The 72,089-nt window shown below is 37.5% G+C and overlaps 3 protein-coding genes and 1 pseudogene across 3 annotated transcripts; 1 reads left to right on the forward strand and 3 right to left on the reverse strand.

Moving 5' to 3' along the window:
* Positions 1–311, forward strand: part of LOC118349405 — a 4,036-nt pseudogene extending 3,725 nt beyond the window's left edge.
* A 36,339-nt stretch (positions 312–36,650) lies between these two features.
* LOC118349406 lies at positions 36,651–37,118 on the reverse strand. Its single transcript, XM_035693811.1, has one exon. The coding sequence runs from the start codon at positions 37,116–37,118 to the stop codon at positions 36,651–36,653; it is 468 nt and encodes a 155-aa protein (XP_035549704.1).
* Positions 37,119–43,330: 6,212 nt separating this feature from the next.
* LOC109004068 (agamous-like MADS-box protein AGL65) lies at positions 43,331–46,064 on the reverse strand. Its single transcript, XM_035693812.1, has 7 exons — positions 45,991–46,064; positions 45,204–45,263; positions 45,082–45,100; positions 44,881–44,945; positions 43,951–44,047; positions 43,490–43,548; positions 43,331–43,385 (listed from the first exon to the last, which is right to left on the reverse strand). The coding sequence occupies exons 1-7, from the start codon at positions 46,062–46,064 to the stop codon at positions 43,331–43,333; spliced, it is 429 nt and encodes a 142-aa protein (XP_035549705.1).
* Positions 46,065–54,951: 8,887 nt separating this feature from the next.
* On the reverse strand, positions 54,952–56,334 carry LOC109004089 (chlorophyll a-b binding protein P4, chloroplastic). The gene is made up of 3 exons (XM_018982508.2): positions 55,947–56,334; positions 55,414–55,829; positions 54,952–55,336 (listed from the first exon to the last, which is right to left on the reverse strand). Exons 1-3 carry the CDS (start codon positions 56,156–56,158, stop codon positions 55,200–55,202), a joined length of 765 nt encoding a protein of 254 aa, XP_018838053.1. The 5' UTR covers positions 56,159–56,334; the 3' UTR covers positions 54,952–55,199.
* Between the last annotated feature and the right edge of the window lie 15,755 nt (positions 56,335–72,089).

The raw sequence follows: 72,089 nt of genomic DNA on the forward strand, positions 1-72,089 counted from the left end.
AAAACTCTAGAATCTATAAGGAGAAGATGAAAGCTTTCCATGATAGATGTATTATGAGAAATCAGTTTGAGCCTCAACAACAAGTCAACTTATATGATTCTAGGCTGCATCTCCATCCAAGTAAGCTACCGTCTAGGTGAACCAGTCCCTTTATCGTGAAACATGTTTTTGAGAATGGAGTAGTAAAGGTTGAAGATCCAAAGGATGGGCGTGTATTTAAGGTCAATGGACATCGTTTGAAGCAACTTGGGGAGCGTTTGAATCCTACAGAGGAGAACACTCTTCTTGCAGACCCTGTTTATGAGACTTAGTACCATTGCATCCACCTTTGTAGTTAGTTAGCTTCTCTATTTTTCTTTATTTTTATTTTTGTTCTATTTTTTTTTCTTTCTTTGTTCTGTTTTTGTTTTTGTTTTTGCAGCAATGAGTTCCTTGAGTTGTTTCAAAATTGTCCTTCACTTATCAGATGATACCTTTCTCACTTCATCTATATACCCTTGTGCTTCCTTTTTTGCCATTGAGGACAATGTCAGCTTTTGGTTGGGGGTGGAACATACCCAAGTGCATAATTTTCACATGACTAAAGCTTTGACATCTGGACTAGATTTCAATGTATGTCTTTTGAGTCTATTCTTCTACCTTAGTTCTCTATTGAGATACTCTCATAATTCTCATTAAGCACAAAGTAAGCCTTCGTGGTAAGATGGATGTTAAACATGTACAATTAGCGGACACCCTTGAACATTAGTTGCAACTTTCACATGAGTCACTATGAGAGATATTCCTTAAGTGAAGTTCATTGACTTAAAGCATGTTCTTCCTTTTCACTTTTAATTATTGAGAGTGTCATTACATGGTTTGTAGCATGTTGGTTGATTATACTCAGGAGATGATGGAGGTCAATTTAGGATGAACGTTTGAGCCTTTCAAGCTATCCCATGTTTTATCCATTAGAAAGTATTTTGAGCCCAAATAAAAATGAAAAATTAGCCTTCTTTTGTAAACTCATGTTTCTCTCACCCTCAACACATTGGAGTTGAGCCTAAATTATTATCTTTTTCATACCTTTTACCTTTAAAGTATGTGCCAGGAATGTTAAATGTTTATCTGAAAAACAAAAGGAAGCCAAGGAAAGGGATGTACTGTGGTGGTTTCTTATTGGTGTTGGCAGGTTCGTTAAAATGGATTCTAGGATAGAAACGAGAGAGAGAGAGAGAGAGAGAGTAAAAAAAAAAAGGTACAATAAGTTGAGGGAGTTATGCTTAATGTATTATTGCGTGAAGACCTCTTGCATGTATTTATAAGCTCTTGTGAATTCTTTTATCTTCCCTTGTTTTCTTTAACCTGACCTTAGCCTTATAAAACCTTCAATTATTGACCTTTTTTTTTATCCTAAGTGGATTGGTGGTAAGAGTTGTTGAATTCTCAATACTTAACATTTCAATTGTGGAGATTTATGTTTGTTTATCATTTTGCATATATACACTTATACCTCGAAGTTGAGGGTGTGCTCGAAGTTGTATGTGTATGGGTTGTTGGTAAGATGGCTATGGCTTAGCGCGCACACACGAATTTTTAGAGTTGTTTCAATAGACAAACTTTGGTAGTGTGACGCCCCAAAATTTCGCTTGGGATCGGACGGACATTTGAAGCGTCGAGACATGCAACACAAGGTTACCTGCCCCCGTTCATGACATATAAGATGCAATAATCCTAACATGCATCTAGCATTATGCAATATTCGCAGCGGATAATTTTTTTTTTTTTGCAATACTATGCACCAAACTAAAATATCCCAATTACTTAAAACATAATTGATACATAAAGATATACTGAACAACTAAGATCACAACACTAATCCAAAATGGTTGTGAACAAAAGAGTGCTGGAGATTGAACTCCACAAAATACATGTAGTAATCTAAGGTAACTACATCTACGTCGCCTTGTTGCTTAGTCGACCGTTTCTAGTTAGTCAACTCCTGGTTCTCCTTCTGATCCTGTAACAAGATCTACCATTCGGGGGGAATGGTAGTTGAGACTACCACAGTGAGATTTGATTACAAATCTCAGTAAGTTAACAAAAAACTTCAACACAAGTTAATGATGCATGTATGGCAGTAAAAGTATAAATGCATAATCAAATCGTAAGTAATCATAGCATAACTTGACATACAACATAACATAACTGGCATAACTTAAACTGAAACTGAAGCTTAGCATGAACGTGACTTGAAACATAACATGGACTTGAAACATAACATGAACGTGAACATGCATAATTTGAACTTGAACTTGAGCATGACATAACATAAATGTGAACTTGGAACATAACGTAAACGTGAACATAACATAACATGAACTTGGAACATATTCTTGTCTCATGGGATTACCATGATTGCGTGAACGTAAACTTGAACATAACATAACGTGAAACATGACTTGAACTTGGAATCTTATTCAATAGACTTAATCATTAACATGACCATATGGGTGCTACACAGGTCCCCTTGAGCCGTGTGTCCCTGCCGATTACCGCATCACATCACAGGTTTCTATACCAGCTGTGAGTGCGTTAATACGTACTCCACAGTTGTTGTGGCCCCACGTATTCTACGTGTCACAATTGCTGTGTCTCACGTAGTGTATGCTCCACAGTTGTTGTGGCCCCATACTTCATGCTCCACAGTTGTTGTGGCCCCATGACTTATCTGTTTGTGCCACACTTGCTGTGGACACACATAACATAATGTGTGGCACCATCGGCGTTAGTGCCTGGCGCGCTCCGGTGACCAGCTAATTAGGCCCCATTCGCAACCTGTTGACTGTACTTCGTCAACCCAGGGAATTTCACACCTATTTAGACACTCCAGCGTGAACAAAGGAGTTCCACTAGGATATTACCCCATCCTAGCGCTTAGGGTCGTGATTGACATGAATGACTTAACTGGCAGACATGACATTTCGTAACGTGACGTAACATGAACGTGACATAAAAGACAGAAATCTTGACGTAACATAACGTGACATGAACGTAGGACGACAGACATGACATACTTCGAGACATAAATGTAACAGAGAACATTTCATAACATGTCATACATGTAACATGCAACATTTCGTAACATGGCATACCATATAACAGACAACATTTCTTAACATGGCGTAACATGTGACAATGAATATTACATGACAAGAAATACATGTAACAGATGGCATACTTAACTTAACATGACATACTTGCAATGTATAGCATGTATAGCAATACGTGACAGAATATCTTGTGTAACAGATGAATAATTCATGACAGAATAAATTCTGTGTAACAGATAAATATGTAATGACTTGGCATGGCACATATGATAACATGCATACATACAATTTAGTTCCCTTACTTATCACACATACACATTAAATTGATAGTAAGTTAAAAGCTAACTTACCTCGATCTTCGCGCTTCGAGACAAAACTCAAGTGCGATCACGGGAAACTGAAAGTAGTGATTTCTAAAAATTAGAACTTAATCACTAACAATTAGGAATATGGAAAAATATCAACTTAGAGTAAAATTACCATTTTACCCTCTACATGTGGGAAAATGACCATTTTACCCCTAACTTAAGGATTTTGCATCATAACTTCAAAAATCACCAAAATTTACATACCTTATGTAAATTTTGTCCTAAACTCAAATATCAATTCATAAAAATTTAAAACTAAACACAACCATCAAAACTCTATATGGCCGAAACTTACAAAGGCTATTTCCTTTGCTTTTTGTTGTAATTCTTTCAAATCTCAAAACTCATGATTAAACCAAAATTTTTCTTCTACTACACTCATAACATATTCTTAAGAATAATCATGTTTTGAATCATGAACAAAAGTCATCAAAATCACTAAAACCATACTTGAACTTTTTGGTTTCTCTTCTAAGTTCAAAACAGAATTTTGTTTCTAACTTGTTTTGATCAACCTCTTGATCCATGACTTATAAAGAAGTGATCTTCAAACCAAAACATCACATGGTTCAAAAAGGTGTCCTAAAACAGATCCAAGCTTCAAACTCAAGATCACATGGGTAAACATCAACCAAAACATAAATTTAGCCAAGAACATCATCACTTTGGCCTAACCGAATATCTCCTTCCATAAAATTTCATATGTTCGAAACTAACATCAAATATCTTCAAAATAACATTCTAACATGTATATAAGATGCTTATGATCTTCCAATAAAAATATCAAAGCCATTGGAATAAGATTAAACCATAAAAGATTTAAACTTTCTCAAAACAGAAACTGTTTTTCCTCTTCCAGTTTCTAAGTTTCTAGACCTAAGAAAATATTTCACCAAAACTTTTAATCATGCAACAAATCCTCAACCAATAATCATATACACATGTTAACAGTACTCCATAAAAATTTCGGACCAAGATCTATTCATTAGCTTGGTCAAAAACTCCAAAATATAACACACTCTCCAGTTTATCGCCCAGAATGACCTTTCTGGGGTCTAAACAACTTTTTACCAATCAAATGATCTCCAAATGGAACAAATAAGATATCCACGTAAACTAGACTCCAAAAGAAACAACTTTCATGAAGGAAACGTTGCGAGGAAACACTTACAAAAGCTTCGAAACAGGCATTCAAAAGAGGTACGAAAAACTGTCCGAGAGTGTCTTTTGTGTTCTATGAAGGAAAAGTGTAAAGGAGAGTTGCTTTTTCGTGGGAAGTGGACTGAAGATCTTCTTACACAAGCTATGGGAAGTGATATGACTGAAGGAATGGTTGAGTGTTGGCCTTTTCTTCTCATAAAAATCAGAGCAAGATCTTTTCTCAAGGTGGAGTGTGAGAGTGAAAGAGTGAGGTGGCCCTTTTGCTTTGTCTTTCTAGAACCTTCTAGGACCTTCTTGTACAGATCTGGCCAGCCAAGTGGGGGTACAAAACTTAGCCATGAAGCAATCCTATGGTGACCAAATTCGTGGGCCTTAAAGGGCCTAAACCGAATGGGCCTAAAATTTGGGGTTTAAAGAGGGTTTGGGTTGCTATCAAGCCCAAATCCAATATCACTTGGTCCAATCAATTTTTCAAGGTTAACAAGGTTGGATAATGATGTTCTAACACAAATTTGAAGGATTAATAGCATGTGGAAGTGATTTAATCAAGTGATTAAACACAATGCTAGAAATCGGATTAGAAAATATTTAGAGGCCAACTTTAGGGTTTTGGGGAAACCGTTTAGGGTTTCGATTTCAACCATGCTTTTGGGCTTTCGATTGGATTCCCACCATTTAGAATTTCACTAGGATTGAAAACCTCTTTGATCTGGCACAATTTGGTTGAGCAGATGAAACAAAGTTTTGCTTAAGCGACATGATCTCACACCTTCATTCCTTCAAATCCAACAAACGTTCCTTATGGTGCCAAGTGTCCAAATAAAACTTCTCTAATCCAATTTGGACATTCCACACTGTGATTTCGAAACACTGCAATTGGTGCTCTTACCGAGGTTACTATTCACTTCGAAAAAGTGTATCATAAACTTAGTACTAAAAATTCCCAAATATTCATATTAACTTATAGTGAAAATATTTTACCGAAATTTAACCTCGAAGTGCCCCTAAAAATAATTTCACAATTTCCAACAGACGTTTCGTCCGGAATTATGAAAATAGGATATTGTGCCATAAAATCCTAAATAATCCACTGAGTGTAATGGCGTAGACCATAATGCATTCTGACACTTCTAACCACCTCAAATAAATAAAACTCATATTTCTAGCAGCATAGTGAGTGATAACACTGACTATGTTGACAGACTAAAACCTATGCAATAGGTCGATTCGTAAAAACTTATGGGATTTTCACGAGATTCCTAAAGTCAATAGAAATTCCGCCAATGAATTTCTAGCGGGCTGTTACATCCTCCCCTCCTAAAAAAAAGATTTCGTCCTCGAAATCGACGTAAGTACAAACATAAAATACGCTCAAAAGAAAAAGTTGCTTACCAACTTATTGCCCATCACTGGATGCCTCATCACGCCCAAGGGGCAGGTCTCGTTCTTCTTGAAATAACGCCTCCTTCTCGTAGTCAACACTATTCTTATCTATAACCATCACATGGTTATACAAAAAGACTATCACTATAACATTAAGGCATAACAATCCCAAAGATTACTGCCTAAACTTAATGACTTCTAGACTTTTTAGGTTACTGACTCCTTGCTTAAAAGAAATCACTATTCTCTTCACTATTCAATGAATTATCCACAACGTGTATATATATCTACCATTCTTAACTCTTTCTCTCTCAAATCATATCAATTTGTACTGGAGTCCTTCCACAAGGTAGGTCAAATCGTACCAGCATACTCTCTAAATCTAAAACTTCAAGTATTCATGCAGTTCAATTTGGAAGAATTTAAAATCCATACACAACTGAATTCACATTCTCTATTTCCTCAAGGAATTATATCTGCCTAGGACTAGCTTACTCCTTCATAATCACCACGAATCGTTCCTCCTCCTAGGTGGTACCTTGATAAACGATCAGCTATTAACCTCAACTCAAGAGTTTCTCTCTTATGATTAACATAGCTCTTCTATCCATCATGAGTTGCCTCTTATTCTGACTCTAATCCAAAGAATTTGTTCTTACTGCTCACGTAAATCCTTAAGACAAGCTTTTACTCCCCATATAAAAGTCTCCAATATAAGGGCAATCTAGGTTTCCACCAAAAATGCTGCTTCAAATCCTGGTACATCTTTGTACTACCGGGATGAGCAGTGTAAGGTGTGTTATGAGCTTCCTTCATTACCTTTCCTTTTAACTCTTGGTCTGCTGGGATGACCCTTCAGTTCTTGAAATACAAAGTTCCATCTTCTCTGATGCTAAAGTCCTTCGGTCCTTCCGACTTCTCAATTTTCCCGATGACTTCTGCAAGCTTACTGTCTTTCTTTTGACGGTCTTTCAGTTCTTCCCAATCCAATGGAATGAACTCCTGAACGGTGGTCAGAATGACTTCCTGACTACGATCCTCGATCAACAGTTTTCTCATACTACATAAGAGTGAATTCACTTCTGATGACAAGATAGACGAATCCTCCGATCTGCACTTGCGACTCAAAGCATCAGCTACCACATTGGCCTTTCCGGGATGGTACTTGATGTTGCACTGATAATCGCTGATTAATTCCAACCATCTTCTCTGCCTCATATTAAGGTTCTTCTGCTCGAACAGATATTGGAGGCTTTTGTGATCTGTGAAAACTTCACACTTTTCGCCATACAAGTAGTGTCTCCAAATCTTAAGAGCAAAAACCACTGCAGCTAATTCCAAATCGTGCGTAGGATAATTCTGCTCATGATTCTTCAGTTGACGTGAAGCATAAGCAATTACTTTCCCTTCTTGCATCAACACACATCCGAGTCCTGCTTTAGATGCATCACTATACACTACAAAAGGCTTAAGAGGCTCCGGCAATGTAAGTACCGGTGCGGTCGTAAGTCTTTTCTTCAACTCAAGAAAACTTGCCTCGCACTTATCGCTCCAAACAAACTTCACGTTCTTTTTAGTCAAGGCCGTGAGTGGTCCAGACAAACTAGAGAATCCTTCAACAAACCTCCTATAATAACCAGCCAGTCCTAAGAAACTTCGAATGTCATGCACATTGGTCGGTCTCTGCCAGTTCGTTACTGCTTCAATCTTGCTTGGGTCCACTGCTACTCCTCCACTAGAGATCACGTGACCTAAAAACTTCACTTCTTCAAGCCAAAACTCGCACTTGCTAAGGTTGGCATAAAGGTTTTGGTCCTTGAGTATAGTCAAAGCCATAATTAGATGTTTTCTATGCTCCTCCTCGCTCTTCGAGTAAATTAGGATGTCATCAATGAATACGACAACAAAACTATCCAGATAAGGTCTGAATATTCTGTTCATCATGTCCATGAATGCGGCTGGAGCATTGGTTAACCCAAAAGGCATTACCAAAAACTCGTAGTGGCCGTACCTTGTCCTAAAGGCAGTTTTCGGCACATCCTGTTCCTTAACTTTCAGCTGATGATAACCGGATCGTAGGTCGATCTTTGAAAACACGGATGCTCCTTGTAACTGATCCAACAAATCGTCGATCCTGGGTAACGGATACTTATTCTTGATCGTCACCTTGTTCAGCTCTCTGTAGTCTATGCACATTCTCATAGATCCATCTTTCTTTTTCACGAATAGCACAGGTGCTCCCCACGGTGAGGAACTAGGGCGGATAAAACCCTTTTCTAAAAGTTCTTCCAACTGCACTTTGAGCTCCTTCAATTCGGCAGGGGCCATACGATACGGGGCCTTGTGAGTTGGAGTTGTTGCCGGTTCCAACTCTATCTTGAACTCAGTTTCTCTATCCGGTGGTAGACCAGTTAGCTCGCTGACAAAAACCTCAGGGAAGTCTTCAACTACAGGTATCCCACGGATTTCTTCACTCCCAACTGTCTTTTCTACAATCATCAACAGAAAAGCTGAGGCTCCAACCTCAAAACACTTCCTGGCTTGTAGAGCCGAAATCACTAGCGGGGTGGCCTTAACTGAAGCTCCCGTGTACCTAATTATGTCTTCACTTGGGGATTCAAACACCACTTCTCGCTTCCGACAATCTATCTTAGCATAGTGTTTGAATAGCCAGTCCATACCCAAAATTAGGTCAAACTCCATCTGACCGAATACTAGCAGGTCAGCCTTCAACGTCCTTCCATCTAGCTCAACAGGACAATCCTTAACTAAACGGGTACAAGCTACCGTATTCCCGTCAGGAATTAACACTACAACCCGTTGAGGTAAAAGCTCAGTTTGCAAACTACAAATTCGTGCAAACGCTGCAGACACAAAGGACTGCGATGCGCCCGAATCAAATAGCGCACAAGCTGTGAACCTTAAAAGATTGACGTTTCCTAATAAAATATAATGTAATTCTATTAATAACCATATTCCAACACTCAAATTAATAAATAAGCATAAGGACTTTAAGGAGAAATACCAGTGATGACGCCAGCTTCCTCAACCTCTGATGCGTCAGCATCGATATCACCTGGGGTTACTGCATACACGCGTGCTGGGATGTGGGGCCTTGGCTTATGATCACCAGCTCCACTACCTTGGGCAGTGTTGGGACAATCTCTGATCAAATGCCCTGGTTTCCCGCATCGATAACAAACTCCATAACCACTACGACATTCTCCAGGATGACGCTTTCCACACTTAGGGCATAACGGATAAGCAGATGGCATATGTCCTCCAGTTACTATTCCCTTGCCTTTCACTGGGCTGGAAAAAGACCTCTTCTTCTCGGCACTACCGCTTGCAGCAAAGGGCATGGTCCTCTTTCGTTCGGAATTGATCTGGATTGCCAGACCTCGCTGCTCAGCCTCTGCTATCGCGGCCACATTTACCAATTCTTGGTAATTCTCGATTCTCAGGCAAGCTACTTGACTACGGACCCTTGGCTGAAGTCCTGCTTGAAACTTTTGCGCCTGCATCCTTTGAGTAGAAATCAAGTGTGGTGCAAACCTTCCTAACGCCATGAACTTAGCAGCATACTGTTCTACAGTCAGACTGCCTTGAGTTAAACTCGCAAACTCCTGGGCCTTCAACTGTTTGGCAGAATCAGGGAAGAATCTGTTGTCGAACTCTTCCTTAAATCTCTCCCATGACAGTGCAGTGAGACTTCCTAGTTCCCTAACTAGGAGCTGCCTTCGTGTATCCCACCACCTTCCAGCTTCTCCTTGGAATAGGTATCCAGCGTATAGAACCTTCTGGTCCTCAGTACAACCACAGATCTCATATGTCCTTTCGAGATCCATAATCCATTTCTCGGCTTTCAATGGCTCTTCACTGCCACAAAAGTTTGGATAACGGTGGATCAAGAACTTCTCATAAGGACAACCCCTGACTTCGGGTCTAGGTACATGCGCTTGTTGCTGTTGTTGTTGTCTGAGCACCTCAGCCAACAAACGTACAGCTTCAGCTAATCCTCCATCCAATGGGGGATTCTGATTCTCTTGATTGTTGCCTCCCTCTGGGTTCCGAGGTATCCTACCGCGAGTCATGTGTCACTTCCTGAAACACACGAGTACACGTATTATATTCACGTACTATTTCTCATACTAAAAAAAATTCAAGCCTAATATTTGGTGCATTTCCTAAGGACATGTGGATTTAAGCCCAGAGACGTATTGCTCTGATACCACCCTGTGACGCCCCAAAATTTCGCTTGGGATCGGACGGACATTTGAAGCGTCGAGACATGCAACACAAGGTTACCTGCCCCCGTTCATGACATATAAGATGCAATATTCCTAACATGCATCTAGCATTATGCAATATTCGCAGCGGATAATTTTTTTTTTTTTTTTTGCAATACTATGCACCAAACTAAAATATCCCAATTACTTAAAACATAATTGATACATAAAGATATACTGAACAACTAAGATCACAACACTAATCCAAAATGGTTGTGAACAAAAGAGTGCTGGAGATTGAACTCCACAAAATACATGTAGTAATCTAAGGTAACTACATCTACGTCGCCTTGTTGCTTAGTCGACCATTTCTAGTTAGTCAACTCCTGGTTCTCCTTCTGATCCTGTAACAAAATCTACCATTCGGGGGGAATGGTAGTTGGGACTACCACAGTGAGATTTGATTACAAATCTCAGTAAGTTAACAAAAAACTTCAACACAAGTTAATGATGCATGTATGGCAGTAAAAGTATAAATGCATAATCAAATCGTAAGTAATCATAGCATAACTTGACATACAACATAACATAACTGGCATAACTTAAACTGAAACTGAAGCTTAGCATGAACGTGACTTGAAACATAACATGGACTTGAAACATAACATGAACGTGAACATGCATAATTTGAACTTGAACTTGAGCATGACATAACATAAATGTGAACTTGGAACATAACGTAAACGTGAACATAACATAACATGAACTTGGAACATATTCTTGTCTTATGGGATTACCATGATTGCGTGAACGTAAACTTGAACATAACATAACGTGAAACATGACTTGAACTTGGAATCTTATTCAATAGACTTAATCATTAACATGACCATATGGGTGCTACACAGGTCCCCTTGAGCCGTGTGTCCCTGCCGATTACCGCATCACATCACAGGTTTCTATACCAGCTGTGAGTGCGTTAATACGTACTCCACAGTTGTTGTGGCCCCACGTATTCTACGTGTCACAATTGCTGTGTCTCACGTAGTGTATGCTCCACAGTTGTTGTGGCCCCATACTTCATGCTCCACAGTTGTTGTGGCCCCATGACTTATCTGTTTGTGCCACACTTGCTGTGGACACACATAACATAATGTGTGGCACCATCGGCGTTAGTGCCTGGCGCGCTCCGGTGACCAGCTAATTAGGCCCCATTCGCAACCTGTTGACTGTACTTCGTCAACCCAGGGAATTTCACACCTATTTAGACACTCCAGCGTGAACAAAGGAGTTCCACTAGGATATTACCCCATCCTAGCGCTTAGGGTCGTGATTGACATGAATGACTTAACTGGCAGACATGACATTTCGTAACGTGACGTAACATGAACGTGACATAAAAGACAGAAATCTTGACGTAACATAACGTGACATGAACGTAGGACGACAGACATGACATACTTCGAGACATAAATGTAACAGAGAACATTTCATAACATGTCATACATGTAACATGCAACATTTCGTAACATGGCATACCATATAACAGACAACATTTCTTAACGTGGCGTAACATGTGACAATGAATATTACATGACAAGAAATACATGTAACAGATGGCATACTTAACTTAACATGACATACTTGCAATGTATAGCATGTATAGCAATACGTGACAGAATATCTTGTGTAACAGATGAATAATTCATGACAGAATAAATTCTGTGTAACAGATAAATATATAATGACTTGGCATGGCACATATGATAACATGCATACATACAATTTAGTTCCCTTACTTATCACACATACACATTAAATTGATAGTAAGTTAAAAGCTAACTTACCTCGATCTTCGCGCTTCGAGACAAAACTCAAGTGCGATCACGGGAAACTGAAAGTAGTGATTTCTAAAAATTAGAACTTAATCACTAACAATTAGGAATATGGAAAAATATCAACTTAGAGTAAAATTACCATTTTACCCTCTACATGTGGGAAAATGACCATTTTACCCCTAACTTAAGGATTTTGCATCATAACTTCAAAAATCACCAAAATTTACATACCTTATGTAAATTTTGTCCTAAACTCAAATATCAATTCATAAAAATTTAAAACTAAACACAACCATCAAAACTCTATATGGCCGAAACTTACAAAGGCTATTTCCTTTGCTTTTTGTTGTAATTCTTTCAAATCTCAAAACTCATGATTAAACCAAAATTTTTCTTCTACTACACTCATAACATATTCTTAAGAATAATCATGTTTTGAATCATGAACAAAAGTCATCAAAATCACTAAAACCATACTTGAACTTTTTGGTTTCTCTTCTAAGTTCAAAACAGAATTTTGTTTCTAACTTGTTTTGATCAACCTCTTGATCCATGACTTATAAAGAAGTGATCTTCAAACCAAAACATCACATGGTTCAAAAAGGTGTCCTAAAACAGATCCAAGCTTCAAACTCAAGATCACATGGGTAAACATCAACCAAAACATAAATTTAGCCAAGAACATCATCACTTTGGCCTAACCGAATATCTCCTTCCATAAAATTTCATATGTTCGAAACTAACATCAAATATCTTCAAAATAACATTCTAACATGTATATAAGATGCTTAGGATCTTCCAATAAAAATATCAAAGCCATTGGAATAAGATTAAACCATAAAAGATTTAAACTTTCTCAAAACAGAAACTGTTTTTCCTCTTCCAGTTTCTAAGTTTCTAGACCTAAGAAAATATTTCACCAAAACTTTTAATCATGCAACAAATCCTCAACCAATAATCATATACACATGTTAACAGTACTCCATAAAAATTTCGGACCAAGATCTATTCATTAGCTTGGTCAAAAACTCCAAAATATAACACACTCTCCAGTTTATCGCCCAGAATGACCTTTCTGGGGTCTAAACAACTTTTTACCAATCAAATGATCTCCAAATGGAACAAATAAGATATCCACGTAAACTAGACTCCAAAAGAAACAACTTTTGATGAAGGAAACGTTGCGAGGAAACACTTACAAAAGCTTCGAAACAGGCATTCAAAAGAGGTACGAAAAACTGTCCGAGAGTGTCTTTTGTGTTCTATGAAGGAAAAGTGTAAAGGAGAGTTGCTTTTTCGTGGGAAGTGGACTGAAGAGCTTCTTACACAAGCTATGGGAAGTGATATGACTGAAGGAATGGTTGAGTGTTGGCCTTTTCTTCTCATAAAAATCAGAGCAAGATCTTTTCTCAAGGTGGAGTGTGAGAGTGAAAGAGTGAGGTGGCCCTTTTGCTTTGTCTTTCTAGAACCTTCTAGGACCTTCTTGTACAGATCTGGCCAGCCAAGTGGGGGTACAAAACTTAGCCATGAAGCAATCCTATGGTGACCAAATTCGTGGGCCTTAAAGGGCCTAAACCGAATGGGCCTAAAATTTGGGGTTTAAAGAGGGTTTGGGTTGCTATCAAGCCCAAATCCAATATCACTTGGTCCAATCAATTTTTCAAGGTTAACAAGGTTGGATAATGATGTTCTAACACAAATTTGAAGGATTAATAGCATGTGGAAGTGATTTAATCAAGTGATTAAACACAATGCTAGAAATCGGATTAGAAAATATTTAGAGGCCAACTTTAGGGTTTTGGGGAAACCGTTTAGGGTTTCGATTTCAACCATGCTTTTGGGCTTTCGATTGGATTCCCACCATTTAGAATTTCACTAGGATTGAAAACCTCTTTGATCTGGCACAATTTGGTTGAGCAGATGAAACAAAGTTTTGCTTAAGCGACATGATCTCACACCTTCATTCCTTCAAATCCAACAAACGTTCCTTATGGTGCCCTTAAGTGTGGCTAAGATCTTGCCAAGTGTCCAAATAAAACTTCTCTAATCCAATTTGGACATTCCACACTGTGATTTCGAAACACTGCAATTGGTGCTCTTACCGAGGTTACTATTCACTTCGAAAAAGTGAATCATAAACTTAGTACTAAAAATTCCCAAATATTCATATTAACTTATAGTGAAAATATTTTACCGAAATTTAACCTCGAAGTGCCCCTAAAAATAATTTCACAATTTCCAACAGACGTTTCGTCCGGAATTATGAAAATAGGATATTGTGCCATAAAATCCTAAATAATCCACTGAGTGTAATGGCGTAGGCCATAATGCATTCTGACACTTCTAACCACCTCAAATAAATAAAACTCATATTTCTAGCAACATAGTGAGTGATAACACTGACTATGTTGACAGACTAAAACCTATGCAATAGGTCGATTCGTAAAAACTTATGGGATTTTCACGAGATTCCTAAAGTCAATAGAAATTCCGCCAATGAATTTCTAGCGGGCTGTTACAGGTAGCACTACATATCTCTTATGAATATGTTGCTGGATATGTCTAGATATTACTGCATTGTTTATGTGGAAGTTCTACATTTCGGGTTGGGATATTTTTCTTTCTGCTACCTTGACGCTTGAATTGCTAGAGACTACCAATAAGCTGGTTGGGGGGTGATGAGTGCACAAAAGTGTACTCTAAACATTGCTTTTACGAGTTTAAGTGTTAGATTATATGTGTTATTTGGGCATTTTGATTATGTTTTCCCAATTTAAACTTTAATTCCATAGTGCCCAAGTTTTGATTCAGTGTCTAATGATTTTGTTGCAGACATCAATCTAAAATGATTATGCTGAAGTCTGGCTAATAAGGAAGAAAAGCAAAATCAATGGATAATTTCATACTTCCAAAGTCAAAGAGTTTTGCATCGTAAACAATGAAGGAAAGAGCAATTAATGAAAAAAATTCAGAATCTGCAGCTTCTCTTGAGTATCCATCAGTATTATGGTCATATCTTCCTTGTCATATTTCCAATTGAGACGAATCAAGATGCATTGGAAAACACACTTAATGGGATACATTTGTTTCAGAAATAGTAATTTTCCAATTCGGCCGTTTACTATGCTAAAAATGGCTGTCAATATGCAATTGGAAATCTAGAACACTACCTTCGTGAGATTGGCACGTGATTTTCTTTCCAAAAGATGATGGCTTGAAGGAAGAAGGAGATAAAGTCTATAATATGGAGAGGTAGACGGTTGCTTTTGGTTGGGGGGTTTTTTCTTTTGTAGAAATTCATCTTCCAGAAACAGACTTCTTCTTTCTAAAGGAGAGCTAATTCTTTGGTGAAGCTATGGATGAACTTGCTTAAATGATGATGATTTCAATTCTATTGGATTCATGTAATAAACTTTCTTGCTGATACAATTCTTGTTTATCATCTCTTATTAGTCTTTCTTGTATTTGGATAATTTTATAACCAATACTTTTCATAGATTCAGTCATGCTTTCTCTATAGGATTGTTGAGGTGTTTATGTTCAGATCTAGTTGTTAATCTTATTGGAGTGATTCTCTATTGCAATATTGCTATTCATTATATTGTTGTCTTCGAATCTAAGTCTAATAGGACAGCAATCAGTGCTTTCAAAAGAAGAGTGGTTCTCAAGAATTACATTTGAACAAACTGGTTATAAAGATATATTTTCCAGTTAGAGAGTCTAGTGCTATGATCTCTTATTGAGCATACAATGAATCTACTATGAATAGAATTATCAAGTTCATTGATTCCCAATGCTTCGTTGTTATTAATTCTGCTCAAAGCTTTTCATTATTACGTTTTGGCTCTTCAATTTCTTTCTTTTCAGAAAGGATTCATCTTACATTGCTACTTTGATTTTTGTTCTATTAAATTTTTAGTCTCTTTTAGTGTTTCTACTATCTCCCTGTGGAATCGACACCCCGATCTATATTGTGACAGCTACGTTATTCTTTGGGTGTAATCACCTATTCAATCTTTATTTAGTAAAGTCACATTCCCCTATTATTACACCAAGTGAATTTGGAGCCTAAGTAGACAAGGTCCCCCAGATTGTGGTCCATTAAAGCTTGCCTGAACTCCTCCATTTGTTTATAAGGCCTATCAGATGCACCATATTTTTCATCTTGAGAAATAATTTCGTTGAAGTCCCCCATGCACAACCAGGGGACTTGGTGGCTAGGTTTCAGAAGCCTTAACAAATTCCAGCTCTCTTTCCTCTTGGCAACCACAGGCTACCCATAGAACGCAACTAAAGTCCATCTTTTGTCCAGACAAGCAAAAGAGATAGACATAGATATACGAACCTGAGAGTAGGATTTCAAAACAGCATTCACAACCTTCCTCTGAAGGAAAGCAAGTCCCCCACTACTCCCAATACAGTCCACTACAAAGCTGTTATCAAAAGCCAATTTGTTTCAAATAGTTTCATCTCTTTTGCATTTGGTTTCAATTAGAAAAATCACATTAGGGATCTTGTCTCTCACCAGTAGGTGGAGTTTACAAACTGACCGAGAGTTCCCAAACCCTCAGCAATTACAAGTTAGGAGTTTCATGATGACTGGCAGAGCCGTTGCATAGTCTCTGCCAATTTCGCTTGTTTGGCACTCTTTTGAGTTAAAATGGGCCTATTATTCACCTCCCCAATTCTCTTTTTTTTACTTGGCTTGTCATCAACAACCATGATCATATCAGAAGAGCCAACTAGAGCCTTTTCCCCAACCCCCTAGTCCTCATTTTCCAGTTATGAGCACCCTTCAGGTTGCCAAACTTGGTTGCATTTTCAAGAGATGTAAGAGAGGAAGAACTCACCTTGTTGTCCCCTGGGACAGGGCCTACTACATAGACATCATTCTGGGAGGAGAGAGGAAACATGGTGTGGGAGGGGGGCACTGGAAACTGCCATATCCTTTACTTGCATACCAGCCAAAGGTGGGGAGGTCTCGAGGCTTCCTACATTTACCAGAATTGGTAAGGCAGATTGAACTTGGAAACCAAGGTTAGCACCCTTGCCAAATTTAGACCCAATCAACTGACCACTGTCAGAGCTCCAAAGGTCAACTTGCTCTGAGGTCGAGGTAGCTGCCCCCTCATCTTCATTTCCCATCCTAACATCATCATACCTCTTTGCCTCATACTTGTTTTGGTGCCAATAGTCTGAATCTTCAAACCCTTCCCTCCTTCTACTGAAATTCTGGGCAGCTTTTGGATGGGGGTCGTCCTTACACCATGGACCGTATTGAGCTGGTTGCCCTTCCCATTATCCTCCATCAGAAGTAGAACTTGGACACCTAAGTTTAACATGGATAATGACATCACATTGAAAGAAGAACATTGGTAATCTCTCATATTTGAATGAGATCCAGAGACATTTCTCACCCATATTCAGAAAACGACCTATGGCTAATGGTTTTGAAATATCAACTAATACCTTCACTCTCATGTAACTACCCCATGCCATACCATTAGCATCAACATCTACCGTGTTCACAGTGCCTATAGATGCACCCAGTCTTTCTCCCATGGTTTTGTTCATCCCAGCAAACGGTAGATCATGAAGCTATATCCAGAAGGGCTCCCTAGTAAAAGTAATTGTAACACCCCCTTCCCGTAAGTTGGAGATGTCACATGTTTTCATAAAAATATCCTGGTAAGAGATCTCATTTTTCTAATAAAATAAAGTCTGGAATAATAAAACATGTTTCTAATAATAAAACATGTCTCCAAAAAATATTAAATAAAATAAATTGAATAAAATTTTATGTTATAAAAAAATAGTTTATTCTATAAAGTCTAGAATTTAATCAATTGCTCCATCTAAGCCTGGCCTGCTTGCTCGTTCTCATCATCATACTTACCTGGGGTGGTTTAAAAACATAAAAAAAAAAAATACTAAATTGAGTCGAAAACTCAGTAAGAACCCATCATAACGTACACATATTTAACATAAGATTTTTTTCATAAATCATTTAAAGTTGAGAACTTAAAATCATGATAATTCATGCTGATGCTTATTCTATGCATATGACTGATTTATCTAAATTAATTGACTGTTCTGATTTATCTGACTGATCTGGCTAACTAACACACTTAACCATTTGTGCAAGGTTGTGTACTAACTTCCCCTACTGTAGCAAAGAAAGCTAACTATGTAGTACTCTGGCATAATACCGTGGACCATGCTTGAGTCCGTGACTTGCATGCCCACCCTGAAATCGCATTGGCACCATGCATCTAAATGATCATATGATTAATTGATTTATCTTATCTTGCACTTGAACTTAAGATAGCTTGCGTGTCTTATGCAATGTGAGATGCATGATACATACATAACTATAATATGCAAAATGAAATATGATGAATGACATGCTTACAAATATCATGACATGCATGGTATGTAAACACTGGTTTCGAAAGAACTAGCTTTAATAATAATATATATAACTAGCTAACGTATGCTAATCTTAATTTATTATCAAGCTACTTACCTCGCAGCGCTAATTTTCAGAATCTCTTCTCGTAGTTCGTTTCTATACGAAGTACTAACGTCACTAAATTTCTAGAAGGATGTGTCATAATATTCTATTAAATTCATACTAAGGAAGGCAATTTAGTCATTATTCCACCATGTTCTAAATCTAATAATTACTAATTTTATTTAAAGCTTGTAATATACTTTATCCTGAAAATGCTCTATCATGGGAAATACTCAATTCCTTAATAATACTTCAACTATCGTAAACTATTACTATAATCACATGCTTCCATGATTTAGAGGGAAGGGTAACAACGTAATAACATATTTTAAAAGTGACCCGTACCTACATCAAATAGAGGTCAAAGATCTCGAGTTCTGCAACTTAGCAATGCTCTCAAAGCAATGATGGAGGCTAATCCAACAACCTGAGTCCCTTGCAGCACAGGTTTCGAAAGCAACGTTCTTCAAAAACTCAACATTTCAGCAGGCAAAAATGGGACCTAAACCTTCTTTATCTGGAGAAGTTTCCTTGCAACTAGATCCCTTGTGGAGTTAAGAGCATACTGGAGAATAGGCAATGGAAGTGACACCTTTATTTGGAAGGATAAATGGCTGGCTTATCCAACTCCTAGCAAGGTCCTCAGCAGTGTCAAAATTCTAGACCAAAATGCTAGAGTCTCGGAACTTACAGACCCCTCTCCAAGCAGTGGAATTCTACTCTAATGCAACAGGTTTTTCATCCAAAAGAAGCTAAAATTATTTTGAAAACCCCCACTAGTTTCCTAAACAACATGGACAAAATCATTTGGCAAGGCTCCAAAGATGGCAGCTTCTCAGTTAGAAGTGCATACCAAATGGCAATGTCAAGGGAGCTGGCAACAAAGGATCAAGCCTCGAGCAGTGGTTCCTTCAGAGAAGCTTGGAAATAAATTTGGAGCCTCAAAGTTCAACCTGGTGATAGAGTATTTTTATGGAGAGCTTGCCTTGAGGCCCTTCCCACCCAATCCAACCTTTTCAAAAAAAGAGTGGTAGAGAGCCCTCTCTGCCCAATCTGTAGCAGGGATGCAGAAAGTGTCATTCATGCTATTTGGAACTATGAGGCTAAAAGAGATGTGTGGAGCCAGTGCTCTAAATGCCTACAGAAATGCTCAACCACCAATCTCCCCATGTTACAACTTTTTGAAGCATTAACCAAGTCTATGGACAGCCAGGTTCTGCAAGAATTTGCTGTGGTGGCCAGGAAAATATGGTGGTGAAGAAACCAGTTTATCTTTAAGGAAAAACTTACACATCCTAACGAGTTGGTTAAGAAAGCTAGAGGATTACTCAACATGCTAGCCGAGGAGGTTGATCATAGAGTTTTTAGTCCCAACAAAGGTTGCATATCAGCTGAAGTATGGCAGGCCCCTCCCTCAAACTGGGTTAAGATAAACTGGGACAGTGCTGTTGACAATGTCCAGGGCCTAGTTGCAGTTAGAGTGGTAGCAAGGGACAATGCAGGCCAAGTCTTAGCCACTATGAGATCCAGAAAACCTCTATTTCCTGACCCTCTTCTTGCTGAAGCTCTTAGTGCACTACAAGCAGTTCAAGTTGGTTTGGACATAGGTCTATCTCAAGTGATTATCGAAAGGGACTCTTTGCAAGTTGTAATTGCTCTCAAAAGTGATAAGGAAAGCTGGAATTCTGCTAGTATGTTTGTTAATGAGGCTAAATAGTTGACTAAGTATTTTGCTAAGTGGGACATTTCTCAGTAAGGAGAAATGGTAATTCAATGGCTCACGTGTTAGCAAAAGATGCTCTCTCTATTTCTGATTTTATTGTAACAATGGAGGAAACTCCCTCATGTATTTCTCCTTTGAATTAATGAAATGGTTTTGAGTTCTCAAAAAAAAAAAGTATTACTTTATTGAAAACAAGAAAAGCTATCATCTTGCTTGTACAACTCTGATATGGTAAGAGGGTAATAAATATTTATTGAGAGGGTAGCTGAGAGAGAGAAAAATAAGAGAGATTGATTTGAGAGAACGGAAAAGTTTCACGGTTAACTTTTAGTGGCAATTTTTGTAAATACTAAAAAGCTACCTATGAGTATAACTGACAGGGGCTAAAAGACTTAAACGACTTTATATCTTGTATCTTGTAGAGAAACAGAGCCTACTTTGGAGGAACGGAGAAAATCGAAAACCATAGAAACATTTGGGCGATAGAGACAAGGCTTACCGTGAGAGAGGAGGGTGAACGTGGTGGTGACTCTGACAGCTGGGAGTCATGGCGGCGCTATGGAAAACGATGGTGAAGGGGAAGATTGGGGTGGAGCTATGGGGAAGGTATGCTGTGAAAGGAAAGTTTTGATTTATTTTTCTCTAGGTATGAGATGCACTCGGGTTGAGGGAGGTAGGCTCTGGTGTTGTGTTGTTGAATTTGCAGAGCAATGGTTGAATATATATAGACCACGTGATTGTGTTGGGGTTGAACAATGGCTGCTAAAAGATAAGATCTGATAGAGTTTGATTTCATGTGGGAGTTTGATGATTAATCTATAAACAGGAAGGGACTTGAAGAGGTTGTGATTGATACAGATTGTCTGTATAATGGGTTCTGAATGGAGATGATGGTTGTGTGATTGGTATTGGGAATTTGAGACTAAGATAAACACGTAAAATTTATCTGATCATTAAGAGTTTAAGATAAAAATTAAAAGTACATTTTAAGGGAAACTCGTTCAATGGTTTAATAATTAAAAAACTTAGCAAAATCTAAATGGATAAATTACCTACATTTATCCCTAAATAATACTAATCCTATTTGATAAATAATAAAAAATGTTTAATAAATGAATAATAATTAGACTAAAATTAAATAAATAGACTAAAACTATTTTAATGCCCTAATTTGGGGATCCGTATGTTACAGTAATATCCTTTGGGGCAGTGCAACCTACACAATCTTGGATGCACACTAGGAACTTGTCAAAGGACTAGGGACGTCCCAGAAGGACCTTGTGTTTCTTGGTTGCACTATGAAACTGTACCAAGAACTTGTTCATACCAATCTCCTTAAAGATTGTGTGTCCTTCAACCTTCCATACCTTTCCCATAGTAGCACGGAATGCACCCATGTTCACCTCTTTGTCAACAACGACAAGTACTATAAGGCATTTCTTTGCTCATTTCTTTTGATGTCAAGACTTCCTCTTTCGAGATGAGGATTTCTTGTTTTTCCTCTTGTGTAAGTCTGAGACCTTCGTATAAACTAGAGAGTTCCTCCTCTGTGGCAAACGTAAATGACCTTTTTAGCTAACCACTCTTCAGACAAGAGTCTAAGAGAGTAAGGCTCTATGTTCTGTAAAACTTTCTAAGAACCACAGAGAGTCTGAAAGTTAGCTAACTTACTCTTAAATAATTTATTTATGATTTTTGTATAAACGTCACATTCATATTATAAATGCCATTTTAGCATGAAATTTTATATGATACATTGATTATTTGATCACTTGCTTACATGACATAAGAAATTTTCACAATTTTTAGCATATTGCATATAATTATTATTTTCACATGGAGCATACTTCACAAGCACATGTCATATTTTAACATGGCATGAAAAAGAAATTTTGTCACGACAAAGACTAGGATGAAGAATTATCCTAGTGGAACTCCTCTGTCCACTTTGGAGTGAGTAAAAATGGAGTAGTAACCCCTGGGTTGACAAAAACCATAACGGGTTTCGAATGGATTCTTTTTAAATAATGTCATAGAGAAGTCAATTATGGCACCTAATGCTGGTGAGTATATTACATTATGATGAGAGGTTATGTTACCAATGCATTGGGTTACGATGTCTGCAAACAAAGACGTAGTGTCAACATGAGTTGTACTACGGTCACCGACAGGTACTCGCAGTGCATAATCGGGAGTTATGATGATACCATATGTTATGTTATGTTAATGATGGTTTTAATAACGATTAAATGTTATGTTTTTTTTAAAGCAATGAGGCATGAAATGTTCTCTTTTGAAATGTCATTTTGAAATGAGAAAGTAAAAAATGTTCTCTAAAAGAAAATGTGCATTAAAGTTTTTTTGAGAAATGTTGAGAAATCTGGATGAGAGACAAATACAAATTTTTCTACATAGCATGCATCTCATGTTTATCATTAATCATGCATATATTATCTATGTGCAAGCTGGTTATTTAAGTTACTGAGATTTCAAGTAAATCTCAACCTTGTGGACCCACTATCATTCCCCCCGAAATGGTAGAAGTTGTGTCATGACTAGCATTTGACGAGCAGGATGAACCATTGACTTCAAATGGTTGAGCCAGATTTGGAGAAGAGGCGGGACTTGATATTAACATTTAAAGCATTGACTCTATATACCATAGAGCAAATGCGAGAATTAATCTAATTATGGAGTTTTTCTATTATGGAGATTCTCTCTCCCACGTTATGATGAACTTATGTGGATCTCTTAAGTGTGGAAGTCTATTTATGGTTTATTAATCATTGCGATTTAGTCATTATGGAATCAAAGTTTCTTTATCACCATTATTTTCTGCTGCGATTATTGCATACTACTACTTGCATACTAGGATGCATGGTGCATTAACTGTCATGAATAAGAGTATGTAACCTTGTATTGCATGTTCCAAAGCTCCAAGTCTCTGTTTCATCCCAAGCGAAGGCTGGGGACGTTACATGTTTTGTTTAGAAACTTGATAAAGTTGTAATGATTGGATAAAAAAGTTAAATATTTGAAATTAAAAAATATTTGTATATGTAGTGTTTGGATGTTGATATGAGATGAGATCATCTTGCAATCCAAATGGAACCTTAATTTATCATTTTAAGAGAACTTAATTGGACACGTGCTAGTATGTGGTTCGACCACATATTTTCAATTGATGTTGATAGATTGAAAAATTAATAGAGACCAACTAATCCATACCACGCAAAGCAAACTCTTGAAGAAAAAACTTTGGCATAGTAACTCTCCATTAAAATTTCTATTGAGAACAAGAGACTGTAATAGATAGCCATGGAAGAAGAACTTACTAAGCTTTGGAAAGGTTTTAGGCTAACAGAAACAGAGAAAGAAGAGGTGAACTTTTCTGTGGAAGACAGTAAACGTGTTGATGACAGAGCTCACAAATGTTTACTTCTTTAGGTTTTGATGGACAAGAACTTAAACAAGGAAGCTTTTAAAGGAACTGTGACCAAAGTTTGGAATCCTAAGGGTTCAGTCTGGTTTAATAAGGTGGGTCATCATAGATTCTTGGTTGAATTTCAAAAAGATGTAGATATTGAAAGAGTACTTAATGGTCGACCATGGACTTTTGATAAACACCTTATATGCATACAACCTTTTGATAAAAGTACCCCTCCTAATGAGATGATCTTTAATCAAGAACCTTTTTGGATTCAACTACATGGCTTGCCTCTTGCAGCCATGACTGTGGATGGAGGAGAGAAAATTGGTTTCTCACTTGGGGAAGTGCTTTCTATGGATGTGGATGGGGATGGTATTGGGTGGGGAAAATATCTCAGGATAAGAGTCAATATGGATATTACAAAGCCTATTACTCATGGGAAATTAATTAGAGTAGAAGGCAAACAAAGATGGGTTGAATTTAAATATGAAAGATTGCCTTTATTCTGCTTTCAATGTGGGGTTATAAAACATGATGGTCGTGTATGTGCTATGGAAAGAACAATATTTAATTATGCAGATACTTCTCAAATTCAATATGGTAAATGGTTAAGGGCCACAACTTTTAATTTAATGGGAAGTGGAGATAAAAAAAAAAACAGAGGGAAGGGGTACTAAAAGTCAATATAATGGCTCAGGTAATGGAGAGGGTCAAAGCAATGGGGCTTTAATCAATGTTTCAGGAAATCAGGCAATACAAAATATGACTTTTGATGAAGATACACATGACCAGCATTCTAGAAGTTACAACAAGACTGCAATAGTTGAAGGAAAACAAAAATTCTATCTTGAGCAACAAAGGCAAGATGAGTTAATACAAGAACAGACAAGAAGTCAACAAGAAGAGGGGTATAAGAAGTTCAAGATACATGAAGAAGTTCAAGAAAAATTCAGCAATACAATTTTATTACCAAAAGAAAGCCTGCTAAGTTCTAACATCTTAGAGAGTAATACAGATGTATCTAAAAATAATCCAGTGTAGAATGAGCAAGTATTTTCTAAACCTATGGGTTGGAAGAGAAGATCAAGTGCATTAAATGTTTCAACAACAGAAGAAATGGAAACCGATAACACTAGCAGAGTTATTACAAGAGGAAGAAAAAGGGAAAAAGCATCAAATGATAATGAGAATCTCCAAATGATCAACAAGAAACATAAAGATGAGCTCAATCCTGGAAGGAGCCAAACTCAGGAGCAATTAGTGGTGACTGCTAAGCAGCCCCACCTATCCCAATGAAATGCTTAACGGGGAACTGTCGAGGGCTTGGGAACCCTCGAATAGTTCATAAGCTTCACTTTTTAGTGAAGCAAAAGAGCCCAAATATCCTCTTCCTCATTGAAACAAAGAGTTAGAGAGAGAGGATTGAACAAATCAGGAATAGTATTGGTTTTGATAGAAGTTTTACTGTTAATGCAAAAGGGTATAGTGGAGGTTTAGCCATGATGTGGAATTCAGCTATGGACATAGAGGTTCTCACTTATACCAGTTTTCATATCTCTGTTAAGGTTAATGACTCAAAACTTGGAAAGATATGGATTGTCATAGGGTTTTATGGACATTCAATAATTGCAAAAAGAGAGGGAAGTTGGCAATTGCTTAGGTATTTACAACCTAAAGACAATAGCCCATGGTTGTGTATGGGAGATTTCAATGAAATTCTATATCAACATGAAAAATGGGGAGGATCTCAAAGATCTTTTGCTCAAATGCAAAGATTCAGGCAAGCTCTACAGGATTGTGACTTAAGTGACTTGGGTTATAATGGACACAAACATACCTAGTCTAGCAATAGAGAAGAATCATAATTCACCAAGGAGAGGCTAGATAGAGTATGTGCAAACACCACTTGTCTTATTATGTTTCCATCAATAGAGGTCGCAACAATTGCAACAAGTTCTTCATATCACTATCCTCTTTTGACAGTTTTGAACACTCAAACACAACCTGCAAGAAGGAAAGAAAGGCTGTTCAGATATGAATACAATTGGGGCATCAATACTGATTGCAAGGACTTAATTTCAACCACTTGGCATGTTCACAACAGAAATGCAAATTCCTTAGAAGGTTTGAAAATCAAGGTGCACAATTGTAAAACACAATTATTGAAATGGAGTAAGAACAAGGAGAGAGAAGTCTTTAAGATAATCAAGGTGCAACAAGAAAAGATTTTACATCTTCAAGTAAGAAATACAGGTGTTGATATTAAAGAAATACAACAGATTCAAAAGCAGATTAATTGGAGATTGGAGCAAGAAGAAGTGAAGTGGAAACAAAGGTCCAAACAAAGATGGCTTAAAGAGGAAGATATAAATACAAGTTATTTTCACAAGTGTGCTTCTCAAAGGTGCAAAATTAATACTATAAACATCTTCTGTGCAAGTCATTAATCAGATTTTTCAATATTTCTTCACAAATCTATTTTCTACTTCAAATCCAAAGGGTCAACAATAGTGTGTGGAGACAATGCCAAGGATGGTCACAAAAGAGATGAACCAAATGCTCCAAAAAGATTTTGAATTTTTAGAGGTTCAAGATGCAATTCTTAACATGAATCCTATGAGTTCCCTAGATCCATATGGGTTTTTAGCTAGTTTCTTTCAACAACATTGGGGGTATAATAGGTAAGGAATTTTGTAAGGTAGTTACTACAGCTCTTAACACAAGCAATTGGGACAACTCTATTAATGAGACTTTCATAGTGTTAATCCCAAAGGTCAAATATCCCAAAGTTGTAACAGAATTCATACCTATAAGTTTGTGTAATGTGATGTATAAGTTTATGGCCAAAGCAATAACAAACAGATTGAAGAATATTTTTTCCAGCATCATTTCAACAACTCAGACTGCATTTATACCAGAAAGGATGATAGCAGACAGTGTTATTGTTGCATATGAAGCTATACATTCAATGCAGTCCAAAATGAAGGGTTCCAAAGGGTATTTGGTTCTTAAGATGGACATGAGTAAAACTTATGATCGATTGGAGTGGTCTTTTATTGAAATTGTAATGAAGAAGATGAGATTCAACATAAAATGGATTGCTCTTATTTCAAGGTGTGTTTCAACAGTTTCTTACTCATTGTTAATCAATGGCATTCCACAACCTAATTTTTAGCCATATCGTGGAGTTAGACAGGGTGATCCACTATCACCCTATCTATTTATATTATGCTCAGAGGCACTCACTTTGATACTTAATAAGGCAGCGATGACTAGACATATCACAGGGATTTCTATTACTAGAGGGAAACTGCATATCAGTCATTTGTTTTTTGCATATGACTGTATGCTATTTTGCCAGGCAGTAGAGTTGTAATGGAGGAAAATGATGGGGATTGTTAGTCAATATGAGGAAGCTTCATGCCAAAGAATCAACAAAGACAAGTCCTCTCTCTTTTCATTAAAAATACTAGCATTTCCACCAAGAACTTCTTAACTAGTATGGCAGGGATTAGAGAAACAAACTCACAGGAGAAATACCTAGGCCTTCCAGCTTTGGTAGGTAGATCAAGAAGAAAAGAATTCAAGGCTATACTAGACAGAGTCAGTACTAAAATGAGCAATTGGAAGCACAAATTCTTATCACAAGTAGGGAGAGAGATTATGCTTAAATCTGTCATTCAAGCAATTCTCACTTACTCAATGAGAGTTTTTAAGCTTCCTAAATCATTACTGAGGCAACTAAATTGTTTGATGAAATGGTACTGGTGGGGTAAGGTCAATCAAGAAAAAAGGCTAAATTGGATGAGCTAGTTTCAAATGGAGAAATCTAAAGAGAAAGGAGGTCTTGGTTTTAGAGATTTTGAAAATTTTAATCTTGCTTTGTTAGCAAAGCAAGGTTAGAGAATTCTGTTTTATCCAACTCTTTATCATCAAGAGTGTTGAAGCTTAAACACTTTCCCAAATCTGATTTTCTTAATGCAAAATTGGGAAGCAACCCATCCTACATTTGGAGAAGTATTCTTTCAGCAAGAGAGCTTCTACAACAAGGACTTCATTGGAGAATAGGCAATGGGAAGTCAGTGAGAATATGGTCTGATCCATGGCTGCCACAACCAACAACTTACAAACCTCAAAGTGGAAATAAATCATTGGGGGAGATGCTAAAGTGGAAGCTCTAATAATGCTAGATGGTAAGGAATGTAATCTACCATTAATTCAGGAAGATTTTTGCAACAAGAAAGTTGACCTTATTAAGCAATTACCAATCAGCCAGAGTAATCAACAAGATAAATTGATATGGAGGAACAGTGCTAATGCCTGCTTTACAATGAGAAGAGCATTTCATTTACAAAGGGAATTGCAAGATAAGGAAAATGGTCAGAGTTCTTTCATTAATATCAGAGAGATCAACAGTGGACCAAATTATGGAAGATTCATTTACCTCCAGTAGCAAAGAACTTTCTTTGGAGAGCCTGTCGTAATATACTACCCATAAAGAACAATCTGTACAAGAAAAGAGTTTTGGATAATCCAACTTGCCCAATGTGTCTTAGAGAGCTTGAAACTAGTGAGCATAAATTTTGGGAGTGTGCCTTAGCAAATGATGTTTTAAGCCAACTATCTAGGAAAATTCAGAAATATAAGTGGTCTTATAGAAGTTTTAAAGAGTTAATAGAAGACATGTTTATCAAACTAGATAAGCAAGAAATGATAGAGCTATTTTTATCTTTATGGAATCTCTGGTGGAGGAGAAATCAGTTAGTATTTAGAAACATAGATCCCCAGGCAATGATACACAGAGTGAAACAAGTGCAACTGGATTTATGTACATATGAATCAAGACACGAGCATCAAGTCAGTGCAGAAAACAAAAGGATAGTTTCTTGGGAATGTCCACCCCAATGTTTTTGTAAGGTTAATTGGGATGCGGCTGTTGATAAAAAACATTGTAAAATAGAAATTTGGGTAGCAGTAAGAGATGAAGTTAGCAACTTTTTGGCAACCTTGAGGAAAAAACAAGACTTAATGCCTGATCCTAATCTAGCAGAGGCCATAGCAGCAAGGATAGCATATTATGAAAATACTTCACATGCCAAACACAATGAACCATCTTCGTACCAAAATCTCTCCATTATAATATTTATCACTATTATATATAAATAAAATCATCATTAAAAAAAATCAATCATTGATGAGACTCACACATTTTTCAATTATCTATCCAAAAGTTAACAACTCAACATACTTCATACATCCAAACAACTCAAAATACTCTCAATGGGACCCACAAACCCAATTCAATCTCTACTCATAACTATTCACAAATATTTTATAATATTTATCACTATTAAATATAAAAAAAATAAAACTACTATAATATTTATCACTTTTATATATAAATAAAAAATAAAATCACTATAATATTTATCACTGTTATATATAAATAAAAAATAAAATCACTATAATATTTATAACTATTATATATAAATAAAAATAAAATCCTTATAATATTTATCACTTTTATATATAAATAAAATCATCATTAAAAGAAATCAATCATTGATGGGACCCACACTTTTTTCAATTATCTATCCAAAAGTCAACAACCCAACATAATTTATATATCCAAATAGCTCAAAATACTCTCAATAAGACCCACAAATCTATTTTAATCTCTACTCATAACTATTCACAATTCCACACTTTTTTTTTTTGACAAGTCCACACTTTTTTTTTGAATTAAATTCTAAAATAATAGTTCTCTTTGATCCGCTTGTCCTTTAATTTCTGATTTTTTAATTTTAAGACAATCCATTCAGATACTTCAGCCTAGAACAGATTCCACCGTCAACCTCTCTCTCTCTCTTTCTCCGGGACACTCGCACTCTCTCGTTCCAGACACTCGCAATTTCTCTTTGGTTGGTTCTGCACTTTCCTATGCCCGAAATCACAGCTTTACCTGCCGTGCGAATTTTGTAAGCTTTCAATGATATCCAAAACACTCGTTCTATGTTATGCCCACCTTCTGTCTCTCCCCTTTTCCTTTCTGTGTTGCTGTAATAATTTTTATCCATATTCTGATTGTTCCACTGTGTCTCTCTTTCGACTGTTATTTTCCATCTGGTTGTATAATTTTTAGGCGTTTTTGCTGTTTCCTTCATACCTTCTACTTGGCGTCTCACCAAAACCATGTTCTGTTACACTGGGGGTGTAAATATAGCTGGATTATTTGCCATGTTGAGAGCTTCCAAAATTGGCAGCTTTATATGTTTGGGAGGTTTGGACAGTGAGTTGAGATGAAAATTGAAAATTAAATAAAATATTGTTAAAATATTATTTTTTAATATTATTATATGTTATGAGATTTGAAAAAGTTGAATTATTTATTATATTTTATGTGAGAATTTGAGAAATTTGTAATGATTAGATGAGATGAGATGGGTTCAATAACTTTTTATATCCAAACCTCCACTTGTGTTTTTGAGAACCGCGGTTTGAGATTTTTTGGCTTTACCATATGGGTATCTAGTGGAGTAGTGCTGGTGGTGCCTGGAATGAAAGCTTCTGTCTGGAGAACTGTAATATTATTGCATGATTAAAACATTCAATTGGATTGCATGAGAAAAGGGAAGTGTTTTTGGCTAAATTATGTTGTTCTTGGATGATATGAATTTGGGGTCGGCTTGTAAATGCAGAATAAAGGAATTTGCTTCTTAGATTGCATGATGGGAAGGGCGAAGCTCAGGATAAAGAGGTTAGAGAGCACTAGCAACCGACAAGTTACTTATTCGAAAAGGAGACATGGCATTTTGAAGAAAGCTCAGGAGTTGGTCATATTGTGCGACATTAACCTCGTTCTACTCATGTTTTCTCCAACCGGGATGTAACGCCACGACCCCGAGGGTCCAGAGAGTTAACTTATAAAACCTGATAATCAGCTCTAACAAGGCTAGAGTACTCCCAAAATCAATAATGTATCTATTTTCCCAAAACTCAAATCGAACGTAAATACTTCAATTAAACAAATCAAATAAGTTCATTTATCCAATATTCAATCCAAATAACCCAAATAAAATCAACTCTTCTTCTTGTCTCAAATAACAACTAGAAATAATAAAACATTAACATAAATCTCCATAAACCGTCTAAATCCATTGAAGCAACTTAAGAAAATAATTAGTCTCTAACACCAACACTAGTAACATGAGATACCCAACCACAAATCAGTGCTAATCTTCTCCATAGACTCTAATACTGATCCTCAGCTGAACCATCGATGTCATCTGAAATATTATGAAGATTAACGGGGTGAGTTATCAACAACTCAGCAAGCAAGGAGCATATACCAGCATGTAAACATGAGCATTTATAACATTTGATAAGCCGAACAAAACATTTACTTTCAGAATGCAGAAACAAAACTTTTACAAAACATTAGAGCGAAGTTTTCAGAAAATAAACTTATTCCAAAAAGAACTTCCGTTGGCATTTCCAAACTGAAACATTATAATTAAATCATCTCTTAGCATCACATCGGGACAATACCATGTTTAACCCCCGTGGTAGGGTTATAAACCACCATTATACCCGTGGCTGGGCCATATTCCATGTTTCACCCCCGTGGTAGGGTTATAAACCACCATTATACCCGTGGTTGGGCCATTTTCCATGTTTCACCCCCGTGGTAGGGTTATAAACCACCATTATACCAGTGGCTGGGCCTTAACAGAAACAGAACGGATTTCATCGAAAATCCGGTTACAATCATATACAGAATCAGAACATCATGCCAAGATTCTCAGATGACACATCATATCAAAACAAAAAAAAGGCTTCAGATCATTTCACATGTTCGAGATAAACATAAACAAATTATTCTCATTTGTTCATAACAAAACTTCCAGACTTTCATATTCGCTCTTTTACATAATTCAGAAATAAAGTACACAAAACTTGCTCATGTCTACACTAGTCATGACAGAAAAACATTTTCCCTTATATAGAATTTATGCATATGCAGAATAAACATTTGAGGTTGTTTTCAGATCATCTCTTTCAAAAAAATAAACACATTTATTCTTAAAGTCAACCTCCTTTTATTTATTTTATGCAAAACTAGTATATAAACCCCGCTTACCTGACTTCTTCGAATTATCAACACCTTGAGCCGGAACTCTAAAAGTAACACCACCTAAACAAAAGAACATATATCCAACATTTAATAACCAATCTAGTAGCCTGCTATTTAATGAATAAAAATCAAACAGTCCCTTCACAGCTCCATAACTATCTAACAATTAAATCCGAACAACTCTCTTCAAACCATTCGCAATTGAAACCCAAAACATCCACACCTTCTAATAATACCAACCGACTATAATCATTTCCAAAATCAACCACAGCAACTCTAATAATTAAAACATAATCCAATCCAAACTTCGCGTCCAAACTTCGAATAAAACCATTTCAGTGCCCGCATCAATACTCTACTCATTCAACAATTCAAAACTTGTAGAAAAATTCAATACCACTAGTTCCAAAAGACCCGTCATTTCACACCAAAAAGTCTCAAGTAATACTTCAAAAACCGACTCACAAAACACCCAAAATTATACTCCTCAACCTCCATAATTCCAATACACTTCACTGTTTCAGCAATTAAAACAACAACTAAAAAAAAAAAATAAGTCTAAGTGATGCACGGTCAACCAACCAGTGCGTGCGTGGTAGAACAAACCGAAGGAAAGAAATACAATGGCTTATGGAATGTGTGATTGCAAGTATAAGAATAAAATTAAGAGTAATATTAAAGGGAAGGCGGATTAATTACCGAAAGGAGAGATGAACAATTACTCCAAATGATAGTCCCAATGAAGACAATATTCGGACTCACGAACTGCATACAGCCGAAACCCAAGAAAGAAAAAAAAAAAAAAAAACAACAAAATCATCTAAGAGGTACAGAGAAAACAATGGGTGGAAGAAGAAAAACAGAAAAAGAAAGGAAACTACCGTGCAGCCAAGTCCACGGCGAGGAGCTTGAAGACCCACGGAAAACGCAGCACAACCGAAAACTGTAGAGGGGAAAAAAATTCCTGGGTGATTCAAGTAAATGCAGAAGTGATGCGGATGCAAATTTCTGTGGAGAAACTGCACAAACCGGCACAGCGTGGGAATGAGGCACACGGAATGGAGCAGTTTTCGCAGCAGAGCAGTTGAGAAAGAACGAAGAAAAGAAAGGGAAGGAGAGAAACCGACGGAAGGAAAGGAGAAGAGAAAGGAAAGGGATCACTTACCCAAAACGGCGCCGCTCGTGTCCCTCAGAAAAAGCACACGGGCTGGGCTTCAAGAAACGGTTAACTCCTACGGGCTGGGCTTCAAGCCGATTGTTACATTCTTCCCCCCTTAAAAAAAATTCCGTCCCCGAAATTTGTCACAAGCTAATAGGATCGTCGTCGAACAACTGGGGGTACTTGACTTGCATTTCCTCTTCTAATTCCCAAGAGGCTTCACTGATAGCATGATTACTCCATACCACCTTAACCAATGGAATAGTCCGATTACGTAACACTTGTTCTTTTCTCTCAACAATCCGTACCGGCTCTTCTGTATAAGTCAGATCTTCCTGAAAATGAAGAGGCTCGTAATCAATAACGTGAGTGGGATCAGGAACATACTTCCTCAGCATAGATACATGAAATACATTGTGTACACTTGAGAGCGCGGGTGGTAGGGCTACTCTGTAAGCCACTGGTCCAATCCGATCAAGAATCTCAAATGGTCCGATGTACCTAGGGCTCAACTTACCCTTCTTTCCAAACCTCATAACCCCTCTCATGGGTGCAATCCTCAAGAATACCTTAACCCCAACCTCAAACTCCAATTGGCGACGACGGTTATCTGCATAGCTCTTCTGCCGACTCTGAGCCGCTCTCATTCTAGCTCGAATGGTCTCAATCTTCTCTGCTGTCTTCTGTATGATTTCTGGACCCAAAATTTGTCTTTCACCCACTTCATCCCAATATAAAGGAGATCTACACTTCCTACCATAAAGTGCTTCATAAGGTGCCATCTCAATACTAGCCTGGTAGCTGTTATTATAAGCAAACTCGACTAAAGGCAAGTGTCGAATCCAAGTCCCCTTAAAATCCAGCATACAAGCTCTCAACATGTCTTCCAAAATTTGAATGGTCCTTTCGGACTGACCATCTGTCTGTGGGTGAAACGCCGTGCTGAAATTTAACTTAGTGCCCATGGCCTCTTGTAAGCTTCGCCAAAATTTCGAAGTGAAACGCGGATCCCTATCCGACACAATGGACACAGGTATCCCATGCAACCTCACTATTTCCTGTATATAAAGCTCGGCTAGTTTCTCCAACTTATAAGAAACTTTGATAGGTACAAAATGAGCTGTCTTCGTCAAACGGTCTACTATCACCAAATTGCATCTTGTCCGGTCGGTGCCCGTGGAAGGCCTGTAACAAAGTCCATGGAAATATGCTCCCATTTCCATTCTGGAATCTGAAGTGGTTGCAACAACCCTGCTGGTCGTTGGTGTTCTACTTTCACCTGTTGACATGTTAAGCACTGTGCCACAAATTGAGCAATCTCTCTCTTCATGCCCTCCCACCAAAAAGAATCTTTCAAATCTCGATACATTTTCGTACTACCCGGGTGGACTGTGTAAGGAGAGCGGTGCGCTTCTTCAAGGATAAGTCTTTTTATTACAACACTGTCCGGCACACAACATCTGTTTCCAAACCTTAATACTCCATCTTCAAAAATATTAAACTCAGGTTTATCCCCTTTTTCTACTTCTTCAAATAATCTCGCCAACTTAGAATCTTCTTTTTGGGCGAGCTTGATTCTGTCTATCAAAGCTGGTTGAACTATTAAACTGGCTATTAATGCCTGCTGGTCACCCACGACTACTTCAATACTGGCTCTTTCCAGGTCCATTAATAAGTGGGGTTGAGTGGTAAGAGTTGCAATTACTGGTCCCACTGGCTTCCTGCTAAGTGCATCAGCTACAACATTAGCTTTGCCTGGATGGTAGTTAATGTTGCAGTCATAATCCTTGACTAGTTCGAGCCATCTCCTCTGTCTCATATTCAGTTCTTTCTGAGTGAAGAAGTATTTCAAACTCTTGTGATCCGTGTAGATTTCGCACCTTTCACCATATAAATAATGCCTCCAGATTTTAAGTGCAAAGACAACGGCGGCCAACTCCAAATCATGTGTTGGGTAATTTTGTTCATATGTCTTCAGTTGCCGAGAAGCGTATGCTATTACTTTCCCATGCTGCATCAAAACACATCCCAAACCCAATCGTGAAGCGTCACTATAAACCACAAATCCTCCTCTTTCGCTAGGGACTGTTAGAACTGGAGCTGTCACCAATCTCTTCTTCAATTCCTGGAAGCTTTCCTCACATTTTTCAGTCCAAACATACTTGTTGTTCTTCCTTGTGAGGGCGGTAAGGGGAACCGCTATTTTTGAGAAATTGTCTATAAAACGACGGTAATAACCAGCCAAACCCAAGAAGCTCCTGACTTCATGCACATTGGTTGGTTGAGTCCAGTTAACTATTGCTTCAATCTTCCCGGGGTCTACAGAAATGCCATCCCTTGAGACTACTTGTCCCAAAAATGCAATAGACTCGAGCCAAAATTCACACTTTTTCAACTTGGCAAATAATTTCTTATCCCTGAGTGTCCCTAGTACTTGTCTCAGATGGTCTTCGTGTTCAGCTTTACTCTTGGAATAGATTAATATATCATCAATAAACACCACTACAAATTTATCCAGAAACTCATGAAATACTCGATTCATCAAGTCCATAAATACTGCTGGGGCATTGGTTAAACCAAAAGGCATGACTAAAAATTCATAGTGGCCATACCTGGTCCTGAAAGCTATCTTAGGCACATGCTCCGCCTTGATTTTTAATTGATGATAACCCGATCTGAGATCAATTTTAGAGAACACCTGCACACCTTGCAACTGATCAAATAAATCATCGATGCGGGGCAACGGATATTTATTCTTTATGGTCACTCGATTCAGTTCCCTGTAATCTATACACATCCTCATTGTCCCATCCTTCTTCTTCACAAACAAGACTGGAGCTCCCCAAGGTGACACACTAGGTCTAATGAAACCTTTATCCAACAAGTCTTGCAACTGTTCTTTGAGCTCGGCTAACTCTGATGGCGCCATTCGATAAGGGGCTTTGGAAAGAGGCGCTGTGCCTGGTGCTAATTCAATAGCAAACTCTACCTCCCGCTCAGGCGGTAATCCAGACAAATCTTCAGGAAAAACTTCTGGATATTCCCTCACAATAGGAATCTCTTCAAGTTTCAATTCTTCCTTTGGTTCATCCACCACAAAGGCCAAAAACCCTTGACACCCATCACGTAAAAGCTTGTCAACCTGAAAAGCATAAATAACTGATGGAGAGGTACGCACTCTAGAACCCATAAACCGAAGTTCCTCCTCTTCCGGAAACTTGAACACCACTTCCCTTTTAAAACAATCAATACTAGCATAACTGGAAGTTAACCAATCCATCCCCAAAATCACATCAAACCCAGTCATAGGAAAGACTATCAGGTTAGCTGGCATTTCCTTCCCGCTAATAGTTATTGGACACTTGAGTAAAATCTTGTTACAAGTCACTATATCACCAGTTGGGGTAGAGACCCTCAAATTGTAGTCCATCTCATCAGCAACAATGGGGCACAACTTAACATAATCCATAGAAATAAAGGAGTGGGTAGCCCCCGAGTCAAATAAAACAATAGCCTTATTGAGGAATAAGGGAACAATTCCTAGTTACGTCATATAATCCATAGAGATAATAAGACAGATATTCCTTAATTCTCAACAAAGAAAAATTTTAAGAGATGGTTAGAGAATCATACCTGTGATAACATCATCCTTGTCCTCAGCTTCTCCTGGTGTCAAAGCAAATACCCGAGCAGGTACAGTCCTCCACTGATTGTTGCCTTGATTATTCGGCCTAAAGTTTTGGGGTGGGTTGGGCCTTCTATTGTTCTCCGCAAGCAATGGACATTCTCTAATGAAATGCCCATCCTTACCGCATTTGAAACATGACCCCACTTCCTTCCTGCACTCTCCATGGTGTATGCGGTTACAGAACTTACAAGGGTTAGGTGTATGATTTCCCTGTATCTGTCTCTGACTTGAACTGCTCCCCTCATTTCTCTTTTTCCATTGCCCTTGATCCGAACTAGGAAACCCTTGTGGAGCAGCTCTCTTCCTCTGTTCTTGCAATTCAGCACCCCTCTTAAGATTCTGTTCCGCTAGCATCGCCTTGTGTACTAATTCTGAAAAATTCTGAATCTGTAAGATCATCACCCGTTCATAAATCCTGTAGTTCAAGCCTTCTTCAAACTTCTTAGTCTTTTTCTCCTCATCGGGAATCAAGTATGCGGCGAAACGTGATAATTCCGCAAACCTTGCAGCATACTGGCGCACAGTCATGGTCCCTTGCACCAAGTTGGTGAACTCTCGGGCTCTAGCATCCCTTTCTGCCTTAGGGAAAAATCGATCGAAGAAACTCTGCTTGAATTGAGCCCAAACAATTACTCCAATCCCCTCAGCTTCCCTGATAACTTTCTCAGAATTCCACCATCTCTTTGCTTCTCCAGATAGTTTGAAGGCTGCGAACTTGACTTTTTGCTGATCAGTACATTCCAAAACACCAAATATTTCTTCTATGTCTTGTATCCAATCTTCCGCAACGTTCGCATTGCCTCTTCCATCAAAGGTGGGAGGATGCGTTCGATTAAATTGTTCGAATGTGCAGCCCCCACCATTGTCGTCTTCATTCAAATCTTCAAGGGTTCGAACTCTACGACGAGCAGCCATCCTGAAAGTCTAAACTCGGTAAAACGTTCTAAAATAAAAGAAAATGAATATACCAGGTAAATAGAAATAAATAAGAGGATGAATAAAATATGCATATAAACACATATACATATATATCTATATAAATCAGATAACTATGCAAATCTGACATCACTTAATACACACGTATATCACTAAAATCTATAACCTCAAAGTTCCAAATTCAATTTCTAACATCAGCCAAATTTAAAACCTCAAATCCCATCAAAATCAATCTTAATGTTCTTGTAACTCAAACTTAAATATCCACATGACAATCCTTATAATCCTCCAATTCCTATTTTGAAATTTACACATCCTATGAACCCACAGATATCTAAACCTCCAAGGTCTACAGTATGCAGAATTCAAACCTGTCTCTGATACCAACTGTAACGCCCCGACCCCGAGGGTCCGGAGAGTTAACTCATAAAACCTAATAATCAGCTCTAACAAGGCTAGAGTACTCCCAAAATCAATAATGTATCTATTTTCCCAAAACTCAAATCGAACGTAAATACTTCAATTAAACAAATCAAATAAGTTCATTTATCCAATATTCAATCCAAATAACCCAAATAAAATCAACTCTTCTTCTTGTCTCAAATAACAACTAGAAATAATAAAACATTTACATAAATCTCCATAAACCGTCTAAATCCATTGAAGCAACTTAAGAAAATAATTAGTCTCTAACACCAACACTAGTAACATGAGATACCCAACCACAAATCAGTGCTAATCTTCTCCATAGACTCTAATACTGATCCTCAGCTGAACCATCGATGTCATCTGAAATATTATGAAGATTAACGGGGTGAGTTATCAACAACTCAGCAAGCAATGAGCATATACCAGCATGTAAACATGAGCATTTATAACATTTGATAAGCCGAACAAAACATTTACTTTCAGAATGCAGAAACAAAACTTTTACAAAACATTAGAGCGAAGTTTTCAGAAAATAAACTTATTCCAAAAAGAACTTCCGTTGGCATTTCCAAACTGAAACATTATAATTAAATCATCTCTCAGCATCACATCGGGACAATACCATGTTTAACCCCCGTGGTAGGGTTATAAACCACCATTATTGTAACACCCGGACCCAAAATTTGTATAGTTGGACATTAGATTGTTTATATATTTTTATTTATTTATTGGAGCTTGGTATTTTAAGTTTTTATTTTACAAACTGGAGTAGCGATTTTATTTTATTTTATTTTCTTCACACGTTATGTTTTCCCGCATGTTTCTTATTTTTATCTTCCTTCTCTTTCGGTTTTATCTCTTTTTTTTCCGTAAGTTTATTTTTTTTCTCTTTTCGTTCACGTCGTGCATGCTCACACACGTTCATCTCCATCCGCTCACACGTCTACTTCTCTAGGGTTTTATTTTCTTGTTCCTCCACTGATATATTTAAATATACGTACGTTTCGACGATGCTTCCGCCGCTGCCCTCCTTCCCGAAACCTTAGCCAAGTATTTTTTTGTTTTTCTTCTTCTTCCTCCTCTGTGCAAACCACGCTCACCCTCTAGCTCGGTCTCGACCCACACCGTCCCAGCATCACCGCAGCCTGTCCTCACCCTTTCGGAAAGCACCACGCCAGTTAACCGTAAGCCAGACCACTGCCTTCCCACGCGACACCGTAAGCCAGACCACCGTGAACCACTCCCACCGTTCTGTACACGTCCTCTTACCGCTTGAAGACCAGCAGCCGCGCAGCACCCAGCCACTGCCTCGATCGAACCCAGCCCGAAGCACACGAACCACATCCCGCTCGACGGAAACCACCGTGTGATAGCCACTGCAGGTCCCCTGTTTTTAGCAACCGAAACAGAGCACGTCGAGCCACAGCCCAGCCACCCAAAGCGCCAACTCTCTCCGCGTCGTCATTACCTGCCCAGAAAACACCGGCCGTTGCCACCTCGTGTCCATCGTTCGTTGACCTTCTCGATAAGTCACGGCCTTGTTTTCTCTCGCAGCACCCTGTCCGTCGCGTCTCAGAGTGAGTTTCATCCCTCTCCCTCACGTTTTGCCCGCCCACTTCATATTTCTCTCTCTATCATTTGCAACTGCCCAGGCGCCGCCCTCACCGCCGTCGACCTCAGCCAGTCCCTGCGCCGTCACACGTTTCCTTCTCAGTGAGTGCCTCGCGTCCCTGTTCTTGCGGTTTTTGCACCGAATTTGCGTGAATGCTTTTGCAGTTTACGTGATTTATTTTGCATGGTATTTGAAATGAATTACCGTAATGCCCTTTATTGCATATTATATTAATGGGCTTTTATTTTTATTCTGTATTAGTAAACTATTTTTTTTATTTATGATTACCGAAAACTATTTTTAATATGTTATTAAGTGAGGATTTATGTTAAGAGTCAATAATATTGTTGTATTGTTATTTCTACATTTTAAATATATTTTAGTCTTTTTAATAATAGTTATGGTTTATTTTAAAATATTTTGGGATAATTATATTACTTAGTATTTAGTTTCATAAGTTGTTTTCATTAGTAAATTTAGTCATAGTATTAAATTAGCTTTGACGATTTTAGAAAGTGATGATTGGTAATTTTAGGTTTTGAGGAATTAAATAGATTATTTTATAAGATTAGGATTAAATATCGAAATACGTGATTAATTGAAAATTTATGAGAATTACGTGATTATTTTATAGGTGAAGATTAATTATTGTCCGACGTTTTTGAGGTATTTCGAACAAGCTAAGAAGTTCAGGTAAGCGGGGCTCCTATGCTAGACTTTGCATTTAAAATAAAATGAGCTGAGATTATTTTTGGAAAATAGACATATTTGATGTTGAAAAGAAATTTGAACTGCCTCAGTTATTTGTTCTGCATTACTCATGAGATTCTGTTTAAGAAGAAATTATTTTCTGTCATGACTGGTGTAGACATGAGCTTATTTCTGACATTCTATTTCTGAACTTTGAAAAATAGAGCGAATATGAAATTTGTGCATAAATTATTTTTGTGATATGATTTTTGTTCTGTTCTGAAGATTTTCTGTACTTTGATATGATCTGATGTGATTTCTGAAAACCTCTGGCATAACATTCTGTTTCTGTTTCTGTTCCGTTCTGACCTCACCACGGGTGTAAAATTGTGGCCTCTGTTCGGGTTGGTACCAACTTTTCTGTTTCTGGTGCACCCACTTTGGAAACAAAGTGGTTTTCTGCATGGTCTTTCCTATGTGCACACTCGGGGCTCCGAGAATGAATAAGCGGAAGATTCACATTCTGTTTCTGCTCGGTTAGCTACCGAGGTTTGCACAACCCTACCACGGGGGTTAAACATGGTATTTGTTCTGATTTGATAAGATAAGATATGATGTTTCAGTTTATGCTATGCCAAAGGGATTTTTGATTATGAATATTTTCGAACTATCGCTCTGACATTTTTGATAACATGTTCTGACGCTGCATTTTGAAACATTATTCTGATTCTGCATTCTGAAATGAAATATTTTGTTCTACATTCCGATTTCTGTAAATGCTCATGTTTACACACTAGTATATGTCCTCTGCTTACTGAGTTGTTGATAACTCACCCCTTATCTCTATAATATTTCAGATGAAATTGATGGTTCAGCTGAGGATCAATATTAGAGTTTATGGAGAAGATTAGCAGTGAATGGTTGTTGGGTAACTCGTGGTATTAGTGTTGATATTGGAAGTTATTTATATTTCTTAAGTTGGCTTCAATGGATTTAGACGGTTTATGGAGACTTATGTTAATGTTTCATTATTTTAGTTTGTTATTTGAGACATGAAGAATAGTTGATTTTATTTGAGTTGCTGGATTGAAAATTGGATAGATGAGTTTATATGGTTTATTTAATTGAAGTATTTACGTGTGATTTGAGGTTTGAGAAAATATATATTCTTGAATTTGGAAGTACTCTAGCCTTGTAAAAGTTGATTATCAGGTCATATGAGTTAACTCTCCGGACCCTCGGGGACGGGAAGGAGAATGAGAAGTTCTTGCTCTTTATAAGGTTCTAATGGGGCTCCAATTGTATCATTGACTAGTCCTTTTGGAGTATAGGCCATGTGGTTTGGACTTTCCATTGGGGCGTTACAAATGGTATCAGAGCCTATCCCAACCAGAAATGTGGGACTTGAGCCGTGCCACCTAAAATGGACAGGCCCGACGAGGACGTCGGGAATTTAAGGGGGGTAGATTGTGATACCCCATATGATATGGATAAGGGTAGGTGGTGTATGGGATCCCACATTGCTTGGGAAGGAGAAGTTCTTGCTCTTTATAATGTTCCAATGGGGCTCTAATTGTATCATTGACTAGTCCTTTTGGAGTATAGGCCATGTGGTTTGGGCCTTCCATTAGGGCGTTACACTAATCCTGCCATTTCAAAGAACTTGGCCTTATTACACTTATGACCAGGTTGCCACTTATCCTCACAGAAGTAACAGATTCCTTTTTCTCTTTTTGCTTTCATTTCTGCTGGTGTAAGTTTCTGAAAAGGAACTGAGGTTTTGAAGGGGGTGGGCTTGGGACCAGAATTTCCTTCTTTCCTCATGGAGTTACCAAGAAGTGAGTGGTTGACCTCATTAGGAGCAGAATGACAAGGGGAATGGAGTCTATTGTTGCCCCTAGTACTGGTAATATACTCCTCTTGGATCTTGGCTAATCCAAAAGCAGTATTTAAGGACTGAGGGTGCAACATTCTCACAGGGAGTCGTATTTCATCCCTAAGGCCACTCAAGAAGCAAGAAAGTTTATAATTTTCAGATAAACCTTTCAATCGATTAGAAAGGACCTCAAATTGAGTTTTGTAGGCACTAACTGTAGAAGTTTGCCTTAACCTTGTAATGGCCTCCATAGGGTCATCATAAGAAGAGCTGCCAAATCTAGACTGAACAGCCTTAATAAAAGAATGCCAAGAATTGAAAGAATCAGTCTCCTCAGCATCTTGAAACCAAACCAAACCAAGGCATTTCCCTCCATATAAAACGAGGCCATCAGAATCTTTTGTCCATCTGGCATGGGGTGTAAGGCAAAATAATGATTTTCCTTATAGATCCATTCCGATGGGTCGTCACCATGAAACCTTGGAAAGTCTAATTTAATGCTACGAAACTGCATGCCAGAATTCATAGAGGTGTTGCCAATGTGACCCCCATCCATATGTGAGCCCTTTCCATTTCGATCAGTTCTACCTCCATTCAGTGCTTCCAACAAAATGTCCATCTTTGAATTCAGTCCTTCCAAAGCACTCTGATGATCTACAACTCTCTGGTCTTGGAGTTCTTGATTTTGCTTCAACCCAAGAACAAGCTTCTCTAATTCTTTGAACCATGTGCCTTCTGCCATTGTAAGAGCAAGGAGAAGAAGAAAAAGAAAAAAAATGTAGTGCTTGTGCCCAGAATTTTGAAGGGCTCTGATGCCAATTGTAACAACAGACTAAAACTGAGATCAAACAACTTGAATTACTGATCTTCGAGGGATCAGAAACCTCCACTTCAATTCACTTTATTATTCAATGGTTACAAAGGAAGAAAGGCTTCAGTCTTTATAGAAGCCTTATGATGATTAACAACGGCTACAAGGGGGTACTATGGTAATTTGCAACAAGTAGGTACATTAATGTTATAAAGGAACACCTGCATACCACGTGACTAACTAACTAACTAACTAATTCACTGCTGCTTAAACAAAGGAACACCTCGCTTCTCTTCAGCTCGAGCTTGCTTCCTGGTGATGAAGTGAACATAACAAACGAGCATATATGAGATTTCATGACCTTTGAGACAGGACAAGGGGGAGGGACACAAAGAGAAAGATCTGAAGTAGCTGACGCTTTAACCACCTGGATAGTGCTTTCTAGAGACGTTAGTTGGTGTTGTCCCAAGTTTTCCTGCAAAGAGAAAGACCTGGTATAAGTGTATTGCTTAAGGTGGGTTGGTAATGAGGCATTTCCACTGGCGCTATGAAAGGTGAGCCAGGAACTCACCTAGGGACTTGATTAAGGCAACGCTCTACTGAGGTGCCTCTATGGTGCAATTAGCAAGGCAAGGCAGCGTTACTAAGGAGCAGGCCTAGGAACTTATCTAGGGTCTGAATCACTTGAGGTGAGCACCCCTGTAATATCTACCACTCTCTCTCTCTCTCTCTCTCTCTCTCTCTAATATAACCAACACTTTTGTGAATTAAAAATGATGGTATACAAATTCATACACAGGCACTAATCTAAAGGTCAGAAATATTCCCAGATAAATAAGTCAAGCTTTCTCATACATAAAATATACAAATATTGTACCTTATGCAGATGTAATCGGTTAACTGATTCTCGTAGCAAGTCTTCAATGTGCCTGAGGTATTCTACATTGTTGATTTTATCCAGATCACTCCAATAGCTGAAGGAACGGCAAGATAGGTAAGATTGTTAAATGAACATAAAGGAAACTAAGTACGAAAGTCGGTCAAACTACAGATCATCATATGAAACAAGGCAGTTGTAATAAAGAAACAACTTGCACTAGATACATATTGATATTGCTCAACTTTTTAGATGCATTCTGTTATCAGTTGACATCTTACGTGGAATGAAATAATAGGGGTTGAACAATGTGGTAGCGGTTAGAGGGTCATATACTATGTGCTATATAATACATAATCCGACGGAACAGTTGCTCGTGCGCCTTGGTTTTTGTTGAAACTTCGCAGCCTCATAAAACTGGCAATAGGACTTCTCTTTTCTTTTTTTTATAAGTATAAGAAACAAGTTATGGCAATAGGGCTTATCTGAACAACCAGTGTGTGTAGTCCTCAACCAGAACAATATTATTTTCTGAAAGGTTGTTTTTTTTTCCCTTTTTTGAGTTCAACTGGAACAATAATTTCAAATAAGGACGGTCCGAACTGAAAAAGTACCATTCAAAAGAAAAAGCAGTACTTTAAACACCAAAAGCCCCTAAGGTGCACCTCAGTCTCTTTTGTACTCCTGAAGTTGAGCTTGCAATACCCTAAATTGATTACCCAATTCCTGCACATCGTATTTACGCACAAACCACTTAATCAAGTAAATAAAGAATCCAAATCATAATGTATTAAGATACGGCTGGTAAACAATCTGTACCTCGATTGTTTGAGGGCTGGCAAGAAGAAAAGAAAAATAAGGGGGTGCCAAGTCAGATGGGGTCAAGAAGTTCATTACTAAAAATTTACAGATTGATCAATACAATAGTACCTTGAACCCATAAAATTCTCTATATTTACATCATGGTCCAACTTCTTGAAGGTTTTCTTTAGAACCTATATTACCAAACAGAACATCGACATGAATAAAAGAATAAATATTGAGGGATTAATGCTCTATCTTGAACTGATACAAACAGAAGAAGCAAACATAGACACTATATTTTGAAAGGATGGGGAATGACAGTCATACTTCAAGGTTCTCCAATTTCCTGTTCCAGTGAAATAAAATATCACTTAGCTGTAGTGCATCCAAATTCAACCAAACAACTGAATAAAAAGGGTCAAAAGTTTAGGAAAATTTCTTTTCCACACCTTTTTGCCCTTTCATGCGGTGTTATGTGTGCATACTTTGCAATAACCTCTTCAAAATTTCTGAGATGACAAAGAAACATTTCAGATTATCATGTATGGAATATATCAAACCCCATTTTAACCATTGTCGAATCTGTTTAATAATTCTCCTTTGCAATTTAGGTAGATTTAGCATATAGTTAAAGACTTTTGCTAAACTTTGTCTCACTGACGTGAGATGTTTGGTTGTATTGAGTATATATAGAACAAACATTATATGGAAGGAACTATATAAGGGATGATCCAGAGGGTTTACAGGAGGATTTGTGGGATTACAAAGATTCAAAAAAGTTTCTAAACATGTTGTACAACTGTCAACAGACACCTACAGTTACGGTGTGTGAGCTGCAGAGCTATTGATAGTAAGGAATGTCCGACCAACACATAACATCAGTTATCTCCCAATATACTGTAAATTCCCTGCCAAGAATATTTGTGATCTCCATCTAACAGACATCTATCTATTATGCACATAAACTAGAGGCATGAAGACAGCGTATTATTTCGATCAGGGAAATGTTGTATAACAAAGGGCATCCACTTACACTACCTGTGCTCTCCTTGACATAACGTAGGCCTCCCATGTAACAATCGGCTTGAAGCCCAGCCCGTGTGCTTTTTCTGAGGGACACGAGCGGCGCCGTTTTGGGTAAGTGATCCCTTTCCTTTCTCTTCTCCTTTCCTTCCGTCAGTTTCTCTCCTTCCCTTTCTTTTCTTCTTTCTTTCTCAACTGCTCTGCTGCGAAAACTGCTCCATTCCGTGTGCCTCATTCCCACGCTGTGCCGGTTTGTGCAGTTTCTCCACAGAAATTTGCGTCCGCATCACTTCTGCATTTACTTGAATCACCCAGGAATTTTTTTCCCCTCTACAGTTTTCGGTTGTGCTGCGTTTTCCGTGGGTCTTCAAGCTCCTCGCCGTGGACTTGGCTGCACGGTAGTTTCCTTTCTTTTTCTGTTTTTCTTCTTCCACCCATTGTTTTCTCTGTACCTCTTAGATGATTTTGTTGTTCTTTTTTTTCTTTCTTGGGTTTCGGCTGTATGCAGTTCGTGAGTTCGAATATTGTCTTCATTGGGACTATCATTTGGAGTAATTGTTCATCTCTCCTTTCGGTAATTAATCCGCCTACCCTTTAATATTACTCTTAATTTTATTCTTATACTTGCAATCACACATTCCATAAGCCATTGTATTTCTTTCCTTCGGTCTGTTCTACCACGCACGCACTGGTTGGTTGACCGTGCATCACTTAGACTTTTTTTTTTTAGTTGTTGTTTTAATTGCTGAAACAGTGAAGTGTATTGGAATTATGGAGGTTGAGGAGTATAATTTTGGGTGTTTTGTGAGTCGGTTTTTGAAGTATTACTTGAGACTTTTTGGTGTGAAATGACGGGTCTTTTGGAACTAGTGGTATTGAATTTTTCTACAAGTTTTGAATTGTTGAATGAGTAGAGTATTGATGCGTGCACTGAAATGGTTTTATTCGAAGTTTGGAAGCGAAGTTTGGATTGGATTATGTTTTAATTATTAGAGTTGCTGTGGTTGATTTTGGAAATGATTATAGTCGGTTGGTATTATTAGAAGGTGTGGATGTTTTGGGTTTCAATTGCGAATGGGTTGAAGAGAGTTGTTCGGATTTAATTGTTAGATAGTTATGGAGCTGTGAAGGGACTGTTTGATTTTTTATTCATTAAATAGCAGGCTACTAGATTGGTTATTAAATGTTGGATATATGTTCTTTTGTTTAGGTGGTGTTACTTTTAGAGTTCCGGCTCAAGGTGTTGATAATTCGAAGAAGTCAGGTAAGCGGGGTTTATATACTAGTTTTGCATAAAATAAATGAAAGGAGGTTGACTTTGAGAATAAATGTGTTTATTTTTTTGAAAGAGATGATCTGAAAACAACCTCAAATGTTTATTCTGCATATGCATAAATTCTATATAAGGAAAAATGTTTTTCTGTCATGACTAGTGTAGACATGAGCAAGTTTTGTGTACTTTATTTCTGAATTATGTAAAAGAGCGAATATGAAAGTCTGGAAGTTTTGTTATGAACAAATGAGAATAATTTGTTTATGTCTATCTCGAACATGTGAAATGATCTGAAGCCTTTTTTTTGTTTTGATATGATGTGTCATCTGAGAATCTTGGCATGATGTTCTGATTCTGTATATGATTGTAACCGGATTTTCGATGAAATCCGTTCTGTTTCTGTTAAGGCCCAGCCACGGGTATAATGGTGGATTATAACCCTACCACGGGGGTCAAACATGGAAAATGGCCCAACCACGGGTATAATGGTGGTTTATAACCCTACCACGGGGGTGAAACATGGAATATGGCCCAACCACGGGTATAATTGTGATACCCCATATGATATGGATAAGGGTAGGTGGTGTATGGGATCCCACATTGCTTGGGAAGGAGAAGTTCTTGCTCTTTATAAGGTTCTAATGGGGCTCCAATTGTATCATTGACTAGTCCTTTTGGAGTATAGGCCATGTGGTTTGGGCTTTCCAATGGGGCGTTACAAATGGTATCAGAGCCTATCCCAACCAGAAATGTGGGACTTGAGCCGTGCCACCTAAATGGACAGGCCCGACGAGGACGTCGGGAATTTAAGGGGGGTAGATTGTGATACCCCATATGATATGGATAAGGGTAGGTGGTGTATGGGATCCCACATTGCTTGGGAAGGAGAAGTTCTTGCTCTTTATAATGTTCCAATGGGGCTCTAATTGTATCATTGACTAGTCCTTTTGGAGTATAGGCCATGTGGTTTGGGCCTTCCATTGGGGCGTTACAAATGGTATCAGAGCCTATCCCAACCAGAAATGTGGGACTTGAGCCGTGTCACCTACAATGGACAGGCCCGACGAGGACGTCAGAATTTAAGGGGGGTAGATTGTGATACCCCATATGATATGGATAAGGGTAGGTGGTGTATGGGATCCCACATTGCTTGGGAAGGAGAAGTTCTTGCTCTTTATAAGGTTCTAATGGGGCTCCAATTGTATCATTGACTAGTCCTTTTGGAGTATAGGCCATGTGGTTTGGGCTTTCCAATGGGGCGTTACAAATGGTATCAGAGCCTATCCCAACCAGAAATGTGGGACTTGAGCCGTGCCACCTAAAATGGACAGGCCCGACGAGGACGTCGGGAATTTAAGGGGGGTAGATTGTGATACCCCATATGATATGGATAAGGGTAGGTGGTGTATGGGATCCCACATTGCTTGGGAAGGAGAAGTTCTTGCTGTTTATAATGTTCCAATGGGGCTCTAATTGTATCATTGACTAGTCCTTTTGGAGTATAGGCCATGTGGTTTGGGCCTTCCATTGGGGCGTTACAAATGGTATCAGAGCCTATCCCAACCAGAAATGTGGGACTTGAGCCGTGCCACCTACAATGGACAGGCCCGACGAGGACGTCGGGAATTTAAGGGGGGTAGATTGTGATACCCCATATGATATGGATAAGGGTAGGTGGTGTATGGGATCCCACATTGCTTGGGAAGGAGAAGTTCTTGCTCTTTATAAGGTTCTAATGGGGCTCCAATTGTATCATTGACTAGTCCTTTTGGAGTATAGGCCATGTGGTTTGGGCTTTCCATTGGGGCGTTACAATTAGAATGGTTACAAGATTCTGCGAAGGAAGAGGCTGGTCCACAAGAGTCACAGGAAACTAATGAACCTGTGGAAGTCGAGACTGAGGTACCTGAGATCTCATTCCATGCAATAGCAGGCTGTATAAGCCCGAAAACTATGAGAGTACATGGCAAAATCAAGAACTGCTCAGTTATAGTTCTGGTTGACACTGGTAGCACACATAACTTCCTTGATCCTATGATAGCAAGGAAGGTGGGGTTAGCTGTCAAGCAAGGTGGTCAGATTACAGTAAGGGTAGCCAATGGGGAAAGCATGAATGGTGAAGGTCTGGTCCAACAATTACAGTTTCAGATGCAAGGCCATAATTTCACAACTGATTTCTTCCTCCTACCATTGGGAGGTTGTGATGTGGTGGTTGGCATGCAATGGTTAAGAACCTTAGGTCCTGTTTTATGGGATTTTAACAATCTCACAATGACCTTCACCAGTGCCAAGGGTTCTGTCACACTGTTGGGCTTGAGCTCTAGCAAGCCTGAGTTTGTGGCAGATGTTCAGATTTGCCAACTCACTATGGTGGAAAGGAAGGGAATGCTACTTCAGCTAGTGCTCAACGAGACAACTCAAGCAATGGGCAGCTATGCTGCTGACATTGAGGCAGTATTGGCTAAATATGACCATGTCTTTGCTGAACCAAAGGGATTGCCTCCAAGAAGGTCTAGAGATCATCAAATAAACCTTAAAGAGGGCACCATGCCAATCTCTGCTCGACCTTACAGGTATCATTTTTTCCAAAAAACTGAAATAGAAAAAATAGTAAAAGAATTGTTGGCTACTGGAGTCATAAGGAGCAGCCAATCCCCCTTCTCATCACCTGTCCTCTTGGTAAGAAAATCTTATGGATCATGGCGCATGTGTATAGATTATAGGGGCTTAAACAGAGAAACAATTAAACACAAATTTCCCATTCCTGTCATTGATTAACTTTTGGATGAATTGCATGGAGCTTCGATATTCTCTAAGATAGACCTTAGATCTGGGTACCACCAGATTCTTATGAAGGAAGAGGACATTGAAAAAACAGCATTTAGAACACATCAAGGGCAGTATGAGTTTCTGGTTATGCCATTTAGCTTGACCAATTCTCCTACCACTTTCCAATCCTTAATGAATGAGGTCTTTCAACCTTTTTTAAGGAAGTTTGTTATTGTTTTTTTTAATGATATTTTAATCTATAGCAAATCACTAACAGATCATGTAGAACATCTTTCTATGGTATTAGATACTTTGGCACAACATACTCTCTTTGCAAAAAAGAATAAGTGCAGGTTTGCTTGTGAGGAGATTGAGTATTTGGGCCACTTAGTCTCTGCACAGGGTGTCAAAGCAGATCCAGCAAAGATCCAAGCAATGCTCGAGTGGCCTCTACCAAAATCTCTTAAGTCATTAAGAGGATTTCTTGGTCTAACTGGTTATTACAGGAAATTTGTCAAAGGGTATGGCTCCATTGCTGCCCCATTGACAAATTTGCTAAAGAAAGATGCTTTTCACTGGGGAAATGAAGCTACCACAGCATTTGCAGATCTTAAAAAGGCTGTGACAAACCCACCTGTCTTGGCCTTACCAGATTTTTCCAAGCCATTTGTGTTGGAATGTGATGCTTCTGGTCGAGGCATTGGTGCTGTCTTGGGTCAGAATGGAAGGCCCTTAGCATTCTTGAGTCAAGCATTGAAGGGAAAAGCATTGGATTTATCTACATATGAAAAAGAATTTCTGGCAATAGTAGTAGCTGTGAAGAAATGGAGGCCATATCTGTTGGGTGCTGAGTTTGTCATAAAAACAGATCAACAAAGCTTAAAGTTTCTTTTGGAACAAAAGATAGGAACTCCATCCCAACAAAAATGGATTACCAAGTTGCTTGGCTATGATTTCACAATTGAGTATAAGCATGGTAAGGATAATGTGGCAGCAGATAGTCTTTAGAGAAGAGAAGAAGTAGAGGAAGAATCTGCTAACATGATGGCCATCACAGTTCTTGATCCCCTTTGGTTAGAACAGTTGAGACATTCTTACTTGGAGGATGAAGAAATTTCAGCTATTTGTCAAAAGCTCCACGAAGGCAAGCTTTCTGACAAGAAGTTTGAAGTCAGAAATGGGTTGTTATTTAAGAAAGGTAAGATCTTCTTGTCATCTTCATCCCCTATGAAGGATCAAGTCTTACAGTTTATCCATAGCAGTGCCTTTGGGGGCCATTCGGGTTACCATAAAGCCCTCCATCGAGCCAGGGTAGATTTTATATGGAGTGGCATGAGGAGAGACATTAAGCAATTCATCAAGGAATGCCAAGTTTGCCAAAGGTGTAAAACAGAAAATTTACAACCTGCTGGGTAATTGCAGCCCTTGCCACTTCCCAGCAGATCTTGGAGTGACATCTCCATGGATTTTATTGATTCCTTGCCATGTTCACAAGGGTTTTCTGTTATATTGGTGGTAGTAGATAGGCTCACCAAGTATGCACATTTTTTACCTTTATCTCACCCTTATACAGCTGCATCAGTAGCTGCTGTTTTTACATCCCAGGTATTCAAGTTACATGGATTGCCATCAACCATTGTAACTGATAGGGATGTCGTTTTCACCAGTAATTTTTGGAGAGAGTTGTTTAAATTGCAAGGGACTAAATTGCACTTCACATCTGCTTACCATCCACAATCAGATGGGCAAACTGAAGTGGTTAATAAATGTGTGCAACAATATCTGAGATGCTTTGTTAGTGAAAGACCCAAACAGTGGGTGCATTGGCTTCCTTGGGCTGAGTGGTGGTATAACACCTCAGTCCACTCTTCCACAAAAATGACACCATTCGAGGCAATATATGGAATATCTCCTCCAACTTTAATTCAGTATGTTGAGGGGACTACTCAAAATGAAGCCGTGGGCAGAGAGTTAAAGTCGAGAGATGAGATACTAATGTTGTTAAAAAAGAACTTGATGGCTGCACAGGTTACTATGAAGCAGCAATATGATAAACATCACATTCAGAGGAAGTTTAAGGTGGATGATTTAGTCTATTTGAAAATGCATAAGTATAAACAACAGACTGTTAGTCAAGCCAGCAGATCAAAGTTAGCTGCCAGGTATTGTGGTCCATTCAGAATTGTGGAATGCATTGGAGAGGTAGCTTATAGACTTGAATTACCACCAAGCTCATCAGTCCATCCCGTGTTCCATGTATCAAGATTAAAACAATACATTGGCCCTGAGTCACAGATCTCTCCTGTATTACCCTTAGTGGATTCTCATGAGAATTTTAAGGTGGAACCTGAAGCTATTCTGGATAGGCGCATGTCTGCTGTGAATAATAAACCCTTTATCGAGCTATTAGTGAAATGGCGTGGTATGGATGAAGTAAATTCCACTTGGGAACCTGTTGAGCAGCTAAGGATTCATTATCATGACTTTGTGGGCAAGGTCTTTTGAAGAGGAAGGCAGTTGTTATGTTCACTTCATCACCAGGAAGCAAGCTCGAGCTGAAGAGAAGCGAGGTGTTCCTTTGTTTAAGCAGCAGTGAATTAGTTAGTTAGTTAGTTAGTTAGTCACGTGGTATGCAGGTGTTCCTTTATAACATTAATGTACCTTTATGTCCCTACTTACTTGTTGCAAATTACCATAGTACCCCCTTGTAGCCGTTGTTAATCATCATAAGGCTTCTATATATAAATACTGAAGCCTTTCTTCCTTTGTAACCATTGAATAATAAAGTGAATTGAAGTGGAGGTTTCTGATACCTCGAAGATCAGTAATTCAAGTTGTTTGATCTCAGTTTTAGTCTGTTGTTACATCGTTCTTTCCTGAAATGTTTCAGAGCGGGATGCCATTATCACAGATCATGAGTGGTGTGCAAGAAGCCCAGTCCTTATCATGGGTTCCAATTTTCCAAATTATGACAACCGACTTATGATGTTACCCAATGAGCCAAACTTCCTGCCACACAGGTAAGTTTTCTGTTAATCATATCCAATGCAGCATTATCTTCAATACGTGACTTCATATATGCACTGATGAAAATGGAAGTAGCGCAATGCACGGGATATTTTATTAAAAAGTACATATCATTGCATGGAATCTTAAATATGTTTAAAATATTTTAAAAATGTACAAAAAAAAAGTTTTATTACAATTTTATACAATCTGCTAACAAAAATAAGATCAAACCAAGAAGCTCATTTTTGTGAAAACATTTTTTCCTCTACAATTTTATCAAGTAATGAGGTTAGTTATGTCTCTATACTCTTTTTTATGTTCAGTTTTCGTTTTAACTTTTTTTAAAATTCAATAACATTTATGAATCCTTTGATTATAGAATTAAAAATTACACGGGTTGATAAAACAGAAAAGATGTGTGGTGAAAATTAAAAGGCTACTAATTTTAAATAAAAAAGATTAATTTAGTTAATAAATTAAATTTCATTTAGTGAGTTATAAAAAAAATAGTAAAATATTCATTTCTTTATTCAATAAGTTTAACTTCATGATGTTTTATTTATTTTTGATTTAATAATAATACAAATGAATAGTAGATGATGTGGCGTTAATAGGAGTGGAATGAGATGGCTTCATAAGCGGATAGCTCTATGTTTTGCTGATTATGTAGTATATAGATCTGTTACTTAAAACCTAGTAATTTTAAGTTTCATGTACTACATTTATCAGTTTATATTTCACTGCTGAACTAGCAAAACATTTCATTTTTCATCTAATCCATTGACTGATGTGTTCATTGTTATCCTTTTCCTCTCCAGTGATAGAGATGTGGATAGCTCCTCAGATGGTTTACATCCAGCTTATTGTGGTTATTTTAATGCTGGCAAACAGACAGAGGATGGCGATACTGTACAAGTTGCAAATATGGGATCAGGAGGTGATGGCTCTGAAGAGTTAAGTAGAACTGCTTGTTCAAGTTTACAACTTGGTGAGCAATGTGCATGCCCAGTGTATGATCATTCAAATTTGTCAGAAAATAAGAAATTGAGACCTGAGATGGAGATAAATTTACAAGAAAATCCTGTGGATTATCAAGTTAATAGCAACTTTGAGCTGCCTTGTTTTCATCATACTTGGTTCTCTTCATCTGGGCCTCGTGGCATTGCAATGTACAATCAGAATGGCTATCGCTGGTGAGAATTCATTTAATCTTCTCATTCTTCACTTCTGAACTGTAAAGAAATTTCAGGCTGTAAAGAAAGTAGTGTTTCCATCTTTAGCATAAGAGTGGTGATATGTACATGGACTGCGCTGACTGAAGACTTTTTACTTAAAAAATATTTACTGTTCATTTATCGCTGGTATTTTAACTCACCCCATGTGCAACTGCCTGTGTAATGCCCATGCACATATTATTATTACTCTTAGCATAATGGTTAATACCAACCATACTTTTCGTTTGTTAATAATTATCGACCGAATCAGCAATGAACTGAGCTCCATTTATGGAACTGTTAGATTACCTATTTATTAAAATTTAATTGTCAGTGGAAGTTTCTTTAATTGTTTAGATTAACCTTTCCCATGTCTGGAGTATAGGATTCGATTGAAGTACCTGGATGTATCCATGTTCATCATTTAATTTGAAGAACAAGCACGTACTCAAATGTTTATTGAAATCTTATCCGTGTTCCTAACTCTTTTGCTAGTTTCTGTTCTTTAGTGTTCAGGTAGCTAGGTCTTCCTTCCTGTTCCTTATCATTTACATTCCTCTTGCAGCAACCAAACCGACTCTCATGTGTCACATTAATCTTTAGTTGAAATGACAAGGAGGTTGCTGAAAGAAGCATATCTGTGCATCACATTTGAAGGTTATTCTGTAGATTTCTTTTAATATTTTTTTGATCAGTAAGATTTCTTTTAATATAGTTGGCATAGAAAGTAATGAAATAAGAGCAATCTGAAAGGTGTACAGGAGAGCTCATTTGATTATTTTGGCTACCCAATATCATAGCTGTATATGTTGTACTCATAACACTGGTGTATATTTGATCTTTTAGTTTTATAACATGGATACCTTCTGATATTAGTTTCCAATTACCCAATCCATAAGTCGAAACTCGAACAGAAACACATGGAAGTTGATTTTCGAAAGGATAAGTAGTTTTAGGCGTCCTCGATTTCTTGCTTCAGAAATTTAACTCAACCTGCTATATAGTAGATGTAATCTGCATGGAGATATTAATGCCATTCAATTCCCCTGTACATGGATAGATACATTGTTCACACTGACGCCACATCTCACTCAAAAACCGTGTCCCCCATTGTTACAGAATAAATGAAACAGGTCATCACGTCATTTCTGATGAACTTAGTTGCCGCTTAGTGTCTGGATGATGGTGTTGTGCCATGGGTCAGAGAGGTGCTGCAACAGATTGTCAAATGGTCCTTTTCCAGTAATATTGTGCTGAACCACAAATCCCAAAAATGCCAACATTGCCAACCTCCCTGCATACATGCAAAGAACAATTAGTATGCAAAATTTATGAGCTGAATCAACCTACATATTTCAAACATTGATTTACCATTTGCAATCTCCTTCTCCTTGGCCTCAAGAGTGGGTGCAAAGTTAAGTGGGTTAAAAATGCCTCCTGGGTATCCCACCTCATTTGGGGGCAAACTATATTGCTTAAAGATGGGGTCCTGGTTGACACTTCCTGGGTTCTTAATGTCTTGCCACCTTCTGATCTCAACATAATGGAACAAAATGAACTCGATCACGAAGAGGGTCGATGAGGATGCAAAGTATTCAGCTTTCCCAGCATCATACCACTTTGGGACATTGATAATACCAATCGTTGTGAAAACCTCTGGAAGTAGCATTCCTACAACACCCAACATCGCCCAGCGACCATTGACAAGCTCGGCTTGAACATACCATCTCAGGTTCTCAGGGTCCTCAGCAAGTCCCAGAGGATCAAACCCATTGTCACCAGGAAGACTGAAACAATTTTAAAAGCACTGTTAAAGCTTGTTTCTTACTTTTGACATGTTCAATTTAAGCCTTAAGTAATGAATAGGATTCAGAATTGACGAGTGTAGATGAATAGATATGTACCTGCCGTCAAGGTAACCTGGTGAGGCTAAGCCCGGCAGCCATTCACCTTTCTTGGCTTCTACTTTGAAAGAAGCTGTAGAGGATGAGGAAGCCATTGGTTTAATGGCCAACTCTCTATGCAATTTACCTGAAGACCCGGTAAGGAACCTGGATTTTGCGGCACATGATGGCCGGAAAACTGCAGCCAAAGCTTGCGTTGTGACTGTGGCCATCTTTTAGGACCTGAAACAATCAACGCAAGAAATCAAGTGGTGTCAAGGAAAGTGGTGGTGATGGTAGTGATGGTAGAATAAGCTGAAAGCGTATGTGTTATGCTGGGCTTTGTATTTTCATTTCAAGGCTATGTTTGTGGCTCTTGTTCATTCTTGGAAGTTGACGGTTCGTTTGCTTGATTTTTAGGATCCGACGGTTGATTTGTGTTTTAGAGAGTTAAGGATTAACCAATGGGATCGGATTGGACCTTATCCTTTTATCCTGTGCCATATCCGCATATCTGTTTCTTTGTTGTGATTGGTTGTAAATGATGCTGTGTGGGGTCTCTTTTTTTTGCCACTGAACAAGATTTTTTTTACTTGGTCCCACCCAATCGGCACCTCACAAGTGGCATATTGCATCGCCATATTTTGTAGCTGGAGATATTTGAGGCCCAACAACTAATCAAAAGAGGTTACATTTTGTAGCTGGAGATATAGTAGTATAGTACTCCTGATCGTGCGAAGTTCCGAACAATGCTTTAAGGCTTCTTTTGATTTTAAATACGAGATGAGACTAAAATTAAAAATTTAAATAAAATATTATTAAAATATATTTTTTAATATTATTTTTATTTTAAAAAATTAAATTATTTATTTTATTTTATAAAAAATTGTAATTATAAGATGAGAGGTTTTCAAAAATTTTAAAATTTTAAGTTTTAGTATTGAAAGCAAATTAGGCCTTAAATTCTGTTACCTTCGTTATCTTGGTTTAAGTATTAGATATTTTTTCATAATAATAAAAAAGTATTAGATATTTTAGTATTGGTGTGTTCTGGTGCGAATTAGTTATATATAAAAATTTATAATTAATATATATATATAAACTTATAATTAATAAAAAAAAATACATGTATATGTGTATCATAAGATTTCTAAAATGAATATAGACTAAAAACTTTAAAAGAAAAGATAGAGAAAAAAAATTACAAACTTGAGTTGAGAAAAAAATAATAATAATAAAGATTCAGGAAATTATTAAAAATAATGAGATTAAAAAAAAAGAGAGATAAGAGGGGACATATTTAAAGCTATAAGAAAAAATTAGATTATATAAATACATTTTAAATTTTAAAATTACATGAAAGTTATCTAGATTTTAAATTTACAAAAATATCATTTAAACTCAAGAAAATTATAAAAGCTCTATTAGAACAATCCGAAATTGACCGGGATTTGAACTCAAGCGGAATGAGAATCTATAATGTACCAGGTACTACCTTAGAACAGAAAATTCTGGTTGTTCCTATAACAGTCCGCCAGAAATTCAAGGCAATGAATTTCTTTAGGCTTTATGAATCCCGTAAAAATTTCAAAAGTTTTCACGAGTCGACTAATCGTGTAGATCTTAATCCGTCAGTATAGTCAGTATTATCATTCACTATAATGCCAGAAGTACAATTTTATTTATTTGAGGTACTTAGAAGTGTCAGAATAAGATATGGTTTCACCATTAGTTTCATTTGAATATTTAGGATTTTATAGCACAATAAACCTATTTTTAATTTTCAGACGAAATGTCTGTTCAAAAATGCATTATGATTATTTTGAGATAAACTATTTTCACTATTATGTTAGCACAATTATTCAGAATTTTATAGTGTAAAGTTATTTTTCACATTTTTGGAATAAATAGTAATATCGATAGTAACACCAAGTATAGTATTTTCAAAATGACAGTGTGGATTGCCCAAATTAGGTTAGAGAAGTTTTATGTGGATACTTCGTAAGATCTTAGCCACACTTGGGTATTGGACACTTGGCACCAAGAGAAATCATGAGATAGAAATGTGAAGGAAATCAAACATTGAGATCAAGCCACCTAAGCAAAGCACTATTCCATCCAACCATCCAACCATCCAATTTGTGTCAAACCGAATAGAGTTTCAACCCTAGTGAAACCCTAAGCATTTGGAATCCAATTGAAATCCCAAAATTTTGGTTGAAACCGAAACCCTAAATGATTTTCCCAAACCCCAAACTTGCTTCCATACCCTAAATGGATCCAGTTTGAAGCTTAGAGTTTCATTACTTGATTAAATCACTTTCATATGCTATTAACCACTCAAATTCATATTATGACATCATTCTTCAATCCTTTAAACCTTGAAAATTTTATTAGGCCAAGAAAAATTGGATTTGGGCTTGACAGCAACCCAAACCCTAGTCAAGCTCTCTTTAAACCCCTAATTGAAACCCATTTGGTTAAGGCCCATTAAGGCCCACAAAATTGAGCCACCATTTGCAAGGCTTGTAGAGGAAGTTTTCCCCTACCATGGCTAACCAAACACTGCCCAAAGCAGCCCGAAGTTGTACTTGATTTGAAGTCAAAAGGCCACCTCACCATCACCCTTCACAAGGAAGCTTCCTTGGCTGAAACCATGCACTGTTGCCCACTGGTTTTGGCCCTTGTTTTGGCTGACACAACCATCACTCAAGTGTTATTCACAACCCTCTCATCACCCCTTATTTGAGTAAGAACGCTTCCAAGTCCATTCCCTTTCATTTCATCTCTTTCCAACACGTTTCTTAGAGACAAACCTAAAGGTTCCCTCAGACAGTTTTCCTGAGTCACATTACTAGCCCATTTGGAAGTTTTTAAGTATTTTCGCACGAAATTCCCTTCACATGATTTGTTTCTATTTGGGTCTAGTTTTTGTGGATATCTTTTTTGTTGATTTTAATGGTCATTGGATTGGTCAAAAGTTGTTTTAAGATAGGAAATGTCATTCTAAGAGGTAAACTGGACAGTGCTTGATATTTTGGTGTTTTTGACCAAGCTACTGGAAAGATATTGGTCTGATTTTTTTTACGGAGTGTAGTTAATATGTTTATATGAAAGTTTGATGATGATTCGTTGCATGTTATAAGATTTGGATGAAATTGTTTCTTAGATCTAAAAAGTTGGAAACTGGAAGGAGTAAAATGGTTTCTGTTTTATGAAAGTTTGGATCTTTTATGGTAAAATCATGCTCCAATGGTTTTGATATTTTTATATGATGATCCTAATACTTTGATATACATGTTAGGATATTATTTTAAGGATATTCGGTGTTAGTTTTAAGGATATGATTTTTTATGCATGAAGAGACTTGGTTAGGTCACAGATTTGAGATTTTCTGGTATATGGATATTTTGATGCACATATGGTCATCTGATCTTGTGTTTAATGCTTGGATCTACTCTAGGACATAATTTTTAACCATATGATATTGTTGGTTTGTAATGATTTTCATGGTATGTTTTGGATCAAAGGATTTGATCAAAACCAAACCTTAAGGCAATCGATTTTTAGTACAAGTGTTGAAGCCAAAAGTTTGGTGTTAGATCTTGTGATTTTATGATGTTTGTATGATGTTTACAATCATGATAATTCGTAGAAGTGTGTTATGAATATATCGGAAGTGTATTTTTAAACTTTTAAAGTTATAGGATATGTTTTAAAAAGAGACAAAATCTTAAGAATCAAAGGTTATGTTTTTAGTTAAAGTTTGGAGCTTTGTTTTAAAAAGAGTTTTTGTGAAGTGGATTTTGTTGGTTGTTTTAGTATGCTATTTGGACATAGGATATGATTTTCTATGTTGCAATATTTTGGTTTGAGCATGAGGAATGATGTTTGATAGAATTGCAACAAAAATCAAGAATTTTAACCTGTGTTTCGGCCTTAATGAGTTTGTTATGATTGTGATATGTTTTAAATTTTTCTAATTAGATATTGGTGAGTTTAAAACATATGAGACAATGTTTTAGGATCTGGATAACCCACGCATGGGAGATTGGACAAGGTCGAATAGAATGTGAAGCACAGACAAAGAGTCGATGGAGCCTATCCCCCATTTTCAGGACATCAGTTTGGAAATTATAGTTGAGTTGCATGAATGACTCAGTGAATTAGTACAATAGTTTTTATTTCTAGATTGTAGTTATGGAGCGTTGTTTCCAATTATTTTTATGTTAGAGACCGTTGGACAAGTACTGTAACCTTTTGGATACAAATTATTACGTGAATTTTATGAAGCATGTTTATGTTTTTGGATATATTGTTTATGGTACATAGTATTGCTCAAAGAAAAAAAAATTATCCACTTTAAATATTGCATATTGTTAGTTGCATGTTAGGTGCACTGTATTTTTATCTGTCACGAACGGAGGCAAGTAACCTTGTATTGCATGTCCCGACACTTCAAGTTCCGTCAAATTCCAAGCGGAATTTGGGGGCATCACAATTTCAAAACAAATTGGAGTTCAAAAGTATGGTTCCAAATTCTAATTTTAGTTAAACAAACAATCTTTTTCTTTCCAAAATAGAACAAACATCTTCTTTTCCAAATGATAGGTCCAGTAGATATTCAATTTACATGTACTATTATTCTTTTGAAATGAGACTTTTTTCTTGAATAAGCAATTTTGAATGTTTGATCTATTTTGGAAAGAGAAAGCAACTGTGAACAACAGTACATGTAAATTAAATATCTATGGAACCTATTAGTTCTCTTGAGATTTTTTTTTTCAAAATCTCTTATTTATATGTTTTTAAATTTTATAATAAAATAGTAAGCATATTAAAACTTACATTCTTCAATCACAAATTGCTACTTAAATATTATACTGTTTTCACAAAAAAAAAAAAAAAAAAAACTAGATCACATAGGTCCATTACTAGAGCTTAAAATAGGAAGTTTCAAACTCAAAAAATTAGGGGTTTTCTGGGTAGCAAGAATCAAGAAAGAAACAAGAACAAGAAAACATAATCAAGAATCACACTAATGGATTTATTTCAAGGAAAATCCTACCTCCAAGAATTACAACATATAGGTCTTTAGATACTGATCAACCTTTCCTTCCCGCTAGTAATAGACAACGGTAGGAACCAAGTGCACTATATGAGTTATTACAAGCAAGGAACAAACGCACCACATCAACCTTTACAAAAACTCCTCGTTTCATTAATTCCTCACCCAGTCTATCAATTGCCCTTACACGCCCTGTTTCATTAAAAGCTACACACTGTTTTGAACCCTTCTTATTCACCCCATTCAATCACGACTTCGTCCCCTTCTTTCTTCAATTCACACTATACACCTAACATTCTTCCTCCCTTCAAAAGCCTTGACCACAAGGTTGAATTAGTAGCAGCACCCCTCTTCTAAAAAGACCTTGCCAACAAGGGGTAGATAAAGGTCCTTGAGCTTCCACAATGACTCCCAAGTGCTATCCTCTAGCAATGTACCACCCCACCCAATCAAAACCTCAATTACAGCTTGGTTTCTGAACTTCTTCATGCGTCTGTCCAATATAGCCTCATGGTTGTACATTTCCCTCATGATCAACGGGAGGTAATGATGGTAATGGTGTTATATGTTGACGTAACTTCTCTTGTGGCAAGATACATGAAACACAGGATGTATCCTAGAGGAAGCTAGTAGATTGAGTTTATAAGCCACTACTCCCACCTTAGCAACAATCTGGAATGGTCCATAGTATCTAGGTGCCAGTTTCAGATTATACCTCATAGCTATAGTTTTCTGTTTGTAGGGTTACAGCCTCAAGAAAACCCAATCCCCCACCTCAAATTTTCTTTCCACCCTATTCTTGTTAGGAAAAAAACTTCATTTTGTGTTGCGCCTTTGGGAGGTTTTCTCTCAACAATCCTTTAACTTGTTCTCTAGTCTTTAACTACTGATCAACACCATCATTAACAATAGTTCCAGGGACATATGATATCAACTTAGGAAGTGGATAGTATGCAGAACTAAAGGCCAAAATGGTACCCTAGAGGCTGAAAAGTTCTTTCCAAAACAAAATCTAGTAAAAACAAGATCCTTATCAGACACAATGGTCTTAGGCATTCCATGCAATTTGAAGACTTGAGTAAAGAATAATTGAGCCACCTTCATAGCTGTATAGGGATGTGATAGTGAGAAAAAAATGAGAATATTTGGTTAGCCTATCAATCACAGAAAAAATCACAGAAGAACCATGTAATTCAGGCAAACTATCAATGAAATCTATTAAGGAATCAGTCCATGACTGAAGTGGGATAGGCGAAGGTTGCAATAAACTAGTAAAAATCTTGGCAGCTTGACAAACATCATATTCTCTCACAAATTTCTTAATATCTGCAAGCATCCCTTCCTAGTAAAAATCTACTCTAGCCCTATGTAAGGTTTTGTGATACCCTACATTGTCAGCTTGAGGGTTGCTGTGAATAAATTGCAATATTCTTTCTTTGAAAGGAGAAGAAGAGACTATAACCAACGTCCCTTTCCTTAATAATAAGCCTTGTTGCATTGTATAATTCTTGTCAACTGCTTCCCATTTTTTCAGCATGGTGCATATATCCACAACTTCCTACGAAAGTGAATAGCTAGCCTTCAAATCCTCTATCTATAAAGGTATGCGAAAAGAGATTAATGCCAAAGTGGCCTCCTCATCTTCTCCTCTTCTGGAAAGGCCATCTGCCACCTTATTCTCTTTGCCTTTTTTATAATTTGATGGTAAAGTCATAGCCTGGCAATTTTGTGATCCATTCCTGCTGAGACTCAGTTCCTACCTTCTATTCCAAGAGGAACTTAAATACTTGCAGATCTGTTTTCACCTTAAAAGATTGCCCCAACAAGTAAGGGCACCATTTATGCACAATAGTGACTAGAGCTAAAAGCTCCTTCTCATAAGTAGACAAAACCAAACTTCTGTCCTTCAGTGCTTTACTAAAATATGCCATGGGTTGGCCCTCTTCCAAGCCCATTTCCACTAGCATTACACTCCATTGTAAATGACTTGGAAAAATTTGGTAAGCTCAACACTGGAGAGTGCGTCCCAAACTTTTTCAAGTCTTCAAAAGCTATCTGAGTTGGGTTAGACCATTCAAATGAATTCTTGTTCAAGAGTGATGTCAAAGGAGCTGAAATTGACCCATAACCCTCAATGAATTTCCTATAATATCCAATAAGGCCTAGGAACCCGTCAAGGATTTTAAGGAAGTGGGAATGGGCCAATCCAATATGGATACTATCATGGAAGGATATGCCTTTACTCATGCACCCAATATTAAATGCCCCAGGTACTCCACTTCTACAGCTCCAAACTTTCATTTACACAATTTAGCAAAGAGCTTATGCTGTCTCAAAGTATCTAGAATCACTCTTAAGTGTTTCAGATGCTCAGAATAATTCTTGATGTATACCAATATATCATCAAAGAGCACTAATACAAGCTTTCTAAGATAGGGCTTGAACACCTAATTCATCAGCCCTTGGAAGGTGGCAGAAGTATTAGTAAAGCCCAAATGGCATCACTAAAAATTCATAATGACCCTTATGGGTCCTAAATGCAGTCTTAGGCACCATTCTTCACTTTGATTTGGTGGTATCCAGATCTTAGATCTAGCTTTGAAAAATTTGCATCCCAAACAATTCATCAAGAAATTTGTCAATTATAGGGATATGAAACTTATCTTTGATAGTTTCCTGATTTAAAGACATGTAATCCACACACATCCTCCCACTTCCATAACTTTTTCTCACCAAAAGTACTGGAGAAGAAAATAGGCTTTTTCTGGTTCTTATACTCATGATTTCAGAAGATATTGGACAATTTTTTCTATCTAAGATTTCTGATAAAAAGGGTACCTATATGGTCGAACTGACACGGTTGAGTCACATTCTTTAATTGAATTTGATGATCACACAACCTTGGAGGTGGCAGTCTAGTGTTTTCCTAAAAAATCCCTTCAAACTCTTTCAACAATTCAAAGATTTCAAGCTGATTAATGTTGCTAGGTTCATTGACTTCAGCAGTTAGTAGTTGTAGGAATCAACCTTGTTTTCTTAGTGAAGGCGGCCTCGTAGAAGTACATCCTCTCCTTTTATCTGAAATAGCATGGTCATTCTCATAAAATCCCAAACAATACGGCCAAGTGTCTGCAACCACTACACCCCAAGGACCACATAACACCCCCAATGTCAACAGATGAAAAGTCACAGGAAATCTATTGTTCTTGACTTTGATATGAGACTCCTCACATCTTCTAGCACTTACCAACTTCTTCCCATTTGCTACTTTAACCTGCAAGGGAGTACCTTTAGAAAGCTTCAACTTAGCTGACTTTGCCACTTGAGAATCCAAAAAATTGTGAGTGTTTCCAGAGTCCACCAGAATCGCAATAGATTGAGTCCCAATAACTCCTAACAATCTCATGGTATTGGAGCTAGGAGACCCTCAGATAGCATGAATAGACACTTCCAAGCCTTCATCTTGTTTCTCAATCACAACACCCTTTGAATCAACCCCAGATACACTGTCAACATTTTTTTCTCCCTCACTATCTTCATGATTCTCAACTTGTAAGAGATATACTTTAGGATTCTTGCACACATGTGCAAGATTGCACTTCTCCTCGCAATGATAACATAAGTATTTTCTTCTTTTTTCATCCATTTGCATTGATGAAACCTTTATATCTTAAAAATTACTCCTCTGATTACCCCTTACTGAACTGTCTACTGAATTCTGACTCTGATTTTCACCCCTTATTCTAACTGATTTCAAAGCCGTTCTTGAACTCCACACATATTCCTCTTGAAGTTTTGCTAGGCCAAAGGCAGCCCCCAAACTCATAAGATTTAACATCCTAATTTGTAGCCTAATCTCGTCTCTCAAACTACTCAAGAAACAACTCCAATTGGGCCTTATACACTGCCACTACTAATGTTTGTTTGAGCCTAGTTAACAGTTTCATGGGATCATCATATGTTGTTGGCCCCAATCTAGTAAGTAAGGCCTTAACAAATGATTTCCAACTGATATGCCCCCGCCTCAGCAGCATCTTGATACCAAATCAATGCCTCTCTTTCCATATGATAAGAGGCCATCAAAAGTCTTTGGATAGGATGAGTTTGATGGTATTCGAAATATTGGTAGGCTTTGAAAACCCAACCAGATGGATTACTCCCATCAAAATAGGGAAAATCCAATATTACACCTCTAAGCAAAATTCCCCTATCATCATGGACATTCACTCTAGATTCCTGCATATCTCCCCTAGGTGAAATCATACTGCTATTCTCAATTAAAGTTCAAATCATGTTTGTCATTTGGTCTAACCGTTCTGTGATCACATGTATTGACTGCTTCTGATCTTCCAATTGCCTCTGCATGAACTCTTGTTGCCATTGATTGTTCACCTTTTGTGCCTTTAGTGCAGTAGCCTGAGTGCCTTCTGCCATGAGAGGATCTTCTCTCTCTGATACCAACTGTTAAGGGTTTTCTGGATAGCAATAATCGAGAAAGAAACAAGAACAAGAAAACAGAATCAAGAATCAAACTGATGGATTTATTTCGCTGAAAATTTTGCCTCCAAGAATTACAACTTACAAGTCTTCAGGTAGTGATCATGATTTCCTTCCCGCTATGTACACACAACGGTAGCTAGGAACCAAATGCAACGAATGAGTTTTTAGAAACAAGGAATAAATGCACCATTTCGAATCCTTCTTATTCCCCCTACTCAATCACGACATCCTGATCCCCTTCTTCCTTCTGTTCACACTATACACCTAACGCAAAAACTCTCAAGGCTGCAGCAGCCAGAATCTGGTGATTGCATACAATTGGATTACGACGACTACGACAGATGCTGCAGGCAACAAAAGGAGGTGGCCAAAATAATTTGGACAACTGCTGGCAGCTAGCAGCAGGCAACAATCATCAATTGTGAAAAATAAAATAAGATTTTTAATTATATGTAGGTGAGTTTATTTTGTTTATATGAAAAGGTTCAAGTGGCAACTTTTAATTGGAAGGCGTAAGAACTCGTTTTGAACCTCATAATTTAAAGTTGTCCTAGTCCTTGTTTGGAAAAACAACTATTTTAGAATATTTTAAAATTATTTTACTACTATTTACAAAATATTTCACTATTACTTACAGATATTTATAATATCCAAACGATATCTTAATAAAAGAACTTTACAGACGGCTCTTACTGGAAACCATGGTGAGGACCCACCCCACTTTACATGTTCAACAAACATTTACCTGTTGTTTCCATAATATCTTTTGAGAATTAGCACTAGACAAGCTAAAGTTACTCAAATTTTAATTAAAATTCTCACTTTTTCTTTCTCGTTTAACTTTTTTTTTTTTAAATTCCATCCATCTAAATCTTTATTTACTACAGTTAAATATTTTTTTATATATAATTTATCATTATAAGAGAGAGGGGCGACGAATATAAATATTAGTGGTTGGATATAAAATCTAAGCTATTGCTAGCAATGGTTGCAAGTGCATGTTGAAGGGTATGCAGGAGGTTTTAGTGTCGTTTAGTCAGATTTTAGATGAGGCAGAGCATTTAGGTAGTCCATTGCTAAAACTATTAAGTTAGGCCACCAAACATTTTGAAGATGAAAATATTTCCTAAGAGCATTAGCAGTGGATCGGCTACTCTTCGGCTAAAGCTTTACTCTAAGATTCACTTTTCTATTTTAACTACCCATTGTTCAAAATCATTATATAACGGATTCTCTAAAGCTATATTTATTTAATTTAAATATTTATTTTTATTCTTCTCTTATATATTTTTTATTCTCATGATAGTTGGAAGGTTTATTCTTAAACTAGCCATATTAAAAAAAATATACATATCAAAACACAATAGTTTCCAACGAATATATTTTTTCGATAGACATATTCTTCTAATGGCCATATTCTTCAAAAAATCATATTATCCCAGCAAACATTTTCCTCAAATAGGCATATTCCTTCACCATAAAAAAGAAATGTTGCTTAACCACCAATATATCCTCAAAAATATTTTTTAAAGAGGTTTCAGATGAGTCATTCTCTTTTTCCCATATTCAATCTGCGGTACAAGCTCATGAACTTTATTTTATCTAAAGAGGAGATAGTTCTAAAATGTTTGATTTCTTCCCTTCAAAAGATTATTGCTACTCCTAGGAAGCTTGCATATGGTGTTACTATTAATTATATGGATGGATACTAGAAGATTGGAGAAGCCACCGCATTAACAGGTCTAAATCTTTTTATTGAAGTAGTGGTATCAATTTATTCTAAAGAGTGTTTAAGGAAACTTGACCTCGCTGACATTGCTAGATTGCTAGCGATTGGTGAAAAAAGGGAATTACCAGGTATATTGGGGAACCTTGATTGCATACATCAGAAATGGAAAAATTGTCCCACTTCTTGGCATGTTATGTATTTATATCATATCTACAAAGCAAAAATGGTTTTATAAGAAGTGGTTACATAGGATATGTGAATTCAACACTTTCTTTTAGTTAACTAGGTCTCATAATGATATAAATGTGCAAGATAAACTATTTCTATTTTCTGAGCTCACTTAAGGGCATACTCCAGTTGTCAACTACATATTAAATGATCATAACTATATAATGGAATACTACCTCACTGATGGCATTTATTAGTAATGGGTAATGTTTATGAAAACCATTTTAGCTCCTCAAGGAAATAAGAGATAATACTTCGTTGCTTCTCAAAAGTCCTCAAGGAAGGATGTGGAGTGCACTTTTAGTGTGCTTTAAGAACGACTTGCAATAGTTCATGTGTTGACACTATTCTTTCATGATTAGCTTTATTATGATGGCGTACATAATTTCATATAACATGATTCATTGAAGTTAAATGGCTTGACATTGGAGCAAAGACTTTAAACATGAAAAATCCAATAAGAGCTCACATGAACAAGTGTCACTTAACCCTACAACTGAATTTAGTTAATCCATTCAATGCCATCGTATTATTAAAGAACGAAAAACCCATTGCAACCTCCAATAAGGCATAGATGTGGTGCTCCATTCCTCAGTAAAGGACCTAGCTAGGATCTATGGTGCCAAGGGTGCCAGCCTGTTGACAAAACCTAGAGCTTTATTGGGAATAGGAATGCAATGTTTATATGGAAGTGCAAGTGTAAGTAAAAGACTTCTAAATCACAGTGTAATAAGCAAAGGTTTAGTCGAAGACTAAAATACTATTTGTACCACAGATATAAACCAAAAAAAGGTTCATTCATTAACTCCACAAATATCTATATGTCATTTCATTTTTCCAAATATATAATACAGTGCCATTTGTTTCATTTCTTACATCTAGGTATGACAAGCCATACATGGCTCATCGCCCAGCTAAATAAAAAATTTCCAAAAATGTTACAACCACTATTAATGGAGATAGGTCTCCATTACTATTCTTCATGTGGGTTTGATTCTTCTTCCTCGGGTTCCTCTCCTGGGGCTAACTCTGCTTCAAAGTCTACAGTTCCGATAAACAAAACTATATATAGGTTAAACATCTATGAAAAGACTACTAATGAGAGACAATGTACATGAAGATGTAATGTACATTTTCATGTAAAAACCTTTGACCACGTGTATTTGTGTGTAGCGAGGGAATCACCCTCTAAGAAACACACATGCATTCATAGTTATGGTGAGGAATTACCCTCCGTGCAAAAATCCAGTTTATGAATATATATATATATATATACGTATCAATGAGGCTAGGAATCACCCTCTTCTCAAACATGCAAAACTTATCATATCACATTGTATAAATTAACATCACAAAAAGTCTCATCGCATAAAATGCCAAGCAAGAAAAATCACTTCACCGTCTGGCTTTGTAAATCACTCCCACCCGACCAATGTGCAAATTGATTCACCTGTTTCAAATCACCCATTACAGACACTGAAGTGTGCATGTTGCACTGGGGACACATTCTACCCAGCCAACCAACTCGAAGACACCACACATAATACCTGTAGGGAATCTCTCGACCCATCTATCAAGTGAGGCCAATACGAAAGTGTTCCACCCTGATCATTACAAGGCATTCACCTTCTCATATGAAACTTGCGGCAACGTGTTGTAGGAATGGTCGGGGAAATCCTAAACTTGCCCATGATGATTGACTCACTGTAGCTCACATACACACATCTGAAATCACCACATTTACCCAAGACACATTCGCCTGTCTCAAATCACCCATTACATGCATTGAAGTGTACATGTTGCACTTGGGACACATTTGACCTGGCCAACCAACTTGAAGACACCACAAATTATACGTGTCGAAAATCTCTCAACCCATCCTATCAAGTGAGGCCAATATGAAAGTGTTCCACTCCGATCATTACGAGGCATTCTCATTCTTGTATTAAACTCATGGCAACGTGTTGTAGGAATGACCGAGGGAATCCTTAACCTATCCATGATGATTGACTCACGGTAACTCACATACACACAAATCCAAAATCACCACATCACCAAACTGAACCATTCAAACATCAAAATCTAAAAATTGCAATGTAAAAATATTCGTAAACATAATAAAGGAAAATATTTATTCATTCATGATCAGAAAGGGGAAAGGTACAGGATATGCAATGTTATAACTCACAACATACCCATGACATTTATCCCATATTATCCAATACTGTCTTAGAAGCTGACCTACATCATAGTAATAGAAACACTTTGGTGGCGCTAGCACTGTTCCTTTCGTTGCTCCCTCTGAAACTACTTGTTCTCTTCAAAGACTCCAACTTCAAACAGAATCAAATTTAGTATTTCAAAAATGAGATTTTAACTTTTACCTTAAGCCATTTATAGGGAAGGATCGTTATGTGTCCTTCTGACTATTGATGTGAGCCATTAATCTACAGGATGACAGAGATAGACTGACAGGACAAGGCACGATCTTACGGCTTGTCTTTAGGACTCGTTTGGTTACATAGTTTATATGAGATGAGATGTTTTATTAAAAGTTAAATAAAATATTGTTATAAAATTATTTTTATTTTGGGATTTGAAAAAGTTGAATTATTTATTATATTTTGTGTAGGATTTTAGGATTTTGAAAAAGTTGTAATGATTATATGAGATGAGATGTGATGGTTTGATTTTGTGTAACCAAACCAGCCTGATATTCCATAGTACCTCATCAAATGTAGGTCTCCCACATGGTGCTAGACCATACATCTGGGTTCAAGCGATATGATCTATAGGCCGTGTACGTTTTTTCTACAGACCCACTCCAAATGTGACCTTTCAGATGGACTATGGGCCGCTACGTACAACACTGCTATCTTCGAAGCATTTCCTTTTTATTCCGAAAAGCTCTCTTGTCCGTATTGGTCTTGTCCTCGACCATTGCTCGCCTTAGGCTCCTATCTCTCCTTTCAGTACTAGCCTTTCTTGCCTTTGTATGAATGTCATCTTTTTTCAGAACTACAAGCCTCTTTATCTCCTCATTCTTCAACTAAGTACTTGCTCACCTAGCATGGGGTGAAAAGTCCTTTGTTACACCTTGTTTTGAGATGTGTCTATCATGCTTTTTACATGGTGCCACTCGCCTTGTTAGACTAGCTTTACTTTGCAGACCTCCATTGCCTCATTTTTCACCAAACTGATGGAAAGTTTTCATGTTTGCCTTCCACTGGCACTCGAATGATGGTCTGTCCCCACTACCACAAATACCTTAGTTTCCCAGGGAGGAACTCAATGGTAGAAGGTTGGTTTTTCGTGGGAAATAGCTTTTACGCACCAAATCTATCTGTGGGAGTCTCGTGGCGTATACTTCGCCGCAAAAGGTCTTATTATCCATGATAACTCTAACTCGTGGATAATACCAATGTTTCACCACGGCACGTTCCATGGTAAAAACTTCTATTTTCGTCGCAAAAGGGAAGACGAGTTCTATGAAGCTCGTGGTAAACAGAACAAGCCCGAAGAGTGCAATCGGTGGGTTTTAAGTATTATCCACCATTACCGTTTGTGGGAAATATGGATGTGTTAAATGCATTATCCATGAAGTCTGATGGTGGGAAAAACTTACTTGCCTGAGAGGAATGTTGTGGGAAATACTTTTGCATTAACGATGAACCACTTTTTCCCACCACAACTAACTTGTAGGAAATGTAGAATTTCCACAAAGGAAGTCTGTAGGAAATGCGTTTTACATCAAACCCATTTAGTCCATAAATCCCACAACAGCAGTCGTGTCAATTAACTTATTTGCCATAGAGGCCTCTGGTCGCAATATCATTTTGTCTTGGGTGCATGGTATTAACTTTTTCCCACGATCTCTAGCTCCTAGGAAAAAACAAGTTTTCTCCACTAACCTGGGACCGTAGACAATAATTTATTCGCCATAACCATGGTCCCTGCAAATAAGTTATTCCCCATGGAGGAATCCTTTGCAATATCATTTTGGCAAATATGCATGATATCAACTTTTTGCCACGCTTGCTAACTCCTGGGAAAAGTGGCTTGTTTTCTCCACTAACCTGCTGGGACCGTAGACAATAATTAAAATTGTCTACATTTTTTCTCAAATTTGAAAATTAAGGAGTGAATATAAAATTGATAGCAATATAAAATTAGGCAAAATTACTCCAAAATACTCTGACAGCCATACATAATGATTGGAACTGTTCATATATATAAGTTAATTCAACATTTTACATCAATGTTCATTGTGTGGGAAGGCCAAGAGGGTCATTAGCTTGATTGTTACAACTATTGTATAGCCCATAAAACAACTATGGCTACTACTTCTCTACATATATCCATTTGATGAACTTTGCTCCAGATTAAATCTCCCCATGTCTCCATTGCACTCATTTGCAAGAGAGAACTCATTTTGATCTGAATAGGTGATGAGCACTAGCTGTACCAATGCAGCCTCTATATCCTACTTGATTCCCGTATGCTGAATGAAAAAGATCTGTCCAGTAGATAGCATACATGATGTTATCATCACATGAAACTCTTGCCTCAGCCAAAAAAGCATTACACTACAAAGAAGTAGTTCCTAATGACAATGATTTGAATAAGAAATTCTCACATA

Source organism: Juglans regia, chromosome 9 (assembly GCF_001411555.2).
Source record: "Juglans regia cultivar Chandler chromosome 9, Walnut 2.0, whole genome shotgun sequence".
Taxonomy (NCBI): Eukaryota; Viridiplantae; Streptophyta; class Magnoliopsida; order Fagales; family Juglandaceae; genus Juglans; species Juglans regia.

Excerpts from the sequence above, each read along its gene's own strand:
- LOC118349406 (XM_035693811.1), bottom strand. The coding sequence starts at position 37,118 with ATGATCTTACAGATTCAGAATTTTTCAGAATTAGTACACAAGGCGATG.
- LOC109004068 (XM_035693812.1), bottom strand. The coding sequence starts at position 46,064 with ATGCGGACGCAAATTTCTGTGGAGAAACTGCACAAACCGGCACAGCGT. Across the intron at positions 45,264-45,990 it reads GAGGCACACGGAATGGAGCA|AAATTTTGAAGAGGTTATTG; the intron begins GTTTTCGCAGCA and ends TTGTCATCTCAG. Across the intron at positions 43,549-43,950 it reads ACCGATTACATCTGCATAAG|GAAAACTTGGGACAACACCA; the intron begins GTACAATATTTG and ends TTCTCTTTGCAG.
- LOC109004089 (XM_018982508.2), bottom strand. The coding sequence starts at position 56,158 with ATGGCCACAGTCACAACGCAAGCTTTGGCTGCAGTTTTCCGGCCATCA. Across the intron at positions 55,830-55,946 it reads CCAGGTTACCTTGACGGCAG|TCTTCCTGGTGACAATGGGT; the intron begins GTACATATCTAT and ends AAATTGTTTCAG. Across the intron at positions 55,337-55,413 it reads GGAGAAGGAGATTGCAAATG|GGAGGTTGGCAATGTTGGCA; the intron begins GTAAATCAATGT and ends GCATGTATGCAG.